Source organism: Bidens hawaiensis, unplaced genomic scaffold (genome assembly GCF_021521415.1).
Source record: "Bidens hawaiensis isolate Kalapana, Puna unplaced genomic scaffold, B.hawaiensis_p1.1 tig00000459_1, whole genome shotgun sequence".
Taxonomy (NCBI): domain Eukaryota; kingdom Viridiplantae; phylum Streptophyta; class Magnoliopsida; order Asterales; family Asteraceae; genus Bidens; species Bidens hawaiensis.
In genome coordinates, this window is record NW_027491031.1 from 941,669 (window position 1) to 1,013,757 (window position 72,089).

The following is a 72,089-nucleotide window of genomic DNA, read 5'->3' on the forward strand; positions in this document are numbered from 1 at the left end:
ATCAATCGCCGTCGGTTCTAAATCTACAACATTAATTTGGAAGATCTTTAAACAATTAAACCTGTCTGGAAAAACAAACTAATTTTGTGGTGACATCACAAAATTAGTTTCTCTTTGCCATTCTGATTTATGAAATCATCGCATTCTGTTTTGTTTTGATCAATTGTTGTCTATGTGATTTTGATTGTTAATAGTATCATTCTTACTGTTGAAAAAGTCATGAATCTATTTAATTTCTTTAAATGTAAAACGGTTTAAAATTGCCTTTGTTGATCTGCACCTAGCATCATATGCAAAAGAAATTGAGTTACTGCATTTGTTCACCAAACCTACTACACTTATCTCACTTTTCCTTTTAATAATTTTGATTGTAGATTATTTTTATAAAAGTTTTGATGTAATTGTTACTCATAATGATAGATATATATGTTCAATCTTTCAAGTTTAACTTAAGTTTATATCGGTTATATTTTGATTGTGGAGGGAAATTTTTGTAGAATTATATGTTATTGTTCATGTATTTTGATTGTGGAGGGAAATTTTTATAGAATAATATTTCATTATTGTTCATGTATGTTTTGAAGGTTCAATTTAACATATACATGTATTAAAGGAAAAGGACAATTATTCATCAACGTGCTTCAATTTAACATATGCATATCATGCCATCACCATGTTCGCTAAACACCTTTGGCCTAGGTATTGAGTAAATGGTTTAACTTCTTTTTTTCTACACTAATATTGCTGAATAATATTCTGGTTTGTAAAGGACATGAGATGGATACAACAAAACTATTGTAGTCATTATCTTTATTATATATTTTGAACAAATTTAAATATGTCAAAAATAGCACCGTCGATACGTATGGGTAACAATGCTATTATATGTTTTGAACATGCCAAAAATAACACCGCCGCAACGCGCGGGTAACAATGCTAGTATATTTGAAAAAGAAACCCCAAAGGGCGGTTTTGGTCCAAAATGTTTTTTCTTGTTTATCTTATTTCACCATAATACATTAACTTAAACATAATAACTTATATGAAATTCTCTTTGAACGGGCGATGAATGCTCTAAAATAGCTACTGGTTAAATTCACTACATCGAGATATACTCGTCTTTCGACCTGGGAAAAACTTTCACCTAAGGCCAACGCCCGTGAACACTCGCTCGAAGGCACGACAGCGTAGTGCGATAAAACCTTTTCAGTTCAATGATCCAACTAGTGAAAGTCACCAACTCGTATAATCTCTCATCACCCTGATGCATCTAACGGCGGGAATCAAACATGGGTCGCATAAATCATAAAGATGAGATCTCATCTTTATCTCCCACCACAAGCTCATTGACTTATATTTTATTCCATATTTTATCATTTTATACTTTTTATACTTTTATTACTAACTATTTAATATTTTATTATTCATATGCATTGTAATATACGAATTTAACTTAGTATAATAAATTAGTTATTATGTATATAAATTTAACCTAGATTCTTTATTAAAGGGAGAGATTCGAAGAGATAAACATTAGAAATAAAATTACTCCGTATATCATAATCTCATTAAAACTATAATGCAAACTCACATATATATTAAAATATTAATATACCCTTTTCAATTGTCATTTACTTTTGCAATTTTATAATTCAATGGCAGGTATGTATAATCATGTGCCTGAAGACCTTGTCTTTGCCATTCTTGTTAAATTGCCTACAAAACCCTTGTTGCGATGCTTGGTACTTGGATGATGGGACTATTATTGGTGGTGCCAACGAAGTCGTTAAAGCCCTAGACATTATCAGCTCGGAAGGGCCATCATTGGGGCTGCAACTTAATATTAACAAAACCGAGGTTTTTTGGCCAGCGTGTAATGGGGTGAAAGTCAAAGATGGGCTTTTCCCTAGTGGATTGGTAGACCAGAGAGAGGGGTAAAGCTCCTTGGAGGGGCTGTTAGTCGAGATCCCTACTTTATTAAGGAGTTGGCGAGGCGGAGAGCATCTCGTGCGGTTGATCTTATGAAACTCTTACCTTGCCTTAGGGATCCCCAGATCGAACTCCTCCTGCTTAGGTCTTGGATGGGGGTTGCTAAGTTGCTTTTTGGGTTACGAACATGCCACCCCCATATGATGGATGATGCGGTATCCTGTTTTGATAAGGGGCTTCGAGAAGCCATCGAAGACATAGTTGTATGTGGAGGCCCGTTCTTTGGTGATCTTCAGTGGCGACTTGCATCTTTACCGATGCGCTTGGGGGGTTTAGGCCTTCTTTCGGCTCATGATGTTGGGTTTACGCTTTTGTAGCGTCGAGGGCTCAGTCTTGGAAGCTACAGAATCACATCTTAAGGGATAGCGGAGTTTTCGACCTGGACTCAAACTACGTGCAGGCCCTGGAACGCCTAAATGGCGCTCTCCCAGACTTTGACATTGGCGGTTTCTCTAATAAGGACACCGCCCCACCAAAGCCTCAAAAAACTTTGGCGAATGCCCTTTTTGCAAAATCGCTCAGAGCCTGGGAGAAGTTTTTGGATTGTCCCCCCCCGACAGAAGGCGGTTATTGAATGCTTACAAGGTCCTCATGCCCAAGATTTTCTGACCGTTATCCTGATTGATGGCTTGGGCCAAAGCATGTCTGTGGTAGAGTATAGGGTCATTCTTAAGTACCATTTGATGGTCCAAATGTACCCAGAAGACGAAACATGTTCGATCTGCCGTAAGGCTTGCCTGGATAAATTCGGAGAGCATGCGGTACATTGCAAGGAGATGCCTGGGTTCAAATACCGACATGATTGGGTGCGGGACATCCTTTGGGACATCTTAAGGCGAGCTGGGATATCAGCTAGAAAGGAAGCTCCTTGGAGAGGGGTAAAGCTCCTTGGAGGGGCTGTTAGTCGAGATCCCTACTTTATTAAGGAGTTGGCGAGGCGGAGAGCATCTCGTGCGGTTGATCTTATGAAACTCTTACCTTGCCTTAGGGATCCCCAGATCGAACTCCTCCTGCTTAGGTCTTGGATGGGGGTTGCTAAGTTGCTTTTTGGGTTACGAACATGCCACCCCCATATGATGGATGATGCGGTATCCTGTTTTGATAAGGGGCTTCGAGAAGCCATCGAAGACATAGTTGTATGTGGAGGCCCGTTCTTTGGTGATCTTCAGTGGCGACTTGCATCTTTACCGATGCGCTTGGGGGGTTTAGGCCTTCTTTCGGCTCATGATGTTGGGTTTACGCTTTTGTAGCGTCGAGGGCTCAGTCTTGGAAGCTACAGAATCACATCTTAAGGGATAGCGGAGTTTTCGACCTGGACTCAAACTACGTGCAGGCCCTGGAACGCCTAAATGGCGCTCTCCCAGACTTTGACATTGGCGGTTTCTCTAATAAGGACACCGCCCCACCAAAGCCTCAAAAAACTTTGGCGAATGCCCTTTTTGCAAAATCGCTCAGAGCCTGGGAGAAGTTTTTGGATTGTCCCCCCCGACAGAAGGCGGTTATTGAATGCTTACAAGGTCCTCATGCCCAAGATTTTCTGACCGTTATCCTGATTGATGGCTTGGGCCAAAGCATGTCTGTGGTAGAGTATAGGGTCATTCTTAAGTACCATTTGATGGTCCAAATGTACCCAGAAGACGAAACATGTTCGATCTGCCGTAAGGCTTGCCTGGATAAATTCGGAGAGCATGCGGTACATTGCAAGGAGATGCCTGGGTTCAAATACCGACATGATTGGGTGCGGGACATCCTTTGGGACATCTTAAGGCGAGCTGGGATATCAGCTAGAAAGGAAGCCCCCGTAAACATCCTTACAGACCCCACGGAAGGGAGATCCACTCTACGACCGGCATATTTGCTCGTCTTTGATTGGGCCGGGGGAAAGCACGCTTGTGTTAACCTCACAGGGGTATCTCCCTTAGCTGGTTTGAGGGATAATGGGTTTGTAGCTGGGCAAGCAATGAAAAGGGCTGAAACGAAGAAGGTGGAGAAACATGCTAAAGCCTGCGAAGAGAACCATCATGTTTTTGTCCCTCTGGCTTTTGATACCTTTGGCTCCTTGGCACCGGAAGCTATCTGTTTCCTAACCAGGGTCCAACGGGTTGTGCATAGCAATGTGTCGACTCCAAAGGGGCAGGGGTATGTCTTTAGCAGCTTAGGGTTTGCAATTCAGAAAGGGGTGGCGGCGCAGCTTGTTGCCCGCCTACCTGCTATGTTGATGTAATATCTATGTTTCTATATAATGAAAGAAGTTTTATTCAAAAAAAATAATAAAAAGATGCTTGTCGAAGCAACGGAACCGTACGATTTCAGATCACTTTATGAAGTCGAGATCACGTCGAATGATCCTTCTGCCCTTCAAGCCGCTTCAAGTCATGGTCACCGCTGCTCATTCGGTATCCAAGCTTCCTTTTCCTAATTTTATGAATCCAGAAAGTGAAGATTGTCTCATGATTGTCGGAACATACAACAGGATCGTGCTTCTAGTCCTCAAAGACATGATCCTATACAATCCATTAACCGGAGCTTAAAAGACGGTCCCTAATCCACCGCCTTTGGAATCATCTATGATTGGTATTCGTTATGGATTTTGTTATGGAACATCCCTAGTTGATTTAAAGATTGTTAGACTAAATAATGAGAGGTTAGGTTTTGATCAAGATTCCAGATGGTGTGATGTCTTTAGCCTTAAAAAGGGTTCGTGGAGCACGACTTCTAGGACGTTGGTCAGGCCGTTCTACATATAATAGATTCTTCGGGTACATTTGCAAATGGTTTTTTGTATTGGAGAGCAGTCAGAGACAACATGCATTTGATAGTCGCATTGGATGTTAAGGAGATGGTATTTTCCGAGATACAGATACCTCTTTCTAGTCTCTTGGTCACATTGGGAGGACGTCTTTACCTTTTCCGATATACGATTACGAAATTTGAGTTATGGGTAAAGAACGAACATGGTATGGAAAAACCATGGTCGAAAGTATTGACAACAAATGCTCACACGGGTTATAATATCCCTTTGTTGATTATGGATGTGGGAAAGATTGTTATGTTGAGGATTGGGAGGCGAAAGCTAAAGCATATCATAATTTATGACATGCTGAAACATTCGGAACGAGGTGCACGCGAAGACTTTTGGCAAAATATCGGGATTCCAGGCCATGGAATATGTGGAGAGTTTGATCTCACCATCTCAACTATGTTCTAGTTTAATATGAAGTTTTTGAATTTAGTATCTTTCATTAGTCGTTATGTTCTTTTAACTGTAGTTGTCACAACTGAGGTAAGACTTTTGTATTCATTTTTAGCATTACATGCTTTGAATATTAGGTGTAAACTAATTATGGTTGCTACACATCAAGAATAATCATATGAGCTTTTTCGAGTCAGATAAAGCTTGTTTAGTTATTGAACCCGAGCTTGATCCTTGTATGGGAAACTCGGTTAGTCTCGTCAAACCTTGTGTATTTTCAAATTTTACCTCTTTTGGACTTAAATTTATTAACTTCACACCACTCCGCCGAGCTTCTGCTCGCTTAAATTTGTCACCAAAATGTATAAAAATAATTAAATTTTATATAAATTAACTAATAAATGATACATGAGCTGAGACTGAGCTTAAAAAAACAATTCACGAGCTCGAAACAAGCCGAGCTCGAGTTAAGCTCTAGTAAGTCAAAATGAGCCGCTCGGCTCATTTACACCCCTACATCCATGTAACAAGGATATGATATTTGCAATTGCAATTCATTATACTATTGATAAAGTAACTTACAATATATAACCACAATACAGAGCTAGAATCATGGAGTAGAATATGACAAAATAAATGTATAATGAATATAGACATTTTCCAATAATAGGTGCAAACATCAAGGCATAAAATAAGCGTATGATTAATTCAAAGTATTTGAATTAATGATGTTAATCTTTTGTATCTTGTGTGTTAATATGCCCCCGCAAGATGGACGGTCTTGTGATGAGTCCAATCTTGGACATTAGGAGATGAAATCTTGATCGAGGTATGGGTTTTGTAAGAGCATCGGCTAGTTGGTCATCCCCGGCAATGTGTGTAACACGAATAGATTGATCGGCCACTTTTTCACGAACAAAATGGAAATCAAGTGCTAGGTGTTTCATACGGGAGTGAAAAACGGGATTGGCGGAATATTGAGTGGCACTTAGATTGTCACAAAAATAGTTGGGATAGTGGTGGATGTAAAGCCAATTTCTCGTAGGAGAGAATTTATCCATGTAATTTCTGTGGTTGTGGAAGCAACGGCTCGAAATTCCGCTTCAGTTGTTGAACGAGCAATTGTTGGTTGTCTTTTTGAGCTCCATGCAATTGGGTTGGACCCAAGATACACGATATAACCGGTTGTACTTCTATAGTTGTCTTTATCACCTGCCCAATCCGCGTCGGTGAAAGCATGTAGTTGTAATGGAGATTTGTAACGAAGCAAAATACCTTGATCTATGGACCCGTGAAGATACCGAAGTAGTCGTTAAGGGCATTCCAATGGGTTGTAGTGGGTGCATGCATAAATTGAGATAATTTGTTCACGGTAAAGGCAACATCGGGTCGTGTAAGAGAAAGGTATTGTAGTGCACCAACTAATGCTCTATATTCTGTAGGGGACGGTAAAAGTGTACCGCCATGTAGGGTGATTGTCTCGGAGCATGTAATAGGTGTAGGCATTGGTTTACAATCACTCATATTGGCTCGTTGTAGGATATCATGAATGTATTTGGTTTGAGACAAGAAAAGTCCAAGGGAATGGGGAAGAACTTCAACACCAAGAAAATAGGAAAGGTTACCTAGGTCCTTGAGTGAGAATTTGGTGGCAAGGGTGGAAATAAAAGCATCAAGGATTTGAGGATTGGGGCCGGTGACAATAATATCATCGACATAGACAAGAATATAGATGGGAGACGAGCCGTTAGTGTGGATAAACAATGAAGGATCCGATATAGTGGGTTGGAATCCATTTAAGGCAAGATGAGATTTTAATTCTTCGTACCAAGCACGAGAAGCTTGGCGAAGGCCATATATAGCTTTATTTAGCTTGCATATATGAGACGGGAATGATGGGTTGACGAAACCAGGTGGTTGTGCCATGTAAACATTTTCAGCCAATGTGCCTTATAGAAAGGCATTGTTGATGTCAAGTTGGCGGAGGTTCCAATTGTGTGATTCGGCTAGGGAAAGAATGAGACAAAGGGTTGCGGGTTTGACGACCGGGCTAAAAGTTTCGGCATAGTCAATTCCCGGCCGTTGACGAAAACCTTTGGCTACAAGGTGAGCTTTTAGGCGATCAATGGAACCATCGGGTTTGTACTTCGTACGAAATACCAATTTAGAGCCAACAAGGTTTGGAGCATGAGTGGAAGGAACAAGAGTCCAAGTGTTGTTTTTAATTAAAGCCTCATATTCTTCGGTAATGGAGTTTCTCCAAAGAGGATGCTTTAATGCTTGGGTGATTGTAGAAGGTTCGGAGATCGGTCCGTTAATAGCTGTATATAATTGGAAAGAAGGGTTGTGATAGCGTGGATTGGGTTTGCGAATACGAGTTTGGGCAGCAGGTTCGGAGGCAGCAAGTGAGGTGGTGGCGTGAGCTGTGGTATTGGTTTGTTGGATGGGTGGGGGTTCCACACCAGATGGATTATTAATTTGAGAGGGGGTGGAGTTTATTTGGGCGTGAGTTTCTGTAATGGTGGGGTCGGTTTGTGGGGGGTTTGTAGAGTCCACGGTGGAGGGGCTGTTAAGTTGGGATGAGAAGTTTGGGCTGGAAATTGTTATTGGGGTTGAGTTAATGGATTGAGAATGGGTGTTAGTGGATGAAGTGGGTATTTGATTGAATGGCAAGGAGGTATGCGTTGGAGAATTTGTTGGATGAGAGTAAGGAATGGTTTGAATGGTGAGTGAAAACCATTCAATTGGGTTGGGTGAGGAGACTTTATTGGTTGTAAGTGTTTCATAAGGAAACTGATTTTCAATAAAGATAACGTGTCTAGAGGTATGTATTTTATTGGAGGTAGGGTCTAGTGCGTAATAAGCACTTTGAGAAGGAGAATTTCCAACAAAAATACATGGTTTTGATTTTGGATGGAGTTTATGAGGAGCATATGGTCGTAACCATGGATAACAAAGACAACCGAAACTTCTTAGTTTGTCATAATTGGGTTGTTTGTTGAATAGTTTGTGATATGGTGAGATGTTTTGGAGGGTGGGTGTAGGAAGATGATTTATGAGGTAGGCGGCCGTGGTTATGGAAAAAGGCCAAAAACTGGTGGGTAATTTAGCATGAGTAAGGAGTGATAAGCCGGTTTCAACAATATGACGGTGTCTACGTTCGGCATATCCATTATGTTCGAGTGTGTGCGGTGGTGAGGTAAGATGAGAAACACCTCGAGATTGAAGGTGAGAGGAAAGTTTTATATATTCGCCGCCATTATCGGAGAATAGTTGTTTAATAGTGGTTTGAAAGTAATTTTCAACCAAGTTTTGAAAACGAATGAAAACAGATAAAGAATCGGATTTGTTTTTCAGTGGATATAACCATATGTATTTTGTATAATGATCTACAAATATAATGTAATATTTGTAACCATCGAGTGAGGTAATTGGTGATGTCCAAACATCTGAGAAACCAATTGCAAGGGAGCTTTTGAGGATAAAGTGGATTCAGAAAATGGCAATTTATGACTCTTGTTTATGTGACAAGAGTTACAATGGTTATTTGAATTTGAGATACACGGAACAAAAGACGATAAAAATTGTAGAATTTTAGTATTGGGATGACCCAATCTATGATGCCATAACTTTGATGTAGTCTTTTGGATAGTGAATGTGGACGGCTGTGGATGAGAAGTTGAACGAAGTTCATATATCCCGTGGGTAGCTTTTCCTTCAAGAAGCAAGAGATGTGAATTGGGATCTTTGATTAGAAAAACAGATCGAAAGAATTGAATTAGAACATTATTATCATCACATAAATGAGATATGGATATAATGTTTCTAGATATGCTTGGAACGCAAAGAACATTTTTGAGTATAAGAGTAGTGGTTGGTGTGTATATGACAAGTGAACCAATATGAGTAATTTTAAGAGATGAACCATCACCGATTATAAGCTCCTCGGTTCCATCATAAGGCACATGGGTGGCCAATGCGCTTATATCATTGGTGACATGGTGGGTTGCTCCACTGTCCATTAGCCATTTTGTAGTGGATTGGTTAGGCATATTCATCATGTTAACTTGTGCAGTGTTGATGGAGGGGTTAGGGATGTAGGGAGGAACGATAACATGTGGCAGTAATTTCTTGAACACTGGGCAATTTGTAAGTGTATGCCCTTTAATATAACACCATTGGCATTTTCCAAGAAATGGCCGATTATCATTAGGTGTTGGTTTTGGGTTTGGGTTTGGAGTTGGTATTTTGTTAACATTGAGAATTTCATTGGTGTTTGACATGCTTAATTATTGAGGGAGAGGTAGTGAAAGTATCAACTGAATGAATAAATAATAGAGAACAACGGCTAATGGCTGTTGTTGAATATATGGAGAGGGGCTGCCAAAAAAAAATAAAATTGTAGGGCAGAAGAGAGTTTTGATCGTAGGCTTATGATACCATAACAAGGATATGATATTTGCAATTGCAATTCATTATACTATTGATAAAGTAACTTACAATATATAACCACAATACAAAGCTAGAATCATGGAGTAGAATATGACAAAATAAATGTATAATGAATATAGACATTTTCCAATAATAGGTGCAAACATCAAGGCATAAAATAAGCGTATGATTAATTCAAAGTATTTGAATTAATGATGTTAATCTTTTGTATCTTGTGTGTTAATACCGTGTTTTTAGAAGCCGTATGTATTTACCATACGAGGTATTTGTCATAGAGTGATTTCCAAACTCTCATTTGACTCTTAGATGCATTCTAAGACAAAGGACATAGCATATAAGCACACGTAGCAAAACGTTATGCAGTTGAATACAACCAAACCCAACTTAACCCGTCTAGAAAAGCCCAACAAACACAATTATTTGTCTGACAGTTGTCCGTGTTCTTGTTTGTTTAAAGTTAAATGCAAACATGAATAAAATCCGTTTGCCATCCAATAATATCCGTTTGCGAACTTATCAACGGAACTAGCCATATGACTCCCTTTCATCCTGATAGATTTTGTGCTCCATAAACCTTCGATCTTTAAGGCTGAAGACATCACAGGAAACTCGACCCGAATAATTGAGACATAGTCTTAGCATAAAAATCTTTAAATCGTCTATGGCTGTGCCACAACAAAATCCATAACTAGCAAACAATGACCTGTAAGATGATTCCAAAGGTGGCTCAGGAACAATCTTGGATGCTCAGGTTAATGGATTGAACAAGACAATATTTTCACACAATAAAACCACTATCCCGTTAAACGTTCCAACAAAGATGGCATGATGGTTACTTTCAAAGTTCTTGAAAAGATCAGAAGGAAACCTTCATGTTGAAATCAAATGAACAGTACCATCACCTCATTCGACGTGATCTCGACTTCATAAAATAATCAGAAATCAAATGGTTCCAAACTTCCAATGCTTTGATAAGCATCTGGACCGCACCAAGGGCATTGTAGGCAACCGAACAAAAATGTCAAAGACAATGTCTTGAGGTATACTTGCCATTGAATTATAATTGGAAGTGGAAGGTTAATTCATTGAAGAAGGTTCAATGATGATTATATGTTATGCAAATTACTTAATTCTAAAACTAGGAATATATTTTTTTTTTTTAAAAGGATAAATAAAATGATTTGGATATCTATTTAAATTTAGTTTGATTATTTTCTTATAGTAACAATATTTATATGAAAATAAATCGCAAAGGGTGATTTCGGTGCCAAAGTCCTTTTTCCCTTTTTTTTTTCTTATTTCATCATTTAAATATAATAACTTATATTTCAAAATATAGTTTTATATTTTATAAATATCTATTATTAACTATTTAATATTGTATTTATTCAACCGCGGAATAACATAATAATTTTATTATGAAGTATTTAGAATTTAATCCAAATTCTTTATTTAAGAAAGAGATTCAAAGTGATAAACATTATAAATTGAATTATATTATAATCTCATTAAAACTATAAATATTCCCATCGATTGTCATCTACTCTTTGTAACCTTATTCAATGGCAGTTATGTATAATCATATACCTGAAGATATTGTCTTTGCCATTCTTGTTAGAATGCCTACAAAACCCTTGTTGCGGTTAAGATGCTTGTCGAAGCAATGGAACCCTACGATTTCAGATCACTTTATGAAGTCGAGATCACGTCGAATGATCCTTCTACCCTTCAAACCGCTTCAAGTCATGGACACCGCTACTCATTCGGTATCCGAGCTTCCTTTTCCTAATTTTATGAATCCGGGAAGTGAAGGTCACCTCATTATTGGTGGAACATACAACGGGATCGTGCTTCTAGTCCTTAAAGATATGATCCTATACAACCCAATAACTGGAGCGTACAAGACTGTCCCTAATCCACCGCCTTCGAAATCATCTACGAGTACTAGTTATTGATTTTGTTATGGAACATCCCTAGAAGATTTAAAGATTGTTAGACTAAATGATATGAAATTAGATTTTGATCAAGATTCCAGATGGTGTGATGTCTTTAGCCTTAAAAAGGGTTCGTGGAGCACAACTTCTAGAACGTTAGTCAGGGCGTTCTACATAATAGATTCTTCGGGTACATTTGCAAATGGCTTTTTGTATTGGAGAGTAGTCAGAGGCAACACGCATTTGATAGTCGCATTGGATGTTAAGGAGATGGTATTTTCCGAGATACGGTTACCTCTTTCTAGTCTCTTGGGCACATTGGGAGGAAGTCTTTCGCTTTTCCGATATACGAGTACGAAATTTGAGTTGTGGGTAAAGAACGAACATGGTATGGAAAAACCATGGTCGAAAGTATTAATGACAACAAATGCTCTCACGGGTTATAATACCCCTATGTCGATTATGGATGCGGGAAAGATTGTTATGTTGAGGGCTGGGAGGCGAAAGCCAATGCAAATCATAATCTATGACATGCTGAAAGATTCGCAAGAGATATACGAGGTGAAAGCGAGGAATCTTAGTAGAATATGGAAATTACAAGCCATGGAATATGTGGAGAGTTTGATCTCACCATCTCATCTATGTTCTAATCTAATATGAAATTTTTGAATTTAGTATCTTTCGTTAGTCCTTATGTTCTTTTAACTGTAGTTGTCACAGCTGAGGTAAGACTTTTGTATCATTTTTAGCAAAATGCTTTGAATATTAGGTATAAACTAATTATGGTTGCTACACATCAGAACAATCATATGAGCTTTTTCGAGTCAAATAAAACTTGTTTAGTTGTTGAACTCGAGCTCGATCCTTGTATGGGAAACTCGGTTAGTCTCGTCAAGCCTTGTGTTTTTTCAAATTTTACCTCTTTTGGACTTAAATTTATTGTTTTTACACCACTCAGCCGAGCTTCAGCTCGCTTAAAATTTTACACCAAATTGTATAAAAATAATTAAATCTTAAATAAATTAACTAATAAATGATACACGAGCTAAGACTGAGCTTGAAAAAACAATTCACGAGCTCGAAACAAGCCGAGCTCGAGTTAAGCTCTAGTAAGTCAAAATGAGCCGAGCTCATGCTCGGCTTGTTTACACCCCTACATCCATGTTTTTAGAAGCCGTATGTATTTACCATACCAGGTATTTGTCATAGAGTGATTTCCAAACTCTCATTTGACTCTTAGATGCATTCTAAGACAAAGGACATAGCATATAAGCACACGTAGCAAAACGTTATGCAGTTGAATACAACCAAATCGACTTAACCCGTCAAGAAAAGCCCAACAAACACAATTATTTGTCCGACTAGTTGTCCGTGTTCGTGTTCGTTTAAAGTTAATTGAACAAAAACGAAACATATGCATACAAACCTGACACAAACTCGAAACTTAAGCAACATTCTAAAAGAAAATTAAACTAATTTGAACTCATGATAAAAACCAAGAAACTGACTCTTAAACATGCCTAATACTTATTATTCGATAACACTAATTGCAACAAATTTAAAATAACATACTAAGTTCAATTCATTGAATATAAACATATATATAATTAACTTCCAACTTGAATAGATGAGATGGTGAGATCAAACTCTCCACAAATTCCATGGCTTTTAATCCACGTAGGCTACCAACAATCCAGTGCAGATTGTATACGGCATACGATTCTTTAAACATGTCCTAGATGATAATTTTCTTTTCATTCTTGTCATCCAACATAACAATCTTTTCCGCATCTATAATGGACAAAGGGGTATCATCAACCAAGAGAGCAGTATTAATTAATACTTGATGTCAAAACTTTCGACCATGATTTTTTCATGGCATCTTCATTCATTGCGCATAACTCATATTTGTTACTCCGTATTACATATATAGCAAAGATGAAGACACCCGTTTAATGTACACAAACTATCACTCGGGTCAAAGTAAAATGGTAATTGTATGTTGGAAAGTGCCATCTTCTTAACATGGAGAGCGACTATAACATGCTTCCTGTCTGATTTGCTTACATGCCATCCAATACAAAAATCCATTCGCAAACGTACCCACAAACTTAGCCATATTATAACTCCCTTTAAGGCTGAAGACATCACAGGAAACTCGACCCGAATAATGGAGGCATAGTCTTAGCATAACAATCTTTAAATCGTCTAGGGTTGTGCAATGTCTTGAGGTATACTTGCCATTGAATTATAAGGTATCATGGAGATGATGGCAATTGGAAGTGGAAGGTTAATTCAATAAAGAAGGAACAATGATAATTATATGTTATGCAAATTACTTAATTCTAAAATTAGGAATATATTTTTGAATAAAAATAAATAAAATGATTTCGATATTATATATATAGAGGTAGGGTCGTTATTTGATCCGTATCCTGTGGAACCATCGTTCTAGCCTATCCAGGGTTAGATCCGTGCTTCTTCAGATATTTATTTAATTTCAGTAAAATTATTTTCTTATAGTAACAATATTTATATGAAAATAAATCACAAAGGATGATTAAGTCGTTGCAAAATTCCCTTTTCCCTTTTTCTTATTTCGTCATTAATATTTCATCATTATATTTCAAAATATAGTTTTATATTTTCTAAATCTCTATTGCTAACAATTTAATATTGTATTTATTCAACCACGGAATAACATAATAAATTAGTTATGAAGTATTTAAAATTTAACCCAGATTCTCTATTTAAGGAAGAGATTCAAAGTGATAAACATTAGAATTTGAATTATATTATAATCTCATTAAAACTATAAATATTCCCATTCGATTGCCATCCACTCTTTGTAACCTTATTCAATGGCAGGTATGTATAAGCATGTACCTGAAGATCTTGTCTTTGCCATTCTTGTTAAAATGCCTACAAAACCCTTGTTGCGGTTAAGATGCTTGTCGAAGCACTGGAACCGTACGATTTCAGATCATTTTATGAAGTCGAGATCACGTCGAATGATCCTTATTCCCTACAAACCACTTCAAGTCATGGACACCGCTGCTCATTCGATATCCGAGCTTCCTCTTCCTAATTTTATGAATCCGGGAAGTAAAGAATATCGTCACATTATTGTTGGAACATACAACGGGATCCTGCTTATAGTCCTTAAAGATATGATCATGTACAACCCATTAACCAGAGCTTACAAGACTGTCCCTAATCCACCGCCTTTGGAATCATCTACGATTGATATTCGTTATGGATTTTGTTATGGAACATCCCTAGACGATTTAAAGATTGTTAGACTAAATAATATGAGCTCAGGTTTTGATCAAGATTCCAGATGGTGTGATGTCTTTAGCCTTAAAAAGGGTTCATGGAGCACGACTTCTAGGACGTTGGTCGGGGCGTGCTACATAATAGATAAAGTGGGTACCTTTGTAAATGGGTTTTTGTTTTGGGTTGCATCCAAACTCAACGTATATTTTATAGTCGCCCTGGATGTTAAGGAGATGGTATTTTCTGAGATACAATTACCAGATTTGGGTTTCTTGGGCACATTGGGAGGATGTCTTTACCTTTTCCTAAATACGAGAACAAAATTAGAGTTATGGGTAATGAACGAATATGGTGTGGAAAAATCATGGTCGAAAGTATTGACATCAAACTCTTCCACGGGCTTTATTACCCCTTTGTTGATTATGGATGTGGGAAAGATTGTTGTGTTGAACATTAGGGAGCTGAGTTAGAATCGTAATCTATGACATGCTGAAAGATTCGGAAGACATATACGAGGTGCAACCGAGGACTCTTAGTAGCATATGGAATGCGCACGCCATAGAATATGTGGAGAGTTTGATCTCACCATCTCATCTATGTTCTAGTTTAATATGAAGTATTTAAATTTTGTGTCTTAGGTCTCTATGTTCTTTTGATTATAATTCTCTTTAATGTCATATATTTTAATTTCGTACATATGGCTAAGTTGTCACAACTGGGATAGAAGCTTCCAAATGGCTCTTGAAATCAAGTATTATATTATGAGGTACACGTCAATAATTAAGTGTTACGTATATAAAAAAATGTGTAATGGTTATGTATGCTCTAGCTCGAGGTGCACAAATCGGGTGTTAGAAAAATTCGGGTTCAGGTATGAAACCAGGTTTGAGTATGATCAGGTATTGGAAAATCAGATGTTAGCAATACCCGGGTCAAGTTCGGGTCCGAATATTGCCTTTAAAAACCATACCCTATGTATTGGATTCGGGTCGGGTATAGAACCGGGTATTCAAATACTCTATTTCTGGGTATTGAAAAAACCATATTTTTGGATTTTTCGGGTTTTTTTCCGAGTATATTTCGGGTATAGATCGGAATTTTTTAGGGGTTACACTTTTAGTGGTATTTTTCGGGTATAGATCAGGGTATTTGAAAAACCTGGTTTCGAGTATTGGAAAAACCCGGTTCCAGGTATGAAACCGATTCGGGTTTTCGGGTATTACCGGGTACAAATTGGGTTCGGTTCGGGTACGGGTTTTGGTACTAAAATGCATACCCTATTCGTACCCTACAGGTAGGGTCGGGTACAGGTTCGGGTATTAAAAACCCAGGTATAAAAAAACCGGTTCCGGGTTTTTTGTGCACCTCTAGCTCTAGCTGTGTTCTTACATCATTCGCGAAAAACACGAAAGCAACTTCTACATGATATCACACAAGGTACTTCATATACCACATAATACAATATCAAACTACCAAAAACACGAAACGAGATACAACTTAAAACGGATATATCTATACGCATTAGCAAAACAAAGTATACATCCATATTATTTATCCCCGAAACTTATAAAATGGGTCAATACGTTTTTCAGTATAGGGTTAGAAACCAGCGTGTGTGAATATATAGGATCAGGTTAATTTCTTTGTCACGGAAACTAAACTCTACATATAAACACACACTCGGTATACCTAAAATACAACATTCATCGACAACTAGGAAATATTTCATTTTATCTTAACCGAAATTTCCCGTAAAAAAGTAAAAATTATTCCCCTTCATAATAATATATATCTCGAAATTCACCTTCGAGTGAGTCCACGTCATTCGTTTAGATCTCCCTGAATCTCATACTCTTGATCCCAGATAAGTCTGGAAAACATTAAAATATATGATATAATAACGATAAAAATAATAATAATATTAAGGCATTTTGACAAGGTTGTGGACTTACCTTAATCCCGGGTGGAGTGTTTCCGGGTTTAGTGGTAGTTGAGCTTCCAAAGAAACTGATACCCGAGTTTAGTTTTGACTTTTTCTCGGCGGGTTTAAGAATTTGAAAGGAGCACATAAGTGTATCATCAACACTCATCATTGCACCAGCATTATCAAACTCGCCACAATAATTTGGTGCGGAAAATACAGTTACAAGTTGTCGGTTTGCAAAGAACTCGTACCCGTCTTCTACAACCTGAAATTAATTTGTTGCGTTTTGGTAAGTGGTAACTACACGGTAACTTAAAGCAATGGTAAATGACTAATAAATGAATTGACTTGAGTTATATACGAGTCGAATAATATAGCTAAATGGTAATGTGTCAAGATGGTCAAATGGGTTAAAAGTCAACCCAACTCAAACGGGTCGATTTCAACAAATGAGTTGACAGTCAATCCGGCCCATTTAAAAAACTAAAAAAAATAGTATGTTTCAGCCCGAGCACGCATTGAACCGTTACACAACCCAATCGCTAATAACAATGGATAAACGAACAATAAACAAGTCGATTTTAGTTATATTCAATCTTCAACGCATCAAATAAATACTATAGCTATAAGGGGAAAGTGTCAAGCTGGTCAAACAGTTTAAAAAAAGTCAACCCAACCAGGCCCATTTCAACCCGTTTTAAAAAACGATATGTTTTAGACCGAACACACGTATTACACAACCCACCCACCCAAAACAATGAATAAATGACCAATAAACGGGTCGATTCGAGTTCTATTCAATCTTAACCAGGCCAAATAAAATAATATAGTCAAAATGGAAACATGCCAAGCTGCTCAAACGGGTTGAAAGTCAACCCGACCCACCCAACCCAAATCAGCCCATTTCAACAAGGTAAAAAATGGCATATTTCAGCCCAAACACATATTGGCCCGCTATACAACCCGCCCAACAAGCCAATTTCAATAGTATAGCTACAATAGAATTGTGTCAAGATGGTCAAACAGATTAAAAGTCAAACCTGATGGGCCCGGCAAATAAGATCCAAATCATGTTTCTGAAGAAACCGAGTAACAACATCCGCACCAAACGTATACGAAACCCCACGATCGTTCGCCCCCCATCCTTTGACTTCGTTACACGGGTCTGACCACAGCAGATCACAAAGCAACCCGCTATCGGGCACATCAGCGGGCCGTCTCAGATTCCTAATTTGATCCAAATTATTAAGATCGGGTGAAAGCCCGCCATGCATGCATAATATCTTTTCATCAATAAGAGCCGCCACCGGTAGGCAGTTGAAACAATCAGAGAATATTTTCCATAATTTGACATTGAATCTCCGTTTACATTCGTCATAGAAACCGTATATGCGGTTTATTGACGCGCATTCGTGGTTTCCGCGCAACAGGAAGAAATTATTCGGGTATTTTATTTTGTATGCGAGCAAAAGGCATATTGTTTCAAGACTTTGTTTACCGCGGTCAACATAATCGCCAAGAAATAAGTAATTTGCACAAGGCGGGAATCCACCGTACTCGAATAAGCGTAGAAGATCCGAATATTGACCGTGGATGTCACCTAATAATCACGGTCAATGCAAAAAGTCAAAATCATATAAATTAATGAGATTTAATGAGTAATTTACACGGATCATGTCTGGTTAGTTGGCCCGAGACACATTTTTGTGAAATCATCTATATAATTCGTGTGCAAGAAATGTTATGTATTAAATAAAAGGATTTAGGAAGTGTCATGTATTATTAACCAAATTTTGACATGATTAACTGTTCGACCCGTTTGACTTTTTTCCCTTATAGCTAACCTTTTTACTTTACTAGTTTGACTTTTTTTAACATAACCCAGATCGACCCATTAGCTAAGCAGTTAATGCGGATAAATACCGAGTATCGGTCAAGGACCGATATCTGATATATCAGTTATTGCAGTGAGATATCGGTGGGATATCGGTAATGTTAATAACATGTAAAATTCATATATATAGCAATTTAACGCCAATAGTTCATTATACTCTCCTACAATTAACAAATTAACCTTTTGCAACTTGCAAAACACTAACAATCGTAGCAAGTAGGAACTGCTTAAGACTTAAAACACTAAAATTGAACACTAAAAATTGATAATTAAGACTTAAAATACTCATATCAGGAATATCAGTGATATATCGGTACCGATATTGATATTTTGTCCAATATTTTACCAAGGGGCCGATAACCGATGTTTCACTCGGTTGCATAGTTAGATATAAGTGCAAGTAAAAATTCAAAATTATATCTTGTTTCCATGATTCTATACAATTTTAATCTTTTAAGGGATGAACTATAAATCTATAATATCATTTTTACATTTTACTTTTTTTTAAATAACATTAAAAGGGAGAATTTCTATTTCCTACAGAATTAGGCTAGCATTATTAACAATATTATACAATTAATCATAAAGATCATAACCAAACAAACATAACCAATCAACAAAATCCAAAATTTAAGCAAACCCATAAAAAGAAAAAAAAAGGCATACCACAAATCTTGATGGGTGCTTCAAGTTCCAACAAATTAGATTGTTTCAAGAAAACATCTCTTGAAACAACACAAAGTTGTTTAATTTCAGGTTCAGTAAGCTGGACCTGCTTACCAGGTCTGCCTCTAACTTCAAGCAACCTTCTAATTATCCCATCAAGAACCGATCTTTCCATAATAATAATAATATTAATGGGTGATCAAAAATGATGGGTTTGGAGGAAAAGATGAAAAGGGTATCTTAAAAACTTAAACTTGGGGCTATTGGTGACCAATTTATACAAAGGGTAGATTCGAATTGGACGGATAAAGATTGAGCTAAATTAGGGGTTTGAGTTTTGATCGTGGAGAGGTGACCTTTGTAGACAACAAAGTGGAGGGTGACTTGTGGAGAGCACTATAATAATATTATTATTATTAATAAGTATAAAGTGTATTTTATAAACATTTTCAAGAATAAAGATGTAACATTTTGAGACCATGTGGTTTGATGGTATTGTAAAGAAAGACCTTGTGTTATATGTGGTCACTAAAGACATTCTTTGTGGGCGGCGTAGGGGGCGGTAAGGGTTGTGTATATCGTTGAGGGGCGGTTTTGTGAAAACGGGCAGCATAAGAAGGTGTGGTGGGGTCATGTACTTTAATCTCTCTTTATCTCTCTCTCACACATGTATATTAATGGGGCTTTAAACCGTAGCGGGCTTTATGAAGAGGGGCTTCAAAGCCCTGTTTCTTACGTGATGGTGACTTGGAGGGCCGACGAAGCCCCTCCACAAAGAATGGTCTGAGTGAGCTGGTTAAATCGGTTAAACTGATAAACTATACTCGTTTAGATAACGATGGTTATGTAGTTTAAAAAAGATATTGATTTTTAATGTAGTTTAGTTGAATACACGTGAGGTTGGATTTTGATATTATGTTTGTGTTGTGAAAACTTGATTTCAGTTTAAAGAAAGTCATTTGGAAACGGGATTAGATTAAAATGTTTATTGAAAAAGTATGAGTCAAACCAGTGGTTTGAAATAAGGATGAGCAAATGGTATCGGATATCAGTGTCGAAACAAACAAGGCCCAATATTTTTAAAGTAAGAGCCATGGAAATTTTTTCGCTTTAGGTCCCTATAATGGTTAAGCCGTCTCTGATGTATGAATACATTTTTAGCGGGTACTTGGATTTTTTATTATTCCTACTAGGCTACAATAATATGCAACTGGGCAATACTTTTTGTAACATTCCGATAGTGATGTTATTCGTGAAGCACTTGCGAATGTTATAAATGAAGTGTAGAAGATCTAAATACAATATATTCTATTTACATATTGGGTATTATTTAAAATAGAAAGGTAAATGAAAAGAATCTGATACTAAGTTTGCAAGCAAGTGAATATCATTGTGAATAATTTTATTTTATACCATAAAAACGTTATATCTTAATTAAATTATCGATGTAAATTTCTTTTTAATGAAATATAATTTTATAAAGAAATTAGTATGTTATTTTCAAATGAGATAATTGTGGTTTTATGACATTAAGGGTCTCAAAATGATTACATCCAAATTTTGAGATATTCTTTTGGTTGAGGTTATATTCTAGGGGTCGATATATATATAATTTGCTTCCTATAGAGAATCAATAAAGTATTGCATGTTAAAGAGTGGATTATTTTTATACCCATGTGCTGCATTCTTGGTTTTTGTAATTATTTAAACATGATAGCTGAGAAAAATTAATAACATATGCTTCCTTCCTAAATTTGTTTGGTATAATTTGCTTTTATGATAAACAAAACGAAAATATGAGTTACTTTAGCGAGTCAATCTGGAGGGCTCTATATGATTTAAGCAAACAAACAAAATAAATAAACTATAAAAGTGTATATAGAAAATTTACTTTTATATGAAAAAAATAAGTTGATTAATTAATTAACAAAACGTTAAAATTAAAGTTTCATAAAATAAAATGATAATAAGAATAAAAAAATATGTATACAAAATAAATCTAAGAAAGAATAAAATAATAAGGTAAAATGCTGTGAATTTTTTTTAAATGACGAATTTCTTGTGTGTTAGACCACCGCAGTCTCTAATTTAAAGAGTCAGATAGCAAGAGCAAGTAAAAAACTTTTGAAATTAAGGATACGTCATTGTATCATTGTTATGCATTTTACATAGGTAAGAATAACTTATTCTTACAGGTTTAACATGTAAGAGGCGACGCGTGTAACACAAATATCAAACTTGAATATGACACGTTTAACTACTTTATATGTCATGACTATAAGACATTTTTAAGTTTTGTGTACCAATAAGGGATAATGATGGAGTCTAGCCTACTAATTTCCATTATTTAAGAAAATAAAAAATTCACATACCACACTTTTTTTATTAACAGGTCTTATCGTGTCTTTAACAGGTACCTAATTGCCAGCCCTAAGAATAAGAATGAAGTACCACTAAATTATATTACAATTCTAACTTCTTATTTGTCCCCTTCTATAATTAAGTAAATACAAAATTTGAACTAATACATTATTTATCAACCTTAAATAATTTACCATTTACTACAGTTGTCAATTTCTTTTTGAGTTTTTTCCGCTACATAAATTTAACGATATACAAATATGAATGTTATATCTTTATGGATAATAAAACATATCATTATAAGTTTTTGTGTTACAAAAAAAAGTTGTGTCGGTGAAGTAATTTTGTACATTATTAATATTTTATGCAACAAAGTAATGAAAAATGCATTTTATAAAATGTAACTTTATACATGGAACGGAATCAACTTTATAATAAAGTATGCAATGGAGAAATGGTAAAGCATTGCATGTTAAAAGAGTGGATTATTTTTATACCCATGTGTTCCATTCTTGGTATTGGTAGTTATACAACTATGATAGTTTATTAAAACTTAAAACATGTGTTTGATTCCACATTTTGTTAGGTATAACATGCTTTTAAACTAAACCAATTACATTTTATTGAATATTTATACATATTATAATAGATTCAATTGCAAAAACGGTCCTATACTTTGGTTCAAGTCACATTTCTAAGGTCTAAATTTCAAAAGAAGTAAATTGTGGTTTTCGTCTATGTGATTTGTCCAAATCTGCATATTGTTACCGTGATGAACTGACCGACGTCATAGAATTCATATCATGTCATCACCGCAATGCGTGATTTCCTATTGGTATATGATAATTTAAAAGATAAATAACACATTATGTACTATATGTGTAATTGTAATGGTATGTAAACAATATTCAAATATATACATAATAATAAAACAACTAAAAATTGCAAGAAAAATAATAAATAAGTAACAAGACGATTAGTTTTTAATGCTTATATCTAAAAGCCAAACCCGAACCTAGCATTTATATTAAGCTAGTCGATCTCAAATTTAGACAAGTCTGGTTTCATTTACACTAGTTATACATAGAGGTGCACAAAAAACCCGGAACCGGACCCGAAAAAATATCCGGAACCGGTTTTTTTATACCCGGGTATTCTATACCCGAAACCGGAACCGACCCTACTCGTAGGGTATGGATAGGGTATGCATTTTGAGGTCAATACCTATACCCGAAACCGTACCCGATTTATACCCGTAAATACCCATACCCGGTCATACCCTATACCCGATACCCGGTTATACCCGATATCAATTTTCTAATACCCGAAATAATACATGAGTTTTTATAGTATATTTTTATGTTTACTTCAAAACTTTTATGTTTAAGCTTTTGTAAAATGCATAACTAAGTAAATAATTTGTAATTGAGTGGATTTATGATTTTTGTAATATAGTTTTAATTATTTTTATACATTACAAAGCAAATTTAAATTTTAAACCAATTGAAAAATGTATAAAAAAATTAAAAATCTAAAACCGGGTATTAATACCCGGTCTTACCCGGTTCTAATACCCGAACCCGATCATACCCTACCCAGGTACATAGGGTTGAGTTTTTCTCCTCAATACCCTACCCGAACCCTACCCGATTTCTCTCAATACCAAATTTTCCAATGCCCGATCATACCCGAAACCGTTACGTACCCGAACCCGAATATTAGAAAAAACCCGATTTGTGCACCTCTTGTTATACACACAAGTTATATCATGCACATATTTTATTTTTATTTAATTCCTGTGTGGGCCTGTGGCTTGGGTATGCACATAATTGGGCCGGGCCGACTGGCCGATGAATAATCCATGAAAATAGATGTATTGTTAATTGTTATATTATTCAAGGTTTAATTTAATGATTTATTTAAAAATCACAAAATCATATGCATTTTCAGTTTAATGGGATTTAAATTAAACAAAATATACTGTAAAAAAATGATTCAAAGTCTATTGGCTAAAACTGGTAAAACAAATTTGAAGAACTTAGTAAAAATATATATTTTTTTTTTCTAAATTTTGAATAGATGTTCAGATCATTTTATTTTATGTTTTTATTCTAAATAGATTCGTAATTTTAGTATTAATAACTTTACATAACATATTTATATTCAGGTTGGAAGGGAAGTATTCAGCTAGTCCTTTGTACTGTGGTACATTTGCAAATGGATTTTTATATTGGATTGTAGAAGAGGTACTAGACAGGCGGATACGTGCTATATTAATCGCTCTGGATGTTAAGGAGATGGTAATTTCCAAGATACTACCATTACCACGTAACTTTAACCTGAGAGATAGTTTGTGTACATTAAACGGGCGTCTTCACTTTTTATACAAATCACTTATGGCACATGAGTTATGGGTAATGAACGACGATGGGATGGAAAAATCATGGTCGAAAGTATTGACATTAAATATTAATAATGCTCTCTCGGGTTTTCACATCCCTTTGTCCATTATAGATACCGGAAAGATTGTTATAATGAATGGTCACGAGAATGAAAGGCAAATCATAATCTACGACATAATTAAAGATTCGCAAGAGATATACGAGGTGCAAGCGAGGTATCTTAATAGAATATGGAAATTACAAGCTATGGAATATGTGGAGAGTTTGATCTCACCATCTCATCTATTTTCAACTTGGTAGTTAATATCATGTTTTTGATAATCAGGTGGTTGTATTTACTATCTTCTTTTAGTTATAGTTTTTACTTTTTTCTAATATAAAGAGATAGGCTTCCAATGTAACATAATCTTCCGAGTTTATACGCATTAAGCATGCACACACTGCAACAATGTGCACCTATATATAAAAGGTAGTCTGTAGGCTCGGGTATGACTGGACCCGACCCTTTGAACAGTCCTACCTATTGGTTATAGTTCAATAGTCACTGATTATTTAGTGTAATAATCGAAATCCTATCTAACAATAAAATGATTCGTTCTTCATATTTACAAGGTTAGGGGTTCAATAATATTTCCATGAGCTTCTTTGTAGCAAACTCTGATTCAGTACATTGCCAATATTTTTTAAAACGAATCAACTGACATTGGGTTAAAAAGCACGCTAGCAAAACGCGTGCTAGTTTTCTCCCATCCTTGAGTTCTTCTTAGTAATTGTGTTGAAATCGGTTAGTTTAATTAGTTCTCTTCATTAGTTAACTATAGTTTAAGAAAACCAAATTTTGCAATTAGTTAAATCATTAAATTATTAGTTAGAGTCTTGTTTAGGTGTCGCTAGTATCATTTGGGTTTGATGTCCGGACTTCATTTGGCTTTATTACAGTCGATAGGTACACTTGCATGTCTAGTGGTATAGTACTAGAAGAGTTTAGGTTTAACTAAGGTTTGTAGGTTAAGTTTAGTTTTTATAGGCCATGTAAAGTTACCGGATTATATAATAAGAAAAGGTGTTCACCATGGCCGCAACGACATGCAAATGTACGTAAAAAGGGGTTGTGGTTTCGTACAACTCTTTACGAAACATATACCTTTGTACGATAAGTACATATGACTTAAAAAAGTAGTTGACTTATTTTGATTTTTCTTAATTTTAGAAAAAAAAAATATCCAAGGTGGTAATCAAGTTAGTAAGGTACGATTAAAAAAGACACCCTTGGTAAATGAAGTCAAATATCCTCGTTGTACATGTATCGCGTTTGCATTACTTCATGCTTAATTTTTTTATTACCGAAATCGCGCTTAGTGATTTCTGTTTCATATAAATATTCTTCCTAAACTTAAAATAGAGTTCCAAATCATTTTAATTATTTCTTTTGTTATTGTTAATAAATATATTTGTAAAATTAGTATTAACTTTGCATAAAATATTACTTTGATGAACAATAATAATCAAAATCCTAACCAACTAATCATCGAATCTTCTTTTCTAATATTTTAAAATTTATATTTTAGATTAGATTCTTTAATGAAGGAAGAGATCATAAAAGATAAATGACGTAGCGTGGAGATAAAATTGGATGTCAAGCACGTTGATTCTAAGAATACCCGTGAAGAACTTCCCAAAACTCCCAGAAAAGACATAGATCGTAAATAAGATAAATAATTGAACATGTTGATTCACACGAATACCAGGATCAATTCTTCCAACTATCGTTGATTCATGAAGAATACCGATAATTAGGTCCTTCACACACTAACACACATTGTGATAAAGAGGAAATGATTTTTTATATATTCCAAACCTTATATTTTTACATTACAAATCTCAAGTATTTAAAAGAAACAGAAAACCATTGGGCTTTAATGATTAAACCAAAAGACATAAAATATTAATTTTAAACTCTTGTAATTCCATAACTCATTTCGTAATTATTTGGTAAAACTTTTGATCTCTCCACATCATTCTCTCCACCTTTTGAAAGAACTCGCCCTCGAGTTTTGTCTTTGAACCGTAACCACCTGGGTCAAAGGGACCATCCATCCAAGTCATGTTAAATACAATCACCACACCTTCACCTTTAGGAGTTAAGTGTATGGGTCCATCCCAAATAATTACCACTTCATGCAATTCTTTTATATTCATGTAATCATTCACTTTGAGGCCCACCATATCAAGCTCAAACATAAAATATTTTTCTTTGACCTTCGAATGTGGGAAATAGTTGATAATTACGGTAGGTAATTTCTTAAAATTTGCATCTTCATTTAACTCATTAATATGAAGTTTCAAAATAGTGGGAGATACCATGTATATGGAAGACAAATTCGAATCACCATTAACCACAATATCACCACCATTTACTACCGTACCATCCCTTAAAATTTCATCAAAAATACCTGAATAAATTGTAGACCACTCATGTTTTCTTTTTAAACTTTCAAGAACATCACCGGTTGCCCAAACATACCATTCCTCGTCCTCGTATTCATCAAACACGGGCCAGGAATCATAGATATTGTCCCCCTCACAAGCCATACTAAGCCAAGAATTCGGCTTTGATACCAACTGACGTAGCGTGGAGATAAAATTGGATGTCAAGCACGTTGATTCTAAGAATACCCGTGAAGAACTTCCCAAAACTCCCAGAAAAGACGTAGATCGTAAATAAGATAAATAATTGAACCTGTTGATTCACACGAATACCAGGATCAATTCTTCCAACTATCGTTGATTCATGAAGAATACCGATAATTAGGTCCTTCACACACTAACACACACTGTGATAGAGAGGAAATGATTTTTTTTTATATTCCAAACCTTATATTTTTACATTACAAATCTCAAGTATTTAAAAGAAACAGAAAACCATTGGGCTTTAATGATTAAACCAAAAGATATAAAATATTAATTTTAAACTCTTGTAATTCCATAACTCATTTCGTAATTATTTGATAAAACTTTTGATCTCCCAACATCAATAAACCTTAGAATTAGAATAAGACTATATATGTTCCTGCTTCCAATTGCATCTCATCTCTTTGAAACATTATTATTATTCAATGGCTAGTTTACCTCAAGACATTTTCTTTGAAATCTTTGCTCGATTGTCTACAAAGCCCTTGGTGCGGTCCAGATTCTTATCGAAGCATTGGAACCGTTTGATATCGGATTACTTTACGAAGTCAAAATCACGCCGAATGATCCGTCTACCCTTCCAACCTCTTCAAGCCATACACAACACCTTTAAACCGAGTGATGGTACCGTTCATTTGATTCCGACATCAATGCTTACTTGGCCTTTTAACAACATAGTAAGTGTAGATCGTGCCAACATTATTGGAGCCTTCCAAGTAAGTGAAGATCGTGTCATAGTTATTGGAACATTCAAAGGGATAGTCGTTCTATTTTGTAAAAATATCATCTTGTTCAATCCATTAACCGGAGCGTTCAAGATGGTTCCTGATCCGCCTTTGGACTCTGATTATCATAGCGTTGACACTTATGGATTATGTTATGGCACAACTCTAGACGATTTAAAGATTGTTAAACTAAGACTTGGTGTCCATTATTCGTATCAAGTTTATTGTGATGTCTTCAGCCTTAAAAAAGGTTTATGGAGCACAAAATCTATCAAGTTGGAAGGGAAGTACACGGTTCGTCCTTATTATTGGTACAATGGTACGTTCGCAAATGGATTTTTATATTGGATTGTACTAAAACCCGATGGAATGTATGTTACACTCGCACTGGATGTTAAGGAGATGGTAATTTCTGAGATAAAATTACTAGGTAATTTTAACTCGAGAGATAGTTTGTGTACATTAAGGGGACGTCTTCACATTTTCCATATATCTAATATGACATATGACTTGTGGGTAATGAACGAAGATGGCATGGAAAAATCATGGTTGAAAGTATTGACACTAAATATTGCTCCCTCGGGTTCCCATATCCCTTTGTCCGTTATAGATGCCAGTAAGATTGTTATGTTGGATTGCATGCATCATATGCAAATTATAATCTACGACATGTTTAAAGATTCATATGTCGCCGAATACAGTGGTTACAATCTGCACTGGAGTGCTGGCAGCCTATGGGGATCACAAGCCATGGAATATGTGGAGAGTTTGATCTCACCATCTCATCTATTTTCAACTTGGTAATTGATATCACGTTTTTAATTGGGATTTAAATTAAACAAAATATACTGCTAAAAAATATTTCAAAGTCCTTTGGTTAAAATTGGTGAAACTAATTTGATGAACTCTTAGTAAAATGGGAACCTTCGGAATTTTAAAAATTATGTTTTGGAAATTTAATTAATAATGAATAAACTGCTTATGATTTCATAAATAAGAGGTGTGATGGATTAAAGGTGTATAACTTTCATGTCTCTTAACTTAATGCAGGTAACACACTGCCTACTTTATCTCTTTTTACTCTATCTCACCTAAAGAAAAGGGTTTAACCTCGTTTAACCCTTAGTTTAATTTAGAAACAATTCTCAAATTATTATGTGTGACGTAGATGATTTTAAAGCCCGTTAACATTTTAACTCAGCTTGCTTTTAACGTCCCTTAACCTAAGAAAGGAGTTATGTCTCCCTCGTTAACCTTTGCCAAATTAACTTCAATCCAGAGCCTTAGATATGTATATAGAAGTTGATGAGTAAATTTTTGTGAAGAATAATGTTGTTTGAGAAAATTTTGAATTAATCAAACCCAATGTATTTAAAAATAAAAGAAAAGAAAACTAACTAATAATGTGTAATAAACATATAAAAAAACCTAAGCAAATAAAACCCAAGTCCAAATAAAGTTCAACAAGTTAAATTTTGATACGATACATGTACAATATTGGTACAATATTACACATAATATTAACAATTATCAAGTAATCACCGATCCATTATAGCCAGGTAGTCGACACGCGTAATTATATTTTACCAACACCATTTATTCAAGCACGCTGTTATATTGGAATGTTAACAACATATTTAGCACACTTGTGTATTAAAATTTAACCTTTAAACACTTACCAAGAGATAACTCCCACCTTTATTACAGTATAGTACTTACCCTTCAACCACAGTCCACGTTAATTTGATAATAAATTATATTCATTAAAAAAAAACTATTAAAACAAATTGTTTTGTGGTGACTTGTAATTGCATCCATGGTATAACAACAAATGTTCACGTGACTATAGTTAATCATGTTCCTTAGGGGACCCAATATTAATTCAAACATTAATAATTAATAATGTCTCATTTTCTGTATCAATTGAAGTTTGTAGCTAGAATTGTTTTGGATCACATATTTGCATATATCCTTTAACATGTTATACATATGTTTATTACAATTCATGTTTAGGGCATTTTAAACTATTTTCCAAATTTTATGAAAATTTTATATTTTAAACAAATAAAAGAAGCCAGGAAAGATTTTCCAAATTCATCACGTGCTTTATTAGAATGTACGTACAATATATTCAAGCCACTATAAATATCATATAGAGGTCGTTTTGTATCAAACCAACCTCAATTTTACCCGAGTGAACTCAAAAGCACCCGATTCAATTGTGACGGTGTTCCCAAACTATCTGATTTAGTTGTCAACCCTTTTCTTCGTTCTTCTTCAACAAAGTCTTTAAGTACATGAATCTAAAACGGTTACCCAATTCAACTACCTGAATTAAACAGCATCGGTTTTTCCAAACTACCTGATTTACCCGATTGGTTTTAGGTTTCCACATTAGGGTTTTGAACTTGATTCGAAAATTGTGATTTTCGAATTGATTCGACCTGAAAATGTGAATTATTTACAAATCTTTTATTTATTTTACCTGTGTCTCTTAAATTTCCGACTTTCAAATGGTTTTTCCTCAACAATTTGAAAATTATTAAAACTCTAATGACCCGAATAACTTAAGGCCAACCCGTTGAACTAAATTTTATAGAAAAAAAAAACCGAGTTTGCATGGATTTTAACTCATATATGCATACATGTAATACATGAATATGAAAATAATGTATTATTATACTTTAGAAAATGTGAAACAAAAAGTAAAATACACTCAAGAAAAAGATTTAGATTTTAATATAATTGAAAAAAAACGTCCTTCTCAATTATTTATCCATTTACGTGCATTTATTATCATGCGTCTTACAGACGATAAAGATTAAAATAAATCCATTTATGTTCATTTATTATCATACGTCTTACATACGATAAAGATTAAAAAATATCCGTAGTTAAGAAAAAAGAAACTTATTATCCATGCATGCTTATTTCACCAACTTTTACTACTACTACCACAACTCTCATCAAACCCTAACAACTCTTCAAGATAATCACCACCCAAATCTTGCAACACAATAACATTGTCATCCTTCGATTCTTCCATCTTCTTCCTCGGCTTATTTTCGCGCCTTCGGTTCACCGAATAGATCCGTTTCAAGGTCAACACGGGCGAACTCCCTTCTTCATAAACATACCCCAAATCTTTCAAAGACTCATACGCCATCTCCGCGGTAAAATTAAGTACCGCGGACGATCCACGCAACGCAAATGCGGCTTGATCATAAGCCAGTGCGGCCGCCTCGGCCGTGTCAAATGTTCCTAACCAAACCCTAACTCCGTTACGTGTTGAGTCACGTATTTCCGCGGCGTACTTGCCCCATGGCCGCTTTCTGACGCCGCGGAAAGTTGACTCTTTTTCTTCTTGGGTTTTAAACTGCTCCACAGGAGAATGTGTTTCTGTTTCTCCTGTGAAGCTGTCTGAAATGACTCCGTCCAGAAGCATGTCTTCAGAGTCATTTTCGTTGAAGGGAAGAGAATGGTAGTGTGAATAATATTCCGGTGAACTATATGATGGATCCATGTGAATAGTGAGTTTAATATAAAGTTTTATAAGTGTTTGAACTTGAATATGTAGATAGTGAGTTTAATATAAAGTTTTATAATAGTTTAGAAATGGAATTTGCAAACATATATAGAGAGATTAGAGAAGGACACGTGGGGTCAAATAACTCATGTCTCTTTTGGCGGCGAGGTCAGATGACTTACTCTGACATCACTATATCACCTTACTAATTCTTCTATCCATGATTTTCATCCAACACATTTAACACTTTGTTGAGCCGTTAAAAGACCTGACTGATTAAGTTTACGGGCTCTGTATGATTAAGTTGGGTCAACTGACAGTTGTTTTTAGTCATTGAGTCACCTCATATAAAGTATCTAAACATTCTTTGTTTGTTAGCCGTTTAAAAAAAAAGACTTGGCTGATTAAAATGTAGTTTTGGAGTCGGTTAGCATGTTTTTGAAATTTACTCATTAAAATATTAGTATATTGGTTTTTATTAATCCCAACTATTATCTTTTGGTCGCTGCTGATCCCAACTAAGGAATTGGCTCCTGACGGTCCCAACTTTTAGCGTATTGGTTCCCAACGGTCGGCGACTAACAGTATCCTAACGACGTTAGTAGCATGTTAACGGAAAAACGTTTTGGCCGGAAAACTCACATTTTTACTCGAAAAACTCAACATTTTCGTCCCAAACATCTTTGTAACTTTGTATCGGACCTTTATGAACTTTTTTCTAGTAAAAAACCTAATTATTGAGGTCGTCGAAACCCCAGATGCATCGTCGGAATCGGGTGGTGGTGTTCAAGTGGTGGTGGTTGGTTGGTGGTGAGTCAGTTGGTGGTGATGACTGTGCTTAGGTGGTGTTTTCTGGGAAAAATGTGAGTTTTCCGATCAAAAACGTTTTTCCGGCAACCAGCAACTAACGACGTTAGGATTCTGTTAGTCGCGGACTGTTGAGAACAAATACGTTAAAAGTTGGGACCGCCAGGAGCCAATTCGTTAGTTTTAATCGGCAACGACCAAAAACCGATAGTTAAGATTAATAAAAACCAATATACCTAAAATATTTCATTTACTATTAAGAAGTGTGTTTTAAGTTAACCAAATATAGTCTCCCAAACATACCTTAACACATGCAATAAATTTGTGAACAACCTAAGGAGTATCCTTTAAAAGAATATATATTTGGTTCGTGATATGTTTTTATATGGATTTCGAAAGGTATACTTTAAAAAAAATTTGTGTTTATCACATTCAAACTATAGTTATCGACGACTTATTCTAAACCATGTCGTAGATTCACGTCGGATGCAAATGACTTTAGATGGATACACTTAAGATCAAAGGTGATTGGTGAAAACTTGCATGGAAAAAAGTGGTCAAGTATGAATTAATTATCGGTTGCAATCGATCACTTGTGACAAATGGATTCAACAAAAAGCTTATCATTAATGGCACCGATTATTAGCTGCAACCGATCATTAGTGAGACCAAATCATCAATATATTCTTGACAATGTGAATTGGAATTGTTCTTCAAATGGTAACTTAACTAATTAGAATGCCAACATGGAACAATCCATAGAAACTTGTTGGATATTTTAGTGTAATTAGAGATTTCATATGACATTAGAGTGCACGTTTGCATGCATGAATGATGCCGGGACTAATGGGGGATCCAAGGGGGCAACGTCCCCGAGAGAAGCGAGATCCAAGAGGCAGAGGCGGCAGAGCCCATGGCTAGAGTCGAAAATATATTCGGTTTTTGACCAAAAACCGCATAAATTTTACTTGAGGCCCTAGCAGTTATGTTCCAAAAACCGTTTCTTCCCTATATTCAATTTCTGTATGAAGATTCAAATTTACTTGCAATATTTCGAAATACACAGCATCCAAAATCCATACAAAATTCTTGAATCGTATTATGAATTTATCTGGTCAAATCATTGGTATACACTCAAATTATTTGATCTAAAAGTGAATTCACGAATTCAGAATCATTCAGTTTACTGCTTTATACGAATATCCTCAACAAAACTGTCATCGTCTGTTGACATCTGTAATCGCCAACTATTGTGTCTTTTTATTTCTTACAAAGAGTTGCAACTTTTTGTTGTGCTAGTTCCCCACCTATATAATTGGCAATCTATGATTTCATTTTGGATACGTGTTTCAAAACAAAACTTTCATACTCCTTTTCTATCAATTATAAAAGTAAGATTTCAAATATATTGTCAAATAGTTTTACTATAAAAGTAATCTATATGTTTCAAAAGACTCATGTAAAGTTGTAGTAGCTAGTGTACTGTTTATCATAAATCTTTTGTATGTCATGGTCGTTTGTCTTGTAATAATCATACACACAACTTTATATATATTGTTTGATACATTTAGTAGTTTTAATGCTTGTAAGAAAAGTCATATAACAACACGTGATCGTTCTTTTTTAAATATTTTAAGTGGACCCATTCACGGTTTTGTATAGTATAATATCAACTCAAAGATATAGTTGAGTAATTATTGTTGAGCATTAATGGAGGATCAAGTTGGATTTATATTTGTGGCAGGGACAACGTTTTGATGATTGAAAGATATTGTTGGTAAAAGAAGTTTGACTAGTTTTGTTGACCACTTTAATCTTCAAACTTTTATTTCCTATTCCATGACCTTGGAGGCTTGACCATCTAGAGTTTGATCTAGTATTTATATATATATATATATATATATATATATATATATATATATATATATATATATATATATATATCACATGTTTAATTAAAGTGTTACAGGGAATTAAATACTAAGGATATGTTTGGTAATAGCTAATGAAATATGCAAGTGAATGAAATGGTCGAGGTAATGAAACAAACAAAGAAACGAAATAGATCAATATCACTCAATTGTTTTGTTTGATTATCGTGTGAGAATATAATAAAACGTTACTTTACGTTGTTTGCTAGGCAGGATAAAATAACATATATAATAAAATTGGTGGTGACCGACAGTGGTGGTGGTGGTGGGTGGGAGTAGCAGTGGGTGGTGGTGGTTGTGGGGGTAGTGGTGGGCGTAGGTTGGCAGTGGCAGTTGTGGATGGTGGTTGTGATGAGTGGTGGCGCTCATGATGGTGGATGACAACGATGGGTGATGGATGGTGATGGTGGTTGGCATTAGTAGCAATGGTAGGTGGTAGTAGTAGCGATGGTGGCGGTGGATGGGTGGCGGCGGCGGTGTTGGTGCTGTGGGGGTCGATGGTATGGTGAGACGGTGATAATATGATGTAGTGTGAAGTAAAAATGTCGAAGAAATGAATTTGAGGTATTTTAAAAAGAAAAAAATTAACAAGGTAATAGATGATTACAATTTATTAACCTATCAAACATTCTTTTTTTCATTTTTCGCAATGACCAAATCATTCTGCCTATCATTCTTGAATACCAAACACTTAATTATTTTATATAAAGCTATAAATTAGGTTGGTAAATATTCGAGTAGATGATAAAGTACTACGTAATATTAAGAGTATCCTTAATAACAAACATTTACAAATTGTTATATCAGCTTCACAGTAGATTTCAAACTATTCTCAAAGAACTCCACTTTCTTTGACAACAACATCCACAAACCTTATTAAAAATATTAAAGTTATATATGTATATATAATATGTACATGAGTATGTAGGAGGGAATGACTTTCGGACGCACCATTGAGGTTTGAATTATATCTATAGACAAAAACTTTAATTTACAAACTTTGCTCAACAATGGGTGGAGTCCATAAATTTTGCCCCATGCCACATAATCCAAACCTTGAAGAACGTAGCTTGTTGTGGGTGCTCTAAGTTCATCTAACTCGGACTCAACATGTGATTAGGTAGAGGTGTTAAACTCTACATAAGAGCATCTAAAACATGCTATGCAACGTTGTAGAGCAAGTTTGTGAATATGAGGTTTCTGAATACAAACTACAATGTTGCATATTTGTGGGGCCATCCCTCGCCGCCGCCCCTCTCATGTGCATATATACAATTATAATACTTTTTATTAGGGGTTATGAATGTTTGTTGTAGAAAAGATGATGTTTTTAATAAATTTTTGGAATATATTGTTACACTTACGGCTTGTGAAAGTTTGTTGTTATGGATGCTCTAACTTTACTTTCCTTTTTATTGTGTATAAAAAATTACACAAGTTATAACATATTATCCATATATAGTAAAAGAGAAAATTGATGCCACAGAACTGATATGAGCTTCAGGATTTTCATATATATAAATATTTGTGCAACTAAAATAATGAAGTTAGCTCTGGTTTGATGGCTCTAAGAATGTTGTTAGAAGTTTGTGTTTCAATGCATTACCCGGGTTTGAGCCTCACCAAGGGTGAAAAATATTATTTTTAATTTTTTTTCTATCTGTGTCATTATTGAGCCACCACTATTTAAAAACATGTTTTCATTAGCATAAATTCAAGTATTTATAAAACAAGTTTATTATAAATTCAACTCATAAATTGTCTGATTTACCAACCGAATATTTTGTTGTTTTATTTCTAAATTTGTTAGGAACGTTTTGTTTTTTGTTTTACCGAATTCGTGTCGTCTCATCACCACAATATTCGGGCCTGACAATGCTCGTGTTTTACCAACTTACCGCTCAACGTCCGGTACCGACAACACTCGGGTATTAACAACGCCCGGGTTATACCGAACTTTATTTTAGTTCTGTTGCCGTAACAAATGTAAACGAAATCGACAAAATTTGCTTTGACCCACCACCGTGAAACTTGGATTTTTACCAGCGCCCCGGTTTTACCACTCACCACCACAACTCCCGAATATGAGCCGACTCGCCACTGCAACGACCGGGTTTACCGAACGAATAAACATTGCTTTAAATATGTTAACAAAAAAGTTACCATAATTTATATGAGTGTCGTTGAGTCACTGCCTCAACGTCTGGGCCCGACTGACGTCACTTCAACGGCTTACCTCTACTTTTATTATTTTTGTTTTCATTTTGTTTTAGTTCCAATACCATAACATATATAGCAATTACCGACTAGATTCACGCTGACTCGCAGTTTTCATATGGGATTAACCAACGCCACCCCATTGGCCTATCTCAATTTTTATATTTATTTTTTGTTTTCAATTTGTTTTAGTTCCAATACCGTAACGAACGTAGCTAATATTGATTAAATTCGCGTTGACTCGCCGTTGCGACATCTGAGTTTTACCGACTGATTTTACCGCGCAACGCGCGCGGGTAAATGACTAGTGCGGATAAATGACTAGTTTTATCTAAAAATATATAAATTATTTTTTTTATACTCATTCTTTAATAATTAAATATTGTAATTTGTCGAACTTAAGTGAATTTAAACTTAGGTAAGGACCATGTGACAATGAGTTTTATACTTGTGGATCAAATGTATGTGAACTTAATATGGTCCTGATAAGTTACACAAAATAAATATTATTCAATTAGTATCTTTAAATACACTTATAAAAGTTTAAGAAGTTAAGTATATATTTATTTTGGATTAAAAGCGCCTTCAAGACAAACTCGATAAAATAATATATATATCGATAGTGATACAAAATATACAAGAATACCACACGATTTATTCGAAAAAAAGAAACGTGACTAGAATCGCTTCTCTTTTTATTTATGTCGTTTTCGTTGATTAACATTGAAAGGCCATCACTTTCCTCATTGCAACACAGCCACAAGATCCATCGCAGCCTAATTCTTTAGCGTCTTCGGGTTGGTCTCCAAATATGTGAAACAAAATCTCTTAAGACTTCGAATTCTAAAAATAAAATAAATTTGTCTTTAAAAAATAGAAAGCATAAATATATAGCCACACGGTTGCTGCCCCCCCAAATGAAATTCACAGTTTTCTTTGAATTTTATTGATTACTGCTTGAGTGCACTAGCTTAATAGTTAGGAACAAGCATACGTCATAGTGGTCATTCATATATGATATATCTGTATATATCTGTTTTTTACATTTTTTAACTTTTATGTAGTTTCAAACTTTCAATGATGTAAAATTTTCATGTTGACCTTTGACTAGTCAATGGACCCATTTAAGAGACTTTATGATCCATAACATATTTCAATATTTGTAACATTGAGGCGGTTATATTGTATTTTCGTAAAGGCATTTGTAGTGGTAAGTAAGTATGTATGGGCGTTTTCTGACACGTGATGTTTTAGTTGATAAGGGCTAGTTTTATAAAAGTGTGTAGTGGTAAAACGTTTCATAACTCTCTTTTAGTCATTACAAAATTATTACTTCTAATTGGGTCAACACCCCCGCCCCCACCGTTGTGTACACAACGAACCAACCCAAAACTAAGGGGCGTAGAGTTGTTCACCTACCTTTGGAGCTCGTTTTGTAGGGGAAACGAGACGAGTACGTTTTGATCTAACTGGGGTTTTTTTTTCGAACGGTGACTTTCACAGTTAAGTTATCTCACTGCGCGAACACGTCGTGCCCCGCCACCCCACTCTGGCCAACTATGTTGACATGATCAGGATCCACGTTGGCATCCGAGTTTGGCTTGGCGTTCCCGGTAAAACCCAGTTGGCTCACCCCGCCTGAAGACACAACAGGTTCTAATGCTCTGGTAAAATCCGTTTGGAATCAGGATTCAAACCTGGGACATCCGGGTCATCCATCATCTTCCTGGCCATTGGGACAAGCCCCGCTGGTTTTGATCTAACTAGGGTTAATGATTTAAATCTTGACGTATGCATATATTATTAAAGTTAATTAATATGAGTAAACAAGTACCGCTCAAATAAATAAATATATGAATAACATAAGCAAATACTCTCGACATACATTTTTAACGGCTAATTTATATCACTGACTGACCACTAGCCCACTCGATCATCTCTATTCCCCTAGTACCGAAGAACACTCTCAGGAGGAAACCCACCATAAGTAAGAAAACCCTCAGACCCAACCTAGACCTCACACTCGTGAGACTTGAAACTAAGACCTCCAACTTTTTTAATTGAAGTCTTTGGGTGTCTCACCTTAACCACTTGAGTTGGAAATCATTAGCACGACATATTCCTTAGACTTCAGAAATATATATTAATCGCTAGTCCTCACCTCACCGACTAGTCAATGATTAATAAGGTGTCAAAGTCGGCCAAAATTATATCTTTATATTTGAAAGTTTGCATATAAGTTATAATCCAATTAATCCCACCTGATCCCAATTAACCGTTAGTCTATATTACATCACCCAACTAACCCTAATCGAAATCTACAACACTACATTTTAGATTTGGAATTAGTAATTTAGTACACAGCATTAATAACCGTACCAATATTATTCAACTTTAAACCAATTGAAGAAACACGGATCCAATCCCCGGGTATAGGTCCTAGATCCAATGAGTCCACAGGGTAAGATACGATAACTACTACCAATGATATGAGTGTGACTTCCCAAAGTCCAATGACCGGAACTTGCAAAACAGACACCGTGAGTCTCGTTACAGGAAGGACAAGAAGGGGGGTCTTCCTGTAACCACCCTCCGGCGTGAGAATCAGTAACGTTCGTAAATGGAGAAAGTACTGAAGTAAACAGACGAAGTGTAGTCAGAATGCAAGTGAGTGAATGAATACCTCATACCGTTTGACAAGGTATTTATAGCCGAAGGATGTAGGAAGGTGATTGGGCCAGCTGTCCTCTTCCAGAAGATCTTTGATAACTGCCTAGACGCGTGTCCTCTTGTGATAGGCTGAGCTATACGTCCCATGTGCATGGGTATAACAACCTGGACACGCGTCTCCCAATGATAGGATGGATTGCACCCTGGCCATGTGCACGGTTATAACAAACTGGCCAGGTGTCCTTTATTTATTGGCTGTTTAGTTACGTATTCCCCAAGTAAGAATCGTGGACCTTCTTCTAGAGAGTATTTGAGTGATGACAGCTGTCCCGCTAGCATTGTCTTTCGGATGTTTAGGCGGACATATATCCGGTCCTGCGGATGACTTTTGAGGATGCCAGGATGCTTCCGCGTGTGTTGTGAGGATGTTCCTCCTCATTCGTGATATGCGGGTGGTCCATGTGTTCCGCGGGTGGCTTACAAGAGGATTCTCTGTGACCCGCGGGGTGGTACTTAAGGGTATTTGGGTATTTTTGGTACCCTACCTCTACAAGTCCCCCCAGTCTAGTGTTTCTTTCGTGTGAAATCTTTATGCGGGTGAAATTCTGGACTTAATGCGTGTTGGGGATTTTTATTGTTCAGAAATTAGGTAGAAAATATCTTCTGATGGTGTGGATAATCATGAAAAAGGACAAGTTGACCACTCGCAGGCGCGCGAATAGGTGATGGAACGTTTTTTACGGCTGTCACTGTACCCGACTGTACAACTTTTTCTCTTTTTCGAATTTTCCGCGTGACGTGGCAGTCACTGGTTGGGTGATGTTTTTCTCTCTCTACTGTTCATATCCCATAGCATTAATTGCGATGGGTATAAATAAGGAGAGACTCCTTTCTTTAGAAGTTTTATCACTCTTTTCCTCTGATTATCTTCTTATACTCTCTCTGATAAAGTATCGAATCTTTCTTATATGTCTTCCTTAAATCTTCCTAAAATGTCGAATGTTCAGACTAAACTTGATGAGATAGAAATTGCATGGGACTACTCAGAATATGAAAAGTTACTGGAAACGTATGGTATTCCACCCGAGTGGGAACCAGAGTTTCCTTCTATCGGTTTTATAGCCAGTTTCCCACCGCCTGGGAAAATGGCTTTGTATGCCGATTATTTTGTTCTTGGGAACTTCCGTTTACCCATAACGAGATTCTTTCAGAAGGTGTTAACTGCCTATGGAATCCATTTATCTCAATTGCATCCTCGTGCTATGATGCGAATTCGTCATTATGAATTCGTATGCATAGCACGTGACATGGTGCCACATATTGATCGATTTCCAGTTTTTTACCGTCTTGCCATTCGTGATGGTTGATATACGGGTCATGAGTTCTTTAACCGAAGCATCGGATATGAAGTTGAAAAGGTATCTAAAGATTGGCGGAATAAGTTCTTTTGGATTTCTGAGGACGTGGTGTCGTTAAACATGGTTCGTCGTCCGGTGAATTCTGCCCTTCCGGACATTGTTACCACTAATCATGAAGGTAAAGAATGGTATCGTGTACTTACGATGGAACCAACACCAATGCGGGCACTGCCAGAAGAAGCCCTGGAGTGGGCAGGCTTGAGTCGCTTATGTGCCTCAGAATTTATGGAGCCTATTTTTGTTGACTTATATGAACGTAAGTTATTCTTACTGTTTTTTATTCTTTTTTGCGATCTATTCTATAATTAATTTTTTTATCTCCTCAGGTCGGGGTTCGATGTTCAATGCGCTTTTTGAAGATAGGGGTTGTGTCCGACGTGGCATCCGGGATGCCAGTGGCATGCCTATTCTCGAGAAAACTTAATCCCGCTTCCTTTTTCCAAAGAAGGTGCGGGCTGAGCCCATTGTCTCGAACGCCACCTTTGAGACAGGTGCGTATGTTCTAAACCCTCATCCGCTTTTTGCTATTACTTCTGACGGGACGATCGCCACTTTATTGTCGAGTGACGATGACGGCGATAGTTCTGACTTCTCGATCTCCCAAGGTGTCACACCCCGACTAGGTAGTTGCGGAAGCGTAATACGGGAATGTAACAGATAAAACTGGTATCAACAACATTGTTTATAAAGAAATTCATAAACTAATTTACATCATAATACATGGGTTGGTACTAAGTTTACAAACTAGATGAGAAAAACACATAACCGGTTTACGAGCTTCTTATACAGTATTATATCAGCGTCTATTCACAGCTATTCAACTATCTTCCTAACACCAAGCATGTAAGCAAATCATTCCACTTTTGCTTTACCTGAAAAGCATGTTAAAACGGGTCAACTACGTCTAGTTGGTGAGTTTCAAGTTTCACGAGTATCAATGAAATCAGTTCACGAGTTCGTAAAGTTTACAGTGTGAATGTATGTATGTCTGTGTATGATGCATTATACTAAGCCACAAGTGAAACCGAAACGAGCTATACTGCATGGCCTCTCCTGCCCATGCACTCCTGTTGGCATTTAACAGCCAATTTGCCCCATGTATGTACTATGTCTAACACCACATAGCAGTATGTAAATATATAATGACAATGTGCAACTGGTTTTTACATATGTTCCGGCTTACCCCACCGGCTCTGTCACAGTTGGGTTTGTCAAACCGATAGTACTATCCACACGCCACCGGCACGAAGTTAATCACTTGTGTTTGTGGGGACTTGTCAAGTGTTAGTACTTAGATAATCCACATCATCACACGTTTTCAAGTATAACAGTTTATGTAAACATGCTTTTCACCCCAAAAGTTCGTAACACAGTTTAGAAAGTGGGGGTCGTGAAACTCACCTTATCGTAGTTCGCACAGAAATCACGTATCAAATAGTCAGATGTCTCGTTTATAGCCTGATTCCTATAAACGGTATCGTATCGTTAATACTAGTACAGTGTTCAAGCTAAGTTGGGCTGTATAGATAATCTGGGTATAGCTGTTAGGTCCAGAACATGACCATAGTCTTAGATTGTGACGTTGTATACTATGAAATGTTTAAAACTGGATTTGGCTCAGTTTCACCGTTTTCCGAGCCTAGCTCAGTTGATCGTTTATACGTTTCGGGATTAGGTAAGATCACATAAAACTTAAGTAAATATATTGATTGATAAAATAAGTTGATTTATGAAAGAATTTTAAAGTTTCGGTATCTGGTTTGATTGCAGGGCTCGTTTCCGTTTTCACACGGGTTTGATTATACAAAACGCGCACAATCCACCCGATTTGTCCGGAATTCTTGTAAAAAGTTCGTTTTTATCAATATTATTCAAAAATATGATATTTGACCACTTTTGACATTTTGACATACCAGTCAGTCCGTTAAACATAAAACTGCCGGTTTCGTTAAAACAATTATAATTTAAATCTTTGATAAATCATAACTAAATATGTAATTATATATAAATTATGTAAATTTTTGTAAAAATACATTAAGACATGGAGAATTTTATAAAAATGTTTTCAGAAATTTTATGATTATTTATTTATTTATAAAAATTCATTTAATAGGTTATAATCATGTAATAAATGGCCCGTTTATATCAAACGACCTCCGAAAAATCCGATAATTTTTACCAATGGCCTTAATGTCATTAAATAGCCCCTGCAAAATTTCCAGAACTTAACTCTTTTGACAAAATGCCTTTTTGTGCGTTTTTCGGCTGTTAAAATTCGGTTAAGCCATGATCGGACAAACCATACTTAGACATTTCCAATGATTCCCAAACTTTACCAGTGATCTTACCATCCCATATCAGACTCCAAAACCAAGTTTCATAATTTTTCAATATGTTTAGCTATTTTTCCCAAATAAACGCTCATAAACGGGAATAAATTCACCAAATATTCTCCGTTTATCGAAAAATTACCAAATTTGAACAGGGACTCATTTATATGATCCCTAATGTCCCTGAAAATTTTCACAAGCTAACAACAAGCACATCACAACCTAATACTAAACAGCCCCTAAACGAGTATTACGGGTTTACCTTGTCGGTTTTCGATGAATTTTGCTAGTTTAAACGACTTTCCGGGTCTCGGGTTGCAAACTCAGTATATCTACATATCATATAACATCAAACCAAGCATAAATCATCCATGTAACAGCCTTGATAATTAGGGTTTCGGTTTTGGGTTCAAACCGAACTTTCTAACCGTAAAAACGTTGTATTCATGTTCTAATCCGCGTTTTTGACCAAAAAAGTATATGTTCCTGGTTCGTAAACATGTTTAACATCAAAAAATAATTTTACTTGATTTTTAGGGTTTTTGGATGGTTAATCATGTTTAAAACTAACTAAAACATGTTTATAAGATTATAACTTAGTTAAAGGATGGTTAAAAATCCATGTAAATGCAACTTACTTGAAGGTTTTGGGCAAGGGTTTGGAAGGACAGAACTAGAGCTGCTGGACTTCAAAACTTATATGTTATAATGAATAACATAGCTTAGAAAGTAAGTTATATAAAACAATGTGTGGTATGGTGGGGCTAGCGATCGGAATGAAGAAAAACCCCTTAATGGGCTGTTTTGGCCCATTAACCTGATTATACCAGCCCAAACATGAAAAGCCCACTTCAAGTTTAGTTCGGGTCCGGTTTTTCGCAAGAAAATTAATTCGGGTGTGAGAAATAGCGTAAAAACGAGTGTTTTTCAGCTTATTTTTGTAAAATAAGAAAAACGTACTGACTCGTTGTAAAATTCCAAAATATTTTCACGGATTGCTTAGAACATGTCATATAAGTGTTTTATAAATCTTTTTCGGCTTAACGGATGCTACAATGCTTGTTTTGACATTAACGATTGCGTTTAAGCTTATAGCGTATCGATAAACGAAACCTTTTTCGTTTAAAGAGTTTTAAACGTACTGGAGCCTAAATATCAATATGTTAGCCTCTATAACATATATATAACTCGTATATGACCCCTCAGTATGTATACGGGTCATAATTAGTATCGGTCGGTTACTCGTTTAAGCACTACAAATTAACCGATTTATCGTTTACTTGTTACGTAATGAATATAGTGTACCTCATTTTGTCATGAATGTCACACAAGGAGAGAGGGAATCTGATGATGACATACCTGAACCTTCTTCTGTCTCCCATTTGTTAGCAGAATTAGAGAAAAAGAGAGCTTTTATGGCTTCTCAAGCAGGACAAGCGGGCGTCGAGACTGCGGGTGTTGAGGCGGGACCTTCGAAGAAGAAACGAAAAATTCGTCGTCCTAAGAAGCCACAATATAGCCTTGCTGACCGTATTGACACTATTGAATGTACATACTAATCTTTTTAAGTACTATATTTTCATAAGATGTGTAGCTAAAAATAGATTTTGTGTTTGTAGACCCACTGATCTTTAGTGAAGATGTCTCTGAGAAGTTGCCTACACCAACTCCTCAAACTGAACAGCAACCATCTCCTTCTCCAGAGAAGAATGTGGAGGATAAGCCTCCTACTCCTCCTAGCAATATTAACACGGAGGATCAACCATCCTCACCTTTGGTAGAGGAGAGAGTGCCAACCCCTCCGATTGATACTGCCACTATAGAGGGGGCTAACATCCAGTCTGAGACTGATGATCGCTTTAACTATCTTTTTGAGGCTGGGGGTGGTACTGGTGGTCAGCAGGACAATCCTGCTGTTAATGAGGAGGGTTACAGGACTGAGGAGTCTCCTCCTCAACAACTTTTTTCTACCCCAACTCGCCTTAAACCTTCAGGTTCTCGTTACTATGGGGATACGGGCCTGGGTGATACACATGAATTGTTTGTCCCTCCATGGGGGATTACAAACGGGTCACGGTTCTCCTATCCTGGAACTTGTATGGATTTCGTTGAACATTGTACGCCACCTGCTGAGATGTCAACTCAACGTGACCTTTCCCGCCATGACCTACATACCAACGTGGCCTACCACCTGGCTAATGCTTTAGCCGGTAGCCAAGAAGTACTAAGTGAATAGCGTACTTTAGGCGGGAAAGTGGGAGAGGCCCGGCGGGCCACTAAGGCTGCCAAGAAAGAAGCTGAGGAGCATCGCATTGCTGCCCAAACTGCTAAGTGGAAACAGTCGATGCGGAGAATGCCCTTAAAAGTGAGCACGATCGTTATGCTGCTGCTGCTCGCCGATGGAAGGAAGCTTGTGAGAAACAAAATTCCCTTCTTGAAGCTGCTCGGGCGAAGACCCAAAAGGAAAAAGATGACTTAGCCCGCGCTCAAGAAGCCAATTCTTCATTGGAAAATCAAGTGGCCCTTCAAGGTGCACGTATTCATGATCTCGAGGCGGAGCTAAAGTTGCAGAAGGAGCAAGTCGAACTCAAAGACCAGAGCGCTGCTGAAATTCAGACTGCCTATGAATCTCTTCTTCGAGCTCATGAGGAAGCTATCGCGGAATCTAAGGAATTTCAAGCACGGGCAGAGCGTGCAGAGCAGGACCGGCAGTGGTTCCTTACTCGGGGAGTTGATGCTGTAAGTTAATCTTTATCGTTTATTATTTCGCTCTTATTCTTTGATATTGGGAACTTATGTTTTTGTCTCAACAGGTCGTCCGCCATATTAAAAGAAGTAAGGAGCTGAATGATAGCTTTGCCAATGTGATGGCTGCCTCTTCTTCGCTTGGGCGTGTGGCGGGCTTCCGTGAAGGAGTGAGTTATACTCGAAGCAACCGCACATTTCAAGACCATCCGCTATATGGTGTAAACGTCAAACAAGATCATACGGACCGGGTCAAGGAGCATGACACTCTAGTGTTTCCTTTACAAGATGCGCTTCCGGAGTTTGCTTCCGTGTACGACGGCGTACAACTTAGAGTTACCTTGGGGAGGAATTAGAGGATGATTCCTCAGAAGATACTTCGCAGAAGGCTCCGGAAGATCCATCAGGTTCGAACCCTTAGGATATTCTTAGGTTTTTATCACTTGTAATTTTTCTTTCTCATTTTGTAATTATCTTTTGAATAATTAATGAGAAAACCTCTTTGAATTTTGTGGACAATCAATTGTTTGGAGAAAATATCTTTAAAAGATATTTTTGAAATTTACAGCTTTTTTGAAATGTTTAAACGTTTGGATAACTATGACGACGTTGCGGAGAGAGAAACTCTTTGAGGACAACTGACAAGACGTGGAGAACGCCAGTGACAGCCTGTTTGCATTATCTTGAAATTCCCTCCTGACGTGTCAACCATCTGGTGGTCCGCGGTTTCTATCTCCTCTGTCACTTTATGAATCTCATTAATTGCGATGGGTATAAAAATAACCCTTGCGATTTCCACTTAATCTTTATCGCTTTCAAATTTCTCCCAAACACTTGAAACTTTTCTGCAACTTTCTAAGATTTCTTAATTTTCTTGAAACTGAAATAGCTAAAGAGAAGAAGAATACCCCCACCATCAACGACGTTGTCGTCTGCCTTAAAGAAGAAGATTATAATGACGTTGTTAATTTTTACGGATTAACGACGGAGTGGAAACCGGAACGTCCTGCTAGTGGTTCTATTGCTACTAGTCCTCCTCCGAATAAAATGGCTGTCTACGTGGACCATTTTACCACGGGGAACTTCCGGGTTCCGATTACCAAATTTGTCGGATCGATCTTAACAACTTATAGGATTCATCTATCCCAGATCCATCCCTTTGGGATGTTGAGGATTCGATATTTCGAATTTTGTTTCCAAACTCATAACCTAGAACCGACTGTTGGCATGTTTGCCGTTTTTTATAAGATGACCTTTCGTGATGGATGGTACAGTTTTACCTCCATCGAGAAGAGGATTATAGGCACGGAATGGCTCCGTAGCCTTCATGGCTGGAAGCCAAAGTTTTTCGGGATTCATGAGGACGTCATTCCGTTCAAGATGACGAAACGTAAGGCGGACGCTCCCATGCCCGTAGTTATTGCCAGTGCTCATGAGGATCAGGCGTGGTATAAAACACTGGTCTCCACGCCAACTCCTCTACGCCCAATTCATGAATGGGCGATGGTGTGTGCAAAGATGAGCCGCCTGTGGCCGTGTCCAAGTTTGGAACCGTACTACGAGGAGACCAACAAGAGTAAGTTTGTTGTTTTTTCTATTTCGTCATTAAGTAATTTCTAACTTTATTTTCTTGTTTTGTGTAAGTGAAGGTTCCGCTTTTAGCACTTTGTTGGATCGCGAGGGGGGATGATGGTGCGCCGCCCAATCGACAAAAGGGATGCGCCTTTTCTTGAGCGCACTCATCATAATTTTGTACTCCCCACAGCTTTCCGCTTGGAACCTAAAGTTTCCGAGGCAATGTATGCCAAAGGTGAGGCATATGTTAAAGATTGCATCCAGAAAGGTGAGGGCATTTTGAAACCCAAACCTATGACTGCTATTACTTCCAGCGGAGTGATTGTGCTCTTCTCGTCTAGCGAGGAGTAATCACTTTGTGAAGAAGCTTGTTCAACTGATGTTAATAGAGTTGTGGACTCATCTGCAGGTCTCACTCGCCAGAGGGCTGCGTCTAGCCAAACCGCGGATCAAGATGATGCTACAATTGAAGCAGAAGGTAAGAGACCTGCGTCTGATGACGTCACTGCTGAGGGTGATCGTCAAGTGAGTGAGGCGGGCGTCTCCAAAGCGGCTGGAAAACGCAAGGTTAATCCAGTCAAGGTTGTCTCAAAGAAGAAGAAATCTAAAAAGACAAACCCTGATGCTTTGGGAGCTCGTTTGGATCAAATCGACGCTGACGATCCTTCGTTAGGTAAGCTAAATCTTTATTATTGTGAATTAGAATGTTTCTAACTCATTTGTTGATGTTTTTCAGTGAACCTGGATAATCTCTCTGAAGGTAATTCCGGTTTGAAGGATTCTCCTGTTCGTCCGCCACCACCGCCTCCTAATACTGCCAAGGACCCGGTAATTGTGGCGGATGATTCGCCTTTGTAGGATAAGGGGGTCGACACGACTGATCATGCCAAGGTGTCGCCCTCTTATAATGTTTACCGTTTCAGGGATCAAGGGGGTATAAGCACGTTCCCCTATGCTTCCCAAACTTCCTCTACTCCTAAAGAGGAAGACCCTACCCCGCATCAACCTAATTGGACCCCACGTCGGGATTCGACATTCCGTGACGTGGACGCATGTTATGAATTTCTGCGGGAGAGTCTTCCGCATGGTGAAAAGGAAAGACGTCGCCTCAGTGTCCTCCAGGAGTTGCTGAACTCCCATACTTACTATGTGGCAAATTCTATTTCCACTACCCATGAGATAACCAGAGATTGGCTGGCGATGAATGAAGAATGGGACGAACTGGCGGCCTAGGCTTCCGATGCCAAAGAATAAGCTCTTAGGGCTATCAATGAAGCTAGGGAAGCCAAACAGGCCCTGGAGGCGGAGAAGGTTGCCCGATCTGCTGCCGAGGAAGCCAAGATTACTCTCCAAAAGCAACTGGATGAACAATCCAAGATGATGGCTGACCATACCAAGTTGTTGGAAACCCTGCAGGCTGAGTCAGCAGCCAAGGACAAACGCCTGGCTGATCTTAACGTCAGAAATAGTGATCAAGCTCTGGAATGCGCCAAACACAAGATGGAGCTTATTCAGGCCAAGGCGGATCAAAAATGGCTATTGGCAGAAGCTATTCCCAAGGTATGTATTTTATTCTAGCCATAAATAATCTAAGTGTTTAGAGTTATTTATGCGTGATGATTTTGACAGGTCATTGCTGATGTCCGGGCTAGTGATGAGCTTGGGAATTGTGTTGTTATCCTCCTCAAAGCTTCTAAACAGGTCGGTCGCCAACTAGGCTTCCAAAAAGGTTATCATTTTGGATTAAACTCCAAGCTTCCTGAGGAGTATGTTTTGGCTGGCCAAGATACTGTTGCCATCCTCAAACAGAAATCAAAGGACTTTGATTCTTTGAAATTTTCTTTGACAGAGCAGATATCCGAGCTTGCTGATAAGGAAGATAGCATCCAGCAGCTAAAGACTCTTCTTGAACTTGATGAAGAAAACGAAGAAGAAGAAGATGACGGACATGCTGATGATGCGGGAGGCGAGGGTGCGGAGCATAATGATGTTGCACCATGAATTTTTCTGTTCTTATAACTTGATCTTTTTTATTTGTTTGTAATCCCATTTGTGTAAATAAAGAAGGATTTATTTTGTATCCGGTACACTTTGTTTATTTGTCATAATATAAGTGTTTTGTAGGATCTTCTTTGTATACCAATAAAGGATTAAATAATAATACAAGTCTCATATGACTGAAAAGAAAATTTTCATAACTGAGGCGTAAGCCGATTTACAAGAAACAAAATTACAAAAGTTCTTAACATCTAGTTAGGCACGCAGTCCAAAAGAAAGACCAACTAAATGTAACATTTTCTCAGTTAGGCCCCATTCCAGGTTCTAGGGATCTCATCCCCGTCCAACCTTTCAAGTTTGTAGGTACCTTTGGATAGAAAATTCTGGATTCTATAAGGTCCTTCCCAGGTAGGAGCCAACTTGCCCGAAGGCTCTTGCCCGGAGGCTTCATTATTGCGGAAGACAAAGTCTCCCGCATCGAATTCACATCTTTAAACCCGCGAGTTATAATATTTTTGCAACTGTCGTTTGTAATTATTCTCGCGGATTGATGCAAGTTCTCTCCTTTCCTTAAGGAGGTTAAGGTTCATCCGGAGTTCATGATCGTTATCTTCGATCATGAGAACTCTGGCGGATGGGATTCCGATTTAGGCTGGAATCATGGCCTCTGTGCCATAAGTCAAACTAAAGGGGGTTTCGAAATTACTGGAATTTTTCTAAGTGCGGAAAGCCCATAGTACATGGGGCAATTCGTCCACCCAACCCGTCCTTTTAGTTCCTAGTCTGGCCTTGATTCCTTCTTTGATGGTCCGATTAGTTCGTTCAACTTGACCATTCGCTTGCGGGTGAGCTACAGAGGTGAAGGTTTTAGAAATGTGTAATTCTTTTAGCCATTCTTGTAACCCACTGTCCGCGAATTGTGTTTCGTTGTCACTAACGAGCTCTAGGGGGGGTCCGAAATGACATATGATGAATTCCCACAAGAATTTTTTAACACTCGCTGCTGCTATAGAAGCAACTGGTTTGGCCTATACCCATTTTGTAAAGTAGTCGATGGCTACTATTAAGAATTTGACCCGTCCAGGGGCTTCAGGGAAAGGTCCCATGATATCAATAGCCCATTTTTGGAATGGCCAGACTGAAGTGACTGGAACTAACTCGTTCTTTGGTCGTAGCGTGTTAGGGGCATGCCTTTGGCAAGAATCACACTTTCTGATTTCATTTACAGCATCCAAGTGCATCTCCGACCAATAGTATCCGGCATTCATTAACTTCGCCACGACCATTCGCGAGCCAGCGTGAAGACCGCAAATGCCTTCATGAACCTCTCTGATTAGGTAGTTCGCGTCCTCAGCATCCACACATCGTAGTAGTGGTCCGAGGAAGGAACGTCGATACAAGACACCGTCAAGTATTTGATAGTTCAAGGCTTTGTGTTTTATCTTCCGGGCCGCTGTTTTTCCCTCTGGAAGTACTCCGGACGACAGGTATGCTGTAATCGGTGTCATCCAGGATTCCACTCCCATTTGGATCACTAAAACCTGATGTTGCGGGACAGACGGGCGGTCTAATATTTCTATGCAGATGTCTTTGGCAAAGTGTTCGAAGTTTGTTGAAGCCAATTTACTAAGGGCATCCGCTGATCTGTTCTCACTTCTCTTTATATGAATGACTTTGCAAGAATAGAATTGGAGCATCAGATCTTTCGCCTGTGACACATATGAAGCCATGATATCATTTTTTGCTTCGTATGTGCCGTTGATCTGTCCCGCAATCAACATGGAATCCACTCGGGCTTCCAAATGCTTAACCCCAAGCTTTTTAGCTATCCTCAAGCCTGCCAAAAAAGCTTCATATTCTGCCTCGTTGTTGGTACTTTTGAAGTCCAACTTTATGGCATATGTAAACTCATGGCCTTCGAGATTGACAAACCTGAGGCCTGCGCCACATCCCTCACTGCTTGAAGCTCCATCCGTAAATAAGGACCAAATTTGTCCTGATTCCGGGGGTGCTTGAGGTTGTTGCTCAATCAAACATTCTTTTTCTTTGTGATGCGGGACCTCTGTCACGAAGTCCGCCAACACTTTCCCTTTGATTGCTGGCCTAGGTTTGTATTCTATTGCGTGTTCACCTAGTTCGATGGCCCATTTGGCCAATCTCCCAGACAATTCTGGCTTGCTGAGAACGTTTTTGAGCTTGTATCCAGTTAAGACATTGATGGGGTGCCCTTGAAAGTACATGCGGAGGCGTCGTGCAGCGTAGACCAGTGCCAAAACAAGTTTTTTTAGCATGGAATATCTTGTTTCTGGGTCTGATAGTGTTCTGCTGACGTAGTAGATTGGTGTTTGAATATTCTTGCGATCTGTCAGAAGGACAGCCCCGATAGCAATGTCTGAAGCTGATAGGTATAACGTTAAAGGTTCTCTCGCTTGGGGTGCTTTTAATGTGGGAAGTTCCATCAAACATTTTTTAACCTCCAAAAAAGCTTTTTCGGCCTCCGCGGTCCACTTAAATTGTGCTTTCTTGAGACAATTTCTTAAAGTTGAAATGAAAGGATGGGACTTGGCTGCATGATTCGCCAGAAAACGATTCAAGGCAACCAGTCGACCATTTAATGTCTGAACTTCTTTGAGGGAAGATGGGGAAGGCATGCGGGCTATAGCTTGAACTTTATCTGGATTAGCTTTGAAGCCCGCATCCGTGAAAATCACTCCCAAAAACTTTCCTTCTTCCATTCCAAATGAGCACTTGGCCGGATTCAGCTTCATGTTGATACCTTTCAAGGTTTCGAACGTCTCTTCAATATCTCTCAACATCTGGTCTTCCTCAACACTTTTTATTACGAGTTCATCAATATACACTTCTAAATTTCGGCCAATTTAATCTTTGAACGCTATGTCCATTAATCTTTGATATGTGGCTCCCGCATTTTTCAGTCCGGAAGGCATCATTTTGTAACAAAAAGTGCCTTGATCGGTACGAAATGCTGTTTTGTCCTCATCGCCCGCTGCCATGCGGATCTGATGGTAGCCCTTGTAGGCATTTAGGAAGCATTTGAATTTGAATGGTGCCATAGCATCAACCTTGAGAGCTATTTCGGGTAAGGGATAACAATCTTTGGGACATGCTTTATTTAGATCTTTGAAATCAATGCACATAAGGCTTTATTTGGGACATGCTACGTTGGATGTGTGGGCACACAAGGCTAGACCGAATAAGAAACGTTGTGTTTCGCGAGAGATTAGGGGTGGCGAACATAGCAGACAAGATAAGAGAATGGAGATTGAGATGGTTTGGACATGTAAAGAGAAGACAGACGACGAATCCTGTTAGATCCGTAGAAAATATTACTATAGAGGGGAGGAGGGGTAGAGGACGACCGAAATTGACTTGGGATGAGAGGATTAGGCATGATTTGATAGACCTAAACCTCTCCGAGGACATGGTTGAGGATAGGAATTCGTGGAGAAGTAGAATTAAAGTTAAGGATTTTTAGAGAGAATTGAATACCTTAGGGCTTAGACTTAACTTATTTAGGTCACATACCATAATGGTATTTCCCTTACATATATTATTATTATTATAATTATTATTAGCTTTTATATAGCTGTTAAACTGTGATCTTATTATTAATATTATTATAATTAGTAGTAGTTTTTATATAACTGTTAAACTTTGATTTCCTTTATTTTGCTTCATACACATGTACTTAGAGCCGAGGGTCTCTCTGGAAGCCACCTCTTTATTCCTTTGGATAGAGGTACGGTGTGCCTACATCCCACCCTCCCCAGACCCTACTTATAGCTTTGCTGTTGGTGGGATTTTTCTGGGCATGATTGATTGAAATCAATGCACATCCGCCATGACCCATTGCTTTTGGGAACCATAACTGGATTAGCAACCCAGGTCTGATAAAGAATTGCGCGGATGATTCCAACTTGTAAAAGGTCCTGAACTTTCTCATTCATTGCTTTTGTTTGTTCCGAACCCATCTTACGTTGTTTCTGAACAATTGGCGTAAACAACGGGTTTACCCTTAACTTGTGTTCCGCAATGTTCCTCGGAACACCGGTCATATCCGCGGGTTGCCATGCAAAAACATCAATATTCTTTAATAATAACTATTTCAAGAAGGTCCGCACTATCTCGGAAATAGCAGGTCCTATTGTTACAGTTTGATCAGGAAATTTTTTGTTCAAAACCCATTTCTCTGGTTCAGTCTTCACAGTCTGTTTTGGAATTTTGCTTGGTTTTGAGCTCTCGGTTGCAAAGCAGTGCCGATTAACATAAATTATTGCTATGCCAGTGCAAGTTGGAACTCCTACTGCACCGTGTGTTGTGGACGGATGAGCATTAAAGTCACCAATCGCTTCTCGTCCAAGAATAATGTCATGTTTTGATGTTGCTGGCAGAACCAAAAACTCGACTTCCTCAGTCCTAGAGTGAATTCCGTCACTTAAGGTGACTGGGAATGAAATTACACCCCGCGGATGCATTATTTCCCCTCCAAACCCCGATACTGGAGCGTGGATGGGTTTTAATCTTTCCTTATCTTCCTCTTCAAGTTGTTCAAAACATTGTTCATACATAATGTCGGAAGTACTACCGGTGTCGAAGAAAACGTATTGGGAACGGTAGTGTCCGAATTGGGCAGTGATGATCAAGGGGTTTTTGTTATTCGGGCCCCCTTGATACGAGGAAATATCTCTGGCTCATTCTTCCAGTCCTCATCATCAGACTCCTTCCTCTTTTTCCTTGTATCGTACCCGCCTTGTATCATATGGACGTTTAAATCTCTGACTTGCTTTTTACTCGGGCCTTGGATATCCCGTGCGGGAGCTTTACCATTTTCAGGTTTTCCACCTTTTACCAAGTGTCCAAGTTTTCCAGACTTTACAGCTGCTTCAATTTCATTTTTTAATGTTCTGCATTCATTCGTATTATGACCAATGTCATCATGATACGAACAACGCTTTTTCGGGTCAAGGAATGATCTTCTTGTCAGTGGATGTGGTTTTTTAAAATTCACATTCTCCGTGGTGAGAATTTCAGCAGGAGTCTTTGAAAAAGGAGTCCAATTATTGGGACCTCAGTTCGAGGGTCCCACTTTGTTTTTGTTGCCTATGAGGGATCGTGCATCAAATGGTTTTGATGCTTCCGTACTTGGCTGAAGCCTTGACCAGATAGGGCCTTTCGCCTGTCTATTAGGTCTTGGAGTTTGAAACTCGACTTTGAATTTTTGCTTTGTGTTACCATTTCTCAATGTTTTCTCAGTGTTAGCATACACATTTGCCGCAGTCATGAGATCGTCCCACTCTTTTGACATTCCATCTCTACCACTAAGTGTGCGGACTAAATCATCACATCTGACGTTTTTGCGGAAGGCGCCCCGAAGCATGTCTTTACTAATTCCACTGATGTTCAGGCTCTCATCGTTGAACCTGGTGATAAAATCTTCTATAGACTCGTTATTGCGACGAACGACATCTAAAATTTCTGATTGGTCTCGTGTATGTTTCTTCTGCTGACTGAACTGCTGAGAAAATTTTTTCACCAAATCGTCCCAGCTGGAAATATCACCATCAGGCAACTTTTCGAACCACTCTCTTGATGCCCCTGTTAGTGTCAATGCGAACATGTGACACCAATAGGGAAGCGTCCAACCACTAACACCACCTACCGCCACAAAGTTCTGGAGATGATCGCTTGGATCAGTCATACCATTGTATTTACCTACCGATGTAGGTATTTTAGCATTAACAGGAAAGGGTGCTGTGGCAATGCTCGCTATAAATTTTGATTTTTCGACCAAAGCCGCGGGGCGATATTGTAACATCCCGAAATTTCCAAAATGATATTAATTATATTACTTATAAATAGATGGAAAGTTTACTCGGGTTATCAGGAAATAAATAACAGAATATGAGTTGGTATGAATCGGGCTAGTGTTGGGTAATGGATGCGGGTTGTGGACTTGGATTATTTGAGATGGGTTAAATGAGAATGGGATTTAAGGGATATAAATATCCCCTAAACCCAAAATATCTTCATTCTCACCCTACACCCTAAAACTCCTAACACACACATTCTAACCGATCAAGATTCGAAGCCGAGACCCGAGATTTTGTTGATAGATCTGAGTTGGTAAGGTAAGAACAAATCCAACAAAGCTAATATTACTGAAATGGTTAGGATTGGATGGGTTAACCGGACCCGAAACCCAAACTGCCCAAATCGGACCCCTAAAACGTCGATTTTAGGCCGATTTGATGGTTGGGATTTGTAGGCGCCGATCATACGATTCCGTGGGTACCAAAATCGAGTTATTTGGCTAAGAAACGAAGGATTTATGGGCAAACAGATCTGCAGCGCGATAACTTCGCCTGCAAGATTAAGTTCGCCTGATGAACTTCGCCTTCAAGCGTAACTTCGCCTTCAAGCGTAACTTCGCCTAAGGATAACTTCGCCTGAAGCCAAGTTCGCCTAAGGATGACTTCGCCTGAAGCCAAGTTCACCTAAGGATGACTTCGCCTGAAGCCAAGTTCGCCTAAGGTTTAACTTTGCCTGAAGCCAAGTTCGCCTAAGGTTTAACTTCGCCTGAAGCCAAGTTCGCCTAAGGTTTAACTTCGCCTGAAGTGAAGTTCGTTTAGAAAATAAATTAAAAGCGATAAGTTAAAGTAAGCTAATACTAGGCCACCAGATTAGATCAGACGAGTATTGATACGTGTAACTTGTACAGTCAGCCGAGCTCAGTTAAGGAAGGGATTTACAGCTATCAGAAAAAGAAGCAGAGTTCAGGTGAGTTTCTAGCCCCATTTATGTGTTATGTTTTCGGGGCTGTGTGCATACTCAACATGTTTGTTAATACACTTATCCTAAGAGATAAGTGTATGCCTTATGTGGATAATGTGAAATGTATGGATGATTGCTTGATGGTACGTGAACGATCTTCGGATATTGCACGTACTGTCAGGTTGTAACGCTATGTATAAGGTAAGTATGTTATGTATGTTTATGTGTATGAACATGATAGAGATAATAGAAGAAAGAAATGATAATGTATGGTTACGAAAAGGGTACCGAGCCCTAATAATACTCGAGGTATGATGTATGGTTGTATGGTTACGAAAAGGGTACCGAGCCCTAATAATACTCGAGGTATGATGTATGGTTGTATGGTTACGAAAAGGGTACCGAGCCCTAATAATACTCGAGGTATGATGTATGGTTGTATGGTTACGAAAAGGGTACCGAGCCCTAATAATACTCGAGGTATGATGTATGGTTGTATGGTTACGAAAAGGGTACCGAGCCCTAATAATACTCGAGGTATGATGTATGGTTGTATGGTAACGAAGAGGGAATCGAACCCTACTAATATTCGAGAACTAGGGAACCGAACCCTACTAATATTCGAGGAAGAAGGGTACCGAGCCCTAATAATACTCGAGGAAAGAGGGTACCGAGCCCTAATAATACTCGAGGAAAGAGGGTACCGAGCCCTAATAATACTCGAGGAAGGAGGGTACCGAGCCCTAATAATACTCGAGGAAAGAGGGTACCGAGCCCTAATAATACTCGAGGAAAGAGGGTACCGAGCCCTAATAATACTCGAGGAATGTAGGGCGTAATGCTCTTTATAACGTAAGATATGAAAGTAAGATAATACAAAAGAAAGTAAGAAAGTTTGAATGTAAGAATGAAAGAATATAACGTTATGTGAATGGTATGATTATGTGATTATCTAGAACTCACTCAGCGTAGCTGACTTTTAGTATGCACGCAGGTGAGCTGATTATAGAGTTAGCATGAGGATGACACACGGCATGGATTGAACGGCTGGCATCTGAAGAAAGAAGTAAAGATGTTTTAAATATAAAGTTTTGTGTTATGGTATCAAAGAAAAGATTTAATGTTTTGTAACAAATGATTGATGTTTTATATTCCGCGAAAAGTTTTAATAAACTCTGATTTGAAGAACTGTGTTTATGAGTAAATCCGACGCTAAAGTAGGGTGCCCGGGTTCGGGGCCTTACAAGTTGGTATCAGAGCATAAGTTCGAGAGATTTAAGCATCCTACATGCTTAGACTCGAACAGAGAATGGGATTTAAGTAAGAAAAGAAAGAAGATGCCAGTTCAAGAATGCCATGTGTCGCTCAAGCAAGATTAGTAAAGGTAAAGTGTATGATTAAATGATATATGTTAAGGAGAAAGGAAAGATATGTGAACGACAGGGATAGGAATAATTGATTGTTTGATTTGACTAATTGCTTAAGTAGAACTAGCACAAAGAGACTCATAAAGGGAAGTGAATAGGACACGGAAAGCAACGTGATCAGTTAGTCACAGCTGGCCACTGTTATTACCTGTTAGCCTTGCTATCCTTGTACTATATAGTTCCTTGAGTGAGGATGTTTGTGTTTTCCCTTTTAGAATACTAATGGTTGGAGCAAAAAGGTTTTTTGGTAAGGGAGGTCACACTGGACGTCCTCTTGGAATACGCGTTGTCCGAGAACCTTCTGAAGAACTAGTTACTACCACGAAAAAGGATAAAAGTGAAACTTTGCAAGGACCAAGCAGCAATGAAGGGTATCAGCTGGATCCTGTTACTCAATTTGCCATTTCTTACGCTGTAGCTGCTGCAGAGAAGAAATTTCGTACTGACAAGTCTGCCGAAAACCATGCAAGGGCCACTGAGAAGGCAGGAGGAGACGGGAAGAAGGGTGATGATGATAAGGGAGGAGCGAAAGGAACCAAATGATCTGTAGATGTCGTGGAGTATGCGGGGAAGAAGATACCAAGGGTCGCGGGAAGGGAAACATTCAAAGTGTGCGGGAAGATGCACCTAGGAGAATGCAAGGCTGGTCCAAATCAGTGCTACCGATGTGGGAAGAAGGGACACATAACTCGTGATTGCACCGAGGACCAGAAGTGTTATAAGTGTGGTAAGTCGGGTCACTTAGCTAGGGATTGTGGGGGAGCAAGAACGGTGGGGGAAAAGAAGAAAAAGAACCCAACCCCAGAACCAGAGGAAGCCAATGAGGTGGACCCACGCAAAAAGAAGGCAAGGCAAGAGGGGTTCACTGCTTGTGAAAAATGTGGGAAGAGACACCCCGGAGAGTGCAGAAAGGGATTAGGTGTTTGCTACAGGTGTGGAAGAGCAGGACATTCCTCTTGGGAATGTGATGATTACCATAGGTGTCACAACTGTGGAGGACGTGGGCACCTAGCAAGGGATTGCAATAAGCCAAAGGGAGGACATGAAGGAGAAAAGAGTGCTTGAGGTTTAACAGATTCATCTGTATGCTTAGAGAAGACATTCAAGAAGGCTAGATGCTAGCCATAAGTATTAAATCTATGTGTAACTTATTGATGACTCGATGCGTGTTGTTTTATGTTGAAATTTAGACTGGTGTTTATTAATTATAGTACGAATTGTCTGAATGCATGTTAGTCATGATAAATTGACGTGTTGTGATAGAGTGTCGACTTAGGCTTTAGCATTAATATGATATAAGACAAAGCCTCTTAAAGATCGAAACGAGACTTGGTACATCGAGGGCCTCATGGACAAGCTACCTTAAATAGCTAATACACATGACCACCATTCGATGACTGCAAAGCCGGAAGTAAGAAGGGTAACTCAGAAAGCGAAGGCGATTCAATAAAGCGTGTAAATATAAGAAGTTTTCCTTTTATAGGGAATAAGTTAGGTTTCGGGGACGAAACCTCTTTAAGGAGGGAAGACTTGTAACATCCCGAAATTTCCAAAATGATATTAATTATATTACTTATAAATAGATGGAAAGTTTACTCGGGTTATCAGGAAATAAATAACAGAATAGGAGTTGGTATGAATCGGGCTAGTGTTGGGTAATGAATGCGGGTTGTGGACTTGGATTATTTGAGATGGGTTAAATGAGAATGGGATTTAAGGGATATAAATATCCCCTAAACCCAAAATATCTTCATTCTCACCCTACACCCTAAAACTCCTAACACACACATTCTAACCGATCAAGATTCGAAGCCGAGACCCGAGATTTTGTTGATAGATCTGAGTTGGTAAGGTAAGAACAAATCCAACAAAGCTAATATTACTGAAATGGTTAGGATTGGATGGGTTAACCGGACCCGAAACCCAAACTGCCCAAATCGGACCCCTAAAACGTCGATTTTAGGCCGATTTGATGGTTGGGATTTGTAGGCGCCGATCATACGATTCCGTGGGTACCAAAATCGAGTTATTTGGCTAAGAAACGAAGGATTTATGGGCAAACAGATCTGCAGCGCGATAACTTCGCCTGCAAGATTAAGTTCGCCTGATGAACTTCGCCTTCAAGCGTAACTTCGCCTTCAAGCGTAACTTCGCCTAAAGATAACTTCGCCTGAAGCCAAGTTCGCCTAAGGATGACTTCGCCTGAAGCCAAGTTCGCCTAAGGTTTAACTTCGCCTGAAGCCAAGTTCGCCTAAGATTTAACTTCGCCTGAAGCCAAGTTCGCCTAAGGTTTAACTTCGCCTGAAGCCAAGTTCGCCTAAGGTTTAACTTCGCCTGAAGTGAAGTTCGTTTAGAAAATAAATTAAAAGCGATAAGTTAAAGTAAGCTAATACTAGGCCACCAGATTAGATCAGACGAGTATTGATACGTGTAACTTGTACAGTCAGCCGAGCTCAGTTAAGGAAGGGATTTACAGCTATCAGAAAAAGAAGCAGAGTTTAGGTGAGTTTCTAGCCCCATTTATGTGTTATGTTTTCGGGGCTGTGTGCATACTCAACATGTTTGTTAATACACTTATCCTAAGAGATAAGTGTATGCCTTATGTGGATAATGTGAAATGTATGAATGATTGCTTGATGGTACGTGAACGATCTTCGGATATTGCACGTACTGTCAGGTTGTAACGCTATGTATAAGGTAAGTATGTTATGTATGTTTATGTGTATGAACATGATAGAGATAATAGAAGAAAGAAATGATAATGTATGGTTACGAAAAGGGTACCGAGCCCTAATAATACTCGAGGTATGATGTATGGTTGTATGGTTACGAAAAGGGTACCGAGCCCTAATAATACTCGAGGTATGATGTATGGTTGTATGGTTACGAAAAGGGTACCGAGCCCTAATAATACTCGAGGTATGATGTATGGTTGTATGGTTACGAAAAGGGTACCGAGCCCTAATAATACTCGAGGTATGATGTATGGTTGTATGGTTACGAAAAGGGTACCGAGCCCTAATAATACTCGAGGTATGATGTATGGTTGTATGGTAACGAAGAGGGAATCGAACCCTACTAATATTCGAGAACTAGGGAACCGAACCCTACTAATATTCGAGGAAGAAGGGTACCGAGCCCTAATAATACTCGAGGAAAGAGGGTACCGAGCCCTAATAATACTCGAGGAAAGAGGGTACCGAGCCCTAATAATACTCGAGGAAGGAGGGTACCGAGCCCTAATAATACTCGAGGAAGGAGGGTACCGAGCCCTAATAATACTCGAGGAAAGAGGGTACCGAGCCCTAATAATACTCGAGGAATGTAGGGCGTAATGCTCTTTATAACGTAAGATATGAAAGTAAGATAATACAAAAGAAAGTAAGAAAGTTTGAATGTAAGAATGAAAGAATATAACGTTATGTGAATGGTATGATTATGTGATTATCTAGAACTCACTCAGCGTAGCTGACTTTTAGTATGCACGCAGGTGAGCTGATTATAGAGTTAGCATGAGGATGACACACGGCATGGATTGAACGGCTGGCATCTGAAGAAAGAAGTAAAGATGTTTTAAATATAAAGTTTTGTGTTATGGTATCAAAGAAAAGATTTAATGTTTTGTAACAAATGATTGATGTTTTATATTCCGCGAAAAGTTTTAATAAACTCTGATTTGAAGAACTGTGTTTATGAGTAAATCCGACGCTAAAGTAGGGTGCCCGGGTTCGGGGCCTTACAGATATGGTTTGGTAAGTCTCGTTCAGCATTGCTATGGTACTCGGTGTGGCGGACGGTGTCATGCGGACGACTACTTCTCGCCTGGGAGCTCATCCTACTATCCCCGGTATACATACTGTAATCTCCCGGGTGGTAAGATGAATCGTAACTATCAAACTCGTCCAAATAAGATGGTATCCGCATGTCTATGCGAGGACGAGGGCGTAGCCTTGGTAACTCGCCAAACTCCAGCTCCGCCAGTTGGCTGTAACGAATCTGACTTCCTCGCACTATTGGTGGAGGGGAATAAGATCCTCTATGGGATTCCTCATAATCCAAAGTGCGAGCGTGAAGTCTTTCATTACGTTTTCTTCGCTCGTATTCAGCCACCAAATTTTGTTGTTGCATGCGGAGCCACTTTTCAGGAGTTAATGCTCCTCTGGATCTAGAATTACGTTGGTGAGATCTCGCGATGTCAGAATCGCCTGAATCATTTTACATATCCAATTCTAGCCGTTTCCGGCGAGTCTCATCCGTAATTCGTTTTTGACCCAAATTAGAACCTTCCGGTGCCAAGGCACGTCCCATGTTTGTGGGAGTGGGATCGGTTGGTGCTGTAACATTTTCTAGGGAAAAACCCCCAGGTGTTACATCAGTGATTCGTGACCCCGGAGCAGTGACACGTTCAAGGGCACAGCCACCCGGAGTCGTGATACGTGCAAAAACACTAAGACCCGGAGGTGCTTCTGTGTTAGTTACACGTGAATCGGGTGCAGCAGTTCCCGTCGGCCCTTCAGGAAGTTTACTCATATCAAACGAACCAAAAACCGACAGAGCAAAATTATGCAGTTCTAACACCAACACGGATGGCGTCAATGAAGAAACACGGATCCAATCCCCGGGTATGGGTCCTGGATCCAATGAGTCCACAGGGTAAGATACGATAACTACTACCAATGATATGAGTGTGACTTCCCAAAGTCCAATGACCGGAATCTGCAAAACAGACACCGTGAGTCTCGTTAGAGGAAGGACAAGAAGGGGGTCTTCCTGTAACCACCCTCCGGCGTGAGAATCAGTAACGTTCGTAAATGGAGAAAGTACTGAAGTAAACAGACTAAGTGTAGTCAGAATGCAAGTGAGTGAATGAATACTTCATACCGTTTGACAAGGTATTTATAGCCAAAGGATGTAGGAAGGTGATTGGGCCAGCTGTCCTCTTCCAGAAGATCTTTGATAACTGCCTAGACGCGTGTCCTCTTATGATAGGTTGAGCTATACGTCCCATGTGCATGGGTATAACAACCTGGACATGCGTCTCCCAATGATAGGATGGATTGCACCCTAGTCATGTGCACGGTTATAACAAACTGGCCAGGTGTCCTTTATTTATTGGCTGTTTAGTTACGTATTCCCCAAGTAAGAATTGTGGACCTTCTTCTAGAGAGTATTTGAGTGATGACAGTTGTCCCGCTGGCATTGTCTTCTGGATGTTTAGGCGGACAGATATCCTGTCCTGCGGATGACTTTTGAGGATGCTAGGATGCTTCCGCGTGTGTTGTGAGGACGTTCTTCCTCATTCGTGATATGCGGGTGGTCCATGTGTTCCGCGGGTGGCTTACAAGAGGATTTTCTGTGACCCGCGGATGGTACTTAAGAGTATTTGGGTCTTTTTGATACCCTACCTCTACACCAATTATGTAACATGTTCATGATGCACCATGCATATATATACCAAATATGTAGGGCCCCTATTTCCTTTAATGTCTCTTATTTTATATTTCATTTGTTTTTTCATCATATATCATAATCAGAAAATGATACTTGTGTATGATAATACATCCAGGATGGGTCGTCGTTGTTTGACTTATATGAAACATATTGTTGCAACTTGACGATATTCATTGATTGATATCATGCTTATCTGTTAAGAGAGTTAAAAGTTGTTTAAGCTCACTATAGGTCTTGCCTATACATATTTTTATATATTAATAAATCATACACGGGTTATGTAAAAAAAAACACACACACACACACACAAAAAGTAAACAACAAAAATGTTTGAATCTAATGAGGAATTGTCGTTTCGGTTATGTTTTGTATTTAGCTGACTAGCAGTTACGCAATAGTTCAGTCGCTATTGAGATTACTTAATAGCCAGCTAGTGAACTATGCTGGTAGTACCCTAGATGCTGAGGAAGACGGCTTAGAGTGATAATCATAACAATTTAGAGAAAACTAATTGGTTAATTTGTTGTGAAACTCACACAGCGCATAACCTAAAGCAAAGTACCAAACAGTCACTACTTATTTTAACTAAGGTATAGTATAAATTTATGCATTCACAATTGATGAAAAATTGACTACATTTGATGGAAAATACTCTTTTTCAACTTTACCAAAAATTAGTGCCACTAGTGAGAGAACTTAAGAACCAAACATAAACAACTAAATAGGAAGCACCATAATCAAAGCAAAAACCCAATAATCATAACAATTTAGGGAAAACTAATTGGTTAAAGATGTTGAATAACCGAACACTTCGGTTTCCATTTGGATGTGATTGAAAACCGAACTGAACCATCTCATGCACAATTGCCCCCCCCCCCCCCCCCCCTCCCCTCTCTTTATTAAAAAAAAATATATTGGTGCATTCCCATCAAATATATCCTTATCACTATATTAAGCTACTAGTTGATCACTCGATCTAGTGGAAGTGTGGAACCATATATCGCACGTTGGTCAAACATCGAGTTATGGTAAGGTTCATGCACCTTAACTCCTAGACTCCTAGTATTCTAGAATCTTCACAATTCAAAGCAGAATCTTTTATCTTCAAAACCCGAATAAGTGTACCGTTAATATACTGGTCAAGTTTTCAATGTACATTATTTAATATATGTGTCCCGGATATTGGCCTCTTTGGGAAAATATATTAATTTATCTATCTTCAAAGAAAGATGCCGAGTTTGAAACCTTTCTTTTGACGTCATCATTTCATCATTTTTGTTTTTTTTTTTGTTATTATTATAAGTTAAACAATGCCATCAACTATTGACCATGAACTCTTTCAAGAGCAAAAAGGAACTCAATTGATAATTTGCAAACTTTGGTCACTTGCCATCTAAATATAACCTTAGGTAATATCATGCATCACTTACTATGTAAACTTTTTCCAGATAAAAACGTTTTTCGGGCAATTGGCGAATAACGGTGTTAGGATTTTGTTAGTCGCGGATCATTAGGAGCAAATATGTTAAAAGATGAAACCGTCAGCAAATATTTCGTTATTTGGACTTGTTATTTGTCAATACTTAATGGTTGAGATTATTTAAATCCAAATTTTGATAGCCAGTGAGAATATTTCTTATTAACCATTTCTTCGTTCTTTTTCAACAATATTTGTTTATGTACTAACTAACCTAGTTTTTGTTTTTCTAGTCTCTCAATTGACTCATTATTAATCGTGTATATCCACTTACATCCTATATTTTCTATTATGTGTGTGATGATCGAGGGGGCTAAATTTTCAAAAACTTGAGATGTAAAATGTAATCAGACGTTGCCGCAACCATCTATGTAATTAACTCTTATGATTATATCTAAATCTTGGGAGACTATTAGCTAGAGTAAGCAGATTTCAAGGCACCATAATTTTATGATATTATTAAGGATTCAAAACTCATATGATGTCTTCCTCAACTCTACATACATATGTGTATCACTTACTTTTGAAAATATGGAAAATGATATCATAAGTATATGTACATGTTTTTAGAGGATATACTTATTAAGCAATAAGCATTATTTGGATATAAATAAGGACCCTTAGTTATTAATATATTATGTATAAATGGGCTCATGGACAAGATGACGAATTAAAACTTAAGACTTGGGTGGGCCTTAGTCTTGGGCCTGAAGGAGGCCCATATGTCTTGGGCCTTAGTCATATATATTGATGAAATATACTTTATAATGCTTGGAAAATGAAAATAATATTTTAAACAAACATATATAAGTTTATTTGCAGCTGGCCTTTTTGTTTAATGGCATGAGCGTAATGCTTAAGTACTCTTTCAATCTTATGGCCACCTAACTCAAGGTCTTTTTATAGTTGTGAGTTTTTTATTTGACGGTGTTTTATAAGTGACTCATGCCTGAAACATCAAAATTAGTATAGACTGTTGATATCATGTTTCAGAAGCGTTTACTCGGGTACTGAGGGTAGTTATAAACGCTCTTCACAAAAAAATATATATAATATATAAGTTCATTTTAAAAAGACAATGAGAATGATGTGTAATGCATTGTTCAAACATTAGATTTTAAGCAATTCTGGATTGTGATGGGCCAGGTCAAACCATTGACTTAGATCCAGGAATCAAGAACTTTATAATGTGAATTAAAAGTTACACCCCATTCACATATATATGCCCACAAAACCCTAATTCCAAGAATAATTTTTATTGTCTCTAGAATTTCTCTTTTTCTCATTCTCGATGGAACACCACAATGAGTCTCAACTAGGAACACCTTTTAATTTATATCATTTTTGCATTTATATATAAAAGTCCGGATCAAATACAAAATTAATGAAAAGGTTATGTAAACTATAGGGGGGAGGGGCACTGTGTGATGAATGCCCATCACGCGTGATGGCATCACTCAACACCGCCGCCGGTGGTGTAGTTGTGTGATGGCCATCACGCAAGTGATGGTGGGTTTCCAAGGAAATAGGACTGTTTGATTGTTGTTTTCCAATTGATGGTTGTTCCTATCACACATCACATCACCACACCACACCACCACCCCTACCAATTTCCATCAAAATGTGATGGATTTGGGGTTGGTGATGTGGCACCATTTGATTGGATGGAGTGTGTGATGAGTGATGTCATCACATCCACCACCCCTCCCCCCTAAGGTATATTAAAACTTATGTGAGATGCAGAACAGCTTAGTAATTAATGTGTCCCGTTTTTATTAACACAGGGGTAGCTAGTGTGGTATTTGATATGTTTAGTATTCTAATAAATTATATTATCGTGTAATTATTATGTTTATTTTTTTTGTAAAGATCATGTAAATATCTAGTGAATATTTTTGTTTATAGGCCGCGCAATATATAACTTTGTTTGGACATGTTATACAAGAACACCGAGTGACTATTTTTATTTTATAAATTGTGTAATTATACTGTGTTTAAAAAAGTGTTTGTAAATATGACCATCACATGATTACTTTGTTTGCTAAGTTGCTTGACTATATAGTTATTAAAAATTACATGTGACATTACACTGTTATAGTCTTATACAAGTTATGTGATAGTACAATTTCAAAACCCTAATATACAAATATCACAATAATATATTTGTTTATAAGTGAAGTTGTTAGTGAGTAAATAAGAATATATGCTAGAGAAATTTAAAGCACTTACAAAGAAACTATTGTGTTGTGAAATTAAGATTGATATAATAACCTTAATTCTTATAAAATATATGATGTGTCACATGTACTATCGGAGAGAGAAGAAGAAATTATTATTAAACCTTGGAGCATAAATCACTCACCAAAACCTACAAATTACAAGTCGTTTGAAGAAAAAGAAAACAACTATAGACATTTCAATTTGGTATAAAATATAAAACCTTTGATAGATACACCCACGCCCACCAAACACATACACACAAATAAAACTCCATCAAAAGTACCAAATAGACTTCTTCCCAAACTTCACCTTCACACTTGCACACATCTCTTTTTTCTTCAATCCTTTAGTATTCAATCACTAGGGTTTTCTCATCAAGATCATGTCAAACCGATGGTGGACCGGTCAAGTCAACGTAGGCGGCGTCGAAACAATATCAGGCGGTTCAGGGCTCAAGAAACCGGATCTTGGAATATCAATGAATGAAGTACATAACACAACAGCAAGTGAAGAAGATGAAAGAGATAATAATAATGATGATCCACGAGACGGTGCGATTGATCCAACTAACCGTAGGCCACGAGGCCGGCCTCCAGGGTCGAAAAACAAACCAAAACCGCCTATTTTTGTGACTAGAGACAGCCCAAACGCGCTAAGAAGCCATGTGATGGAGGTGGCCAGTGGGACGGATGTAGCCGAGAGCATAGCGCAGTTTAGTCGAAAACGACAACGTGGTGTGTGTGTTATGAGTGCTAGTGGGACAGTTATGAATGTAACACTTAGACAACCTTCAGCTCCTGGCTCGGTCATGACTTTACAAGGAAGGTTTGAGATATTATCATTAACCGGAGCCTTTTTACCCGGTCCAGCCCCACCCGGGTCCACTGGACTCACTATTTACCTAGCTGGTGGTCAGGGTCAAGTTGTTGGTGGGAGTGTTGTAGGGTCTTTGGTGGCTTCTGGACCAGTTATGGTCATAGCAGCCACGTTTTCTAATGCTACATATGAAAGACTCCCAATTGAGGAAGAAGAGGAGGCTGATAGTACTGTGGCGCCTGGGCTCGGTGGTGGATCACCGACGCAGCTAGCGATGGGCGAGCCGAATCCGATGGGGGGTTATAATATGCAGCCTGGTTTGATACCTAATGGAGGTGGACAGATGAACCATGAAGCTTTTGGTTGGGCTCATGGAAGGCCTCCATACTAGAGGAATATTATTATTAATGTTAAGGTAATGAGTTTAAGACCAAAATAATTATCTTGTTATATATTAATATATGAGGTTATGAGTTATGATCAATAGATGGATTACTTGGAATTAGTTTTAGGTGAATTGTGATGTTGTATACATTAACAATGTTGAACTTGATCATGTTGTAACTAGTGCAATGTTAAAATAATAAATAAATAGGGTTTGCATTTGTATACATTAGTTTTGAGTATAGTTCCAATATAGAAGTTGTTTATTGTGTAGTCTTAGATTTTTAAATCCATTGTTGTGCTAATGTTTTAGTTTTTTTAATAATCATAAGTTCTTGGTATATTGTGTGTCTTGAGAACAGTAAAATATATGTCATTGTTTAATTAGCCCTATGATTTTTATAATAAGCCAAAACCAGTCAACAAAATATATAGCTATTAACTATAATTTAATTGTAATCAATTTATTATTATTTGGCATTATATACTAAGTTATGAATAAAAAAGCACTTATATGGTGTATAGGTTTATGAGGTTTAGGTTTCAAACCATCTACACATAATTATTTAGTTTTCTATTTTGTTCATATTCTAGTTTTTTTTACAACCATGTAAAACATGTTTTAACTCTAAATGTTATTCAGATCACGATTATAAGATGTAAGTATTGCTGAAACTTTATGAAAAAAAATGAGTATATTATAAAATACGAGATATACTTTCTTTCTGTATTCACAAAATTATTTAACCTAATTATGATATACTAAAGTGCCTAAAATATTAAACTTTTAAAAAAATTAAACAAAAAGTCTTTAAATCTAATTTTCATATATTAAAATCTATAAAAACTTAATCTAAAATTCACACTTGTGAAACTTATTCAAAATAAAAATTTGTTCTCTAACTAAATTGGCCAAAAAAAGGTTGGTTATGTTTTTTATTCAACAATATTGAGTGTCACTTAAATCAAATTCTAACCAATTTTAGTGTTAACATGACATTATTTTCAATTTCTTTTTGTTTTTATGATGCGTGTATTGTAGACAAGTTTAAAGAATTTTAATAAGGCAAAATGAGTCAAGTAATTTTTTTTTTTGTGTGTATTTATAACTAGTTTAGGGACTTTATGTATTTTTTACACATTTAAGATTTTTAATATAGAGGTTTAAATAAAATTGAAATTATATTAATTCTTTACATGTTTAGTAAGGAAACAATTAGAAGTGGAAAAAACTTTACTTAGTTACACTAACTTAGATTCTTCTTTTTTTTACTTTAATTTAACATCAAGATTGGTGCGATGGTTATATTCTCGTTTATAGAACGAGAGTTTGATTGAACTAATTTTTAAACATGTTACATAGTTTTTTTTAACATGAAAACATGTTTTTAATTTTTATAATATATTTTAGTAGAGATAAATAATTGTAAATTCTTGTGAACTGTTTTACTTAATTGTGTTTTGAATTCAAAATTTTGATCATATGCTATATAGCTTTTATCCAACTTTGTTAATTTTTTTCTAATCAACTTTCTCTGTTATCGTTACAACATGTTTATTTTTATCTATACGTCTCTCCATTAACTTTAACCGAAACTGGTCCGTCGCATCGCACAGATGTTTATTACTAGTCATTGTATATAGGTGTATATAGTGAAGCATAAAATCAATGTGTTTACGCTTATTTACCGTTACCAAAGCATATCAATAATTATAATAATAACTTTTGAATGTATCTAATAACTCTTTTTTTAAAAAGCGAGCCTAATTCGACGTTGTATACACAACGTTCTCCAATCTCCACCAAAACACTTTTTAAAACAGGGCAGGGTTCCGATGTTTTGTAGTAAAACACCACCCTAAGACGTGTGACTATGTACGGTCTTAGGCTATTAATTAGCTTACCAACAAGAAACAAGTAGGACACTAGTTAATATTAGGCATTATAAATTTATAATCAAATAACTTCTAGCGGATGTGGGTCTATACTCCATAAGATAATCAACCCACATATAGTTTCTTTTGTCATCTTCTATTAATAGAAAGAAACTTAAACCTTAATAACATACTACATTTATGATGTACCATATATAAGTTAATATTTTATATTTTTCATTATAAAAGGGAAATTTCAATTTATTTTGTGCTGGTGTAACTCACTTTCAATGATTGAACTGAGTTTAAACTCTAAATAGTTTAATATATAATGATTAAACTCAAATTCAATAAATTTGTAATCGATGAATCGAAGTCAAAACTGCATATAAGTCTTCTTATAAGACTTGGAGTATGTTTAAATAAAATAATAAAAAAAGAGTACCTAGTGAAATGCGTGTCGGTAATTACTGAAGGATTTTCGTCGGTAATTACCGATGGATTTATGATGAAAAACAATTTCACCAAAAAAAATAAAAATGAAAGTAAGGTAAACAGTCAGTGGATTACCACTTACCAGTGACATGTTTTATCACTACATTGTTGTTGATATTCTGTCGTAAACAATCTCCTAAAACTATATTAACAAAGTTGTCGGTGATTCGCATTAATTCTGCCCGTCGGTGATGGATAGGTATAATCCTTTAGTAATCCGTTGCAAATTAGACTACTCACTAGCTAATATCGGAGTGTTGTTACTGACTTATTTCCTTTAGTAACTCCTTATACAAACGAATCACTGACGTATATGTTGTCAATGATAGTTGTCTTTATTTTATATTGTAACATGTAAGTCCCATGAATTCAACTTGTATGTGTCATCTAATATCTTAGAAACATCCCATGTGATGATTAGATGTTGGATAGGTTTAGTTTTATCTATCTAACCTTACCAAGATTATGGGTATGTTAGTCATTCATGGATTTTGACTAATTTTCACGGAGTGGTTTCACTAAGATTTTGTATAGACGTCAATGTTGATTGAAATTGATAACAAAAAATCCAAGGTTTATCTTGTAAGAATCATGAAATTTGCTAAAAATAGTAACTAATTTGAATAAAATGATTGGTCACTTTGAAGGTGTGATCAAACTTTATTTATTTAAGGCCCATTGATTAACATTGAGCAATTCAAGCTCGAATTAAGGTTATGTTTTATTCATAATTGAACTTCATTAGCATGAAATTCGAACCACGTCCAATTTGAATAACGAAACTGAATTTGGTGTTTTTCGAATCGAATCCTTGTTCGAACTAAATGTCTAATTCCATTTAATAATATTTAACAATTATGAATATATATAATATAAAAAAAACTTATATAGAAGTACACGTTTTTGTAAACTACATAAACACTACATGCTAGTACAGTAGTACGTAGTTAGGTTTGTAAAATTACATAAATTGTAAGTATATGATTCTCAAAAGTGAGACTTACTTTCACATTGTATTTGAACCTCGGATGTGTGAACTTGCTTTTCAAAATTCAAAGTGATATTTTTCGGATATATGATTCGAGTATAAGTTTTGGGTAAACGAGTATGTGGTTTCAGGTAATCGGGAACGTAGAGTATCATCTAATTCTATTGACGTGAAAATTTTTAAATCTTAATCCCATATACGCGTCTGGTTTTGAGTATACATGTCCATATATTACTAGTTTCGGGTATACCCGTCGGGCTTACACTTTTTTACCATCCTAGCTAGATATTCATGACCTTCACCAACTTACTTTTCAAAGTGATATTGATAGCCTTCACCTACTTGAAGACTCAATATCATAAATTAATTGGTATGAATATATATACTTTTCACGAAAATGAATTCATGTAAAAGACTAGGACAAAATCATACTAGTTTTATCATTTTAATTTTTTAAATCCTACCATTTTTGTGATATTTTTTGTTACACATTCATGAATAAATATTGGAGTAAACATACTATATTCGGGTATTCTTTGGTGGTTTGGATTGTAGTTAGTTGGTTTTTCTTTGTTTATACGTTTCAAGCTTTTTGCTTTTTTTTTAACCGGTTCTTGCTTCTTTGAACTGTTTGCATTTCTTTTTTAATATATGTGGCCTTTAAAAAAAATTAACTATTACACAATACGTTTTTTTCCATAAGAAGTTGACTAGTAAAGATTAATTGTTTTTGGATGAAAAATGTCGTGGAGCAAAAAGTCGAACACGTCAATAGTCAACACCAAATTCTTATTTGTGACAATATAATATTTTATTTTATTAAACAGGTAAAGCAAATTGATGATAAACTAAAGAGCAATGAAACATATTAATTAAGTAATAAATGTGTTCTAATTAAATATTGTGTGAAACTAATAACTTTTCGGTGAGTTGAAGTTGTTTTCAAGCTTTGTGTATATCATCATCATCAAAGAAAGTGGAAGTGAAAGGATTTAGTACGTGCAACTAGTGGGCACACTTGACTAAAAGAAAATGATTAGTAAAAATAAACAATAACGAATAAAAACAGAATTACGAGTATAAAGGTACAATAATAAACAAAAAACACGATGACTTAGGTCATGTGTAGTGGAGGGATTACACTGAGAGACAATTTTTGACACGTAACAACATGTCAACACCATACATGGTCTTAGAAAACCCACTTAAAAAGTAACTTATTTTTAAAGCTTTTTTTTTCACCGTCAACTTAAAATTAATTAAAATTTACACCGGAACAATTACAGACTAACGGCAGATAGACGGGCAACAAGCTGCGCCGCTACCCCCTTCTGAATAGCAAACCATACCCTACTAAATACAACGTTCCCTTTAGCATGGGCGGAGTTACTGCTGACCACCTGCTGAACCCGCTTAAGGAACTGAACCGCGTCAGGGCCG

At 37.2% G+C, this 72,089-nt stretch overlaps 5 protein-coding genes and 2 pseudogenes across 5 annotated transcripts; 5 read left to right on the forward strand and 2 right to left on the reverse strand.

The window, feature by feature from the left end:
* The first annotated feature begins 11,196 nt into the window (after positions 1-11,196).
* LOC143629277 (putative F-box protein At3g16210) lies at positions 11,197-12,228 on the forward strand. The gene is made up of 2 exons (XM_077098589.1): positions 11,197-11,575; positions 11,651-12,228. Exons 1-2 carry the CDS (start codon positions 11,197-11,199, stop codon positions 12,226-12,228), a joined length of 957 nt encoding a protein of 318 aa, XP_076954704.1.
* A 2,201-nt stretch (positions 12,229-14,429) lies between these two features.
* On the forward strand, positions 14,430-15,314 carry LOC143629287 (F-box/kelch-repeat protein At3g23880-like). Its single transcript, XM_077098598.1, has one exon. It carries the CDS (start codon positions 14,430-14,432, stop codon positions 15,312-15,314), a length of 885 nt encoding a protein of 294 aa, XP_076954713.1.
* Positions 15,315-16,373: 1,059 nt separating this feature from the next.
* On the reverse strand, positions 16,374-19,722 carry LOC143630144 (serine/threonine-protein phosphatase PP1 isozyme 3-like). Its single transcript, XM_077099234.1, has 4 exons — positions 19,329-19,722; positions 17,809-18,368; positions 16,797-17,033; positions 16,374-16,714 (listed from the first exon to the last, which is right to left on the reverse strand). The coding sequence occupies exons 1-4, from the start codon at positions 19,501-19,503 to the stop codon at positions 16,691-16,693; spliced, it is 996 nt and encodes a 331-aa protein (XP_076955349.1). The 5' UTR covers positions 19,504-19,722; the 3' UTR covers positions 16,374-16,690.
* An 85-nt stretch (positions 19,723-19,807) lies between these two features.
* Positions 19,808-24,391, forward strand: LOC143629297 (uncharacterized). Its single transcript, XM_077098609.1, has 2 exons — positions 19,808-19,890; positions 23,857-24,391. Exons 1-2 carry the CDS (start codon positions 19,808-19,810, stop codon positions 24,389-24,391), a joined length of 618 nt encoding a protein of 205 aa, XP_076954724.1.
* Positions 24,392-27,207: 2,816 nt separating this feature from the next.
* LOC143629307 (F-box protein CPR1-like) lies at positions 27,208-28,311 on the forward strand. Its single transcript, XM_077098616.1, has one exon. The coding sequence runs from the start codon at positions 27,208-27,210 to the stop codon at positions 28,309-28,311; it is 1,104 nt and encodes a 367-aa protein (XP_076954731.1).
* Positions 28,312-30,385: 2,074 nt separating this feature from the next.
* On the reverse strand, positions 30,386-31,089 carry LOC143629703 (ethylene-responsive transcription factor 1B pseudogene; annotated as a pseudogene).
* A 35,106-nt stretch (positions 31,090-66,195) lies between these two features.
* Positions 66,196-67,328, forward strand: LOC143629714 (AT-hook motif nuclear-localized protein 20 pseudogene; annotated as a pseudogene).
* The last annotated feature ends 4,761 nt before the right edge of the window (positions 67,329-72,089 follow it).

Coding starts and splice junctions, on each gene's coding strand:
- LOC143629277 (XM_077098589.1), top strand. CDS start 11,197: ATGGCAGTTATGTATAATCATATACCTGAAGATATTGTCTTTGCCATT. Junction 11,576..11,650: donor GCCTTCGAAATCATCTACGA/GTACTAGTTATT, acceptor ATATGAAATTAG/ATTTTGATCAAGATTCCAGA.
- LOC143629307 (XM_077098616.1), top strand. CDS start 27,208: ATGGCTAGTTTACCTCAAGACATTTTCTTTGAAATCTTTGCTCGATTG.
- LOC143629297 (XM_077098609.1), top strand. CDS start 19,808: ATGTGGTTTGATGGTATTGTAAAGAAAGACCTTGTGTTATATGTGGTC. Junction 19,891..23,856: donor TGTGGGCGGCGTAGGGGGCG/GTAAGGGTTGTG, acceptor ATTTATATTCAG/GTTGGAAGGGAAGTATTCAG.
- LOC143629287 (XM_077098598.1), top strand. CDS start 14,430: ATGGCAGGTATGTATAAGCATGTACCTGAAGATCTTGTCTTTGCCATT.
- LOC143630144 (XM_077099234.1), bottom strand. CDS start 19,503: ATGGAAAGATCGGTTCTTGATGGGATAATTAGAAGGTTGCTTGAAGTT. Junction 18,369..19,328: donor AGCACCCATCAAGATTTGTG/GTATGCCTTTTT, acceptor CGTGATTATTAG/GTGACATCCACGGTCAATAT. Junction 17,034..17,808: donor TTATTTGCCGGGCCCATCAG/GTTTGACTTTTA, acceptor AATTAATTTCAG/GTTGTAGAAGACGGGTACGA.